Source organism: Perna viridis, chromosome 14, assembly GCF_037379345.1.
Source record: "Perna viridis isolate PV_CMFRI_1.1 ecotype Kerala chromosome 14, ASM3737934v1, whole genome shotgun sequence".
Classification (NCBI taxonomy): domain Eukaryota; kingdom Metazoa; phylum Mollusca; class Bivalvia; order Mytilida; family Mytilidae; genus Perna; species Perna viridis.
The window spans coordinates 15105395-15169380 of NC_142458.1; the positions used below are offsets into that span (position 1 = coordinate 15105395).

Here is a 63986-nt window from a genome sequence, read left to right on the forward strand (position 1 = left end):
AATAAGTCAAAATTCTAATATGTTTATAGAGCTTATTCTTCAGGAAATAATTTTATGAAAAATATGTTTACAAGTGTATGCCGTGTTTTTCAAGCTAGAAGTATGCGGAAATTTACAATTCTATCTACTGAACGAAAACCAAAGAAGTTTGTCTGTTGGCAAATTGTTTTTCGATTTCTTATGTAAATGAAAGTTCCTCAAAGTAATATATGTATTTGTTCACTTGTGACATTTAAGTATTACATTACATGGCTATATCATTTCGTGATGAAGTATCAAAAATCCACTTTAAAACGGTCAGTTTGAAATCAATATGAGATAGTTGAATTACGAAAATATCGATTTCTTTGATGATTTAATGATGGCGAGTTTAACTTATTCTCTCATAAATAAAAGTAAAAGCGACATACTTAATTGTTTCTATTACATATCACACTAACAAAAATATACATTTTTATCTTAAACAAGCAATGCTTAAGAAAACAAATATAAAAAAAGAATAACAAATTAAGCAATTGCAATATAAATCCCCACGAAAAGTTATGCATGACAGCATACCCTCTGGTAAATTAAGCATATCCTGCTTCTCCAATGTCTCAAGTCACATAGGAAAAAATTGAAATTCGATACGCTTTAATATTAGAATAGAAAAGTGCAAGGTAAAAACAAACTAAAGTTGTTATACACGTCCATCATGTTCATACAAATTATTGAATAATATTGCTTTTATACGGTTAGCATTAAATTTTTAAATGGTAATAAAAATACATTAAAATCTTACATAAAACATATCATTATGATTATATATTAAACCCATGAAATTCCTTCACTGAATTATGTCGTGAGTTTTATTTCACTTGCGAACGTTGAGCAATAATTCTAGTATGTACCATATGTCACTTTAACAGAAAAGGTTTTATTGGTATTGTTATGTTTATAAATTTCTTTAAGACATGCTTTTCAGCTTTACAGAAATTTCGTCACTAAAAATAATATACAAATATAATGTTTATCAGTATTTGACATCCCTCCTCATTTAAGATCGGGAGGTGGGGCGGGGCAACCTTGCAATATTCTAGTCCGTTTGTCAGTCCGTCCCTTACAATTTCCTCTAACGTAACAGATTTCATAGCTTAAATTGGAAATGCTGCTTTGATATTTAGAATATTTTTTTTATGATGATTGGAATCTTGGTTCTATTGCCACATATCTACTTCCTGTGACTATATATACATACAAAGTATTTTTTGGTGATGCATAATGGAAATTATAGGACGCTTACTCTACCGGTGCACCTGGTCTATGCTCCCAGTTTTTAGTGGAGTCCGAGTTGCTCATTTACTTTTGTTACTTTGTATGTATGATTTTAATTACTTTATGTTGTGTATGTCTGTTTTCATAGCTGGATCTGCAAAATATACCACCAAACCTCTTTCAAAACTTTTAACTTCTATACTCACAACTGTCAAAAAGGGTCTACAGTCCTACCACAACACTTGTTACTCCCGAAGTGGTATAAATTCAATGTGGATTCTGAAAAATTCAAAAGATCTTTTGGAGACAATAAGTTCAAGACTATTATCTGAATATAATAGCATTAAAACCTATGATTTTTCAACACTGTATACTTCTATTCCCCATACTCAGTTAAAATCCCGACGTAAAAACATTATACGTCGTTGTTTTTCCAAAAAAGATGGTACACCTAGATACAAATATATAGTTCTTGGTAGAGATTCCTCATACTTTGTAAGAAATAATTCCAAATCATCTTCCAAATATAGAGGAAAATGTTTACAAAATGCTGGAATTTTTAATCGACAACATATTTGTCCAGTGTGGTGGACGTGTTTTATAACAAACGGTCGGCATTCCAATGGGAACAAATTGTGCTCCTTTACCAGCTGACCTATTCCTTCACTCTTATGAGGCTGACTTTATAGCTGATCTGATCAGAAAGAAAGAATATTGTTTGACTAGATCCTTCAAACTCAGTTTCCGCTATATAGATGACGTGTTATCTTTAAACAATCCTAATCTCGGGGATTTGATACATCGCATATACCCCAAAGAACTTGAGATAAAAGATACTACAGACACTGTGAAGTCAGCCTCATATCTTGACCTAGACTTAGAAATCGATGGTAAATGAAAACTATTGACCAAACTTTACGACAAACGTGATGACTTCATTCAGAATTGTCAACTTTCCTTTCATCTGTGGTTACATCCCTTCGGCTCCTGCGTATGGAGTGTTCATATCACAACTCATGCCAGAGCTTGCCGAAACTACGCAGACTTTTTGTATCGCGCTAGAACTATAACAAATAGGCATCTGGAACAGGGTTATGTTGCTACAAGATTGAAGTCATCACTACAGAAGTTTTATGGTTGTCATTATGAACTCGTGGATCGTTATGGTGTATCCATCTGCACCATGAAAACTGATTTATTCAACAGGTCATAGTTTTCCGTTCCTCGTTTGTCTACCCTGGACTTGACTTTTTATGAGCAACTCGGCGGGTGTTTCTAGAAAAGCAGAGGACGCTTATCCAACCGGTGCACCTGGTCCATGCTCCCAGTTTTTAGTGGAGTCCGAGTTGCTCATTTACTTTTTTTACTTTGTATGTATGATTTTAGTTACTTTGTGTTCTTTGTTGTGTATGTCTGTTTTCCATGTCTGGTCTTTGTCCCTGGGTTACATTCTTTTGATTACCGCTATAACCTTGGTTCCATTGATTACTCATCCACAAAACAACTTAATAACAAAAATGAAAATGTGTAGCCTTGTTGGAGGTGCATCGCATACTAAAGAATTTGCATGATTGTTACAATTACTGCTTCTTAATATGAATACGTTGGCTTTGATAACTAAGTCAGACTTGTTATTTTTCTTATTTTAACACGAGGATTCTCGAGGTTTCTAATACAGCTACAAATGATAAGATATTATAATCTTTTTCTTTGCACATAGGATACACTTGTATAGAATGTTTGCAGCCAAACAAAATTCCTATTGCCAATAAATGCAGTAAATTTACGTAACTATTTTTGGGTCAATATAGCAATATATGAAATATTTGTAAAATCAACCGATATATTTGCAGCATCAATCCTGTGAAACAAGATAAATGTTAACAAACAGATCGATGATATATGTCACGTACTCCAGCATCATACTGAACGGTCATAGATCATTCTAGGTCATCTATTATGTCAGCTCATAAAACTATCGAAAACAACTAAGAAAACCCTGATGTAATTGCTTTATTGAACACTGCCAAGGATGACATAATGTTTAGCAAACTATAATTTGCGTCCAAGGTAATACACGTATACTCGGCGTCACATAAATAACATACTGTTAAAATTTGAATAAAAATATTTTCTACGACTTTATTGAGACCTACCGTCGTTTAAATTGTCTTAAATGACTTGCTCATTCGTTTAGCCAAACGGCTTCTCCCTAAACATTGAATCGTTAAATTCCGGTCAGATTTTAATTCTAGGTGCCAATATTTACATTGTAAAAAGTCGGCCATGTTTACAGTGATCGGGTTGCTAGGAAATGTTGTTTACGTTTAAATGGTTTGTCCAAAAACCGAAGAACCCAGAATGCATTTCGGCGTTATTTCGGATATCTCGGATTTATTTTACGCGAACAACGTACAATACCGAGAAGTTAATCAAGCAGACGATTGTCACCGGAGTTCGACGGGAACTTACGAACTTCGTTTGTAAACAAATCGTCCCGTAGAAACCAACATGGCGGATATTAATATGGGATTTTCCCGTAAGGATTTGTTACGCATGATTTAAGCTAAAAGCGACTTGTTCAGGGAGAAGCCGTTTGGCTAAACGAATGAGCAAGTCATTTAAGACAATTTAAACGACGGTAGGTGTCAATAAAGTCGTAGAAAATATTTTTATTCAAATTTTAACAGTATGTTATTTATGTGACGCCGAGTATAGTTACAATTTTTACAACTCTGCATTGTTTCCATTTCATGTATAAAGAAATATATCATGCAACATAATCAATTTCTAGTATTAACGATGCATGTAAATCATGCAAATGTCACATAAGAGCTCAAACGTGTATTCTAGTAAGAAAGTTAGTTGTAAACTAATTAAAAAGACGTTGACAGACCTCAAACCTATAACAGGGCCAATATGAAATTACATATTTATTAACATATATTATGACAACAATAAAAATGTATAAGCGGAATTCACTAGCCTTATAGTATTATAACACCATTTTGTAAGATTTATTGGATATTCACGACAAAAAAGGCGACAATGACCATATGAGTAAAACCATACGTTACCTGTACCGAAAGAACCATCACAATTACGATCAAAATACAACTGCTGCATTTTTTGTTGACGGTTACATAATGTTTAAATGGTAAAAACTCGCGTTTCACAATAAAATGTCCCCATAATACTGCCTATCAGTTTTACCTTTAAGTTTTGTTTGTTAAATAAATAAATTTGGTTCTTGTACGTTTGTACCACAAAGGGCGCATGTCTTCCGAAATTTAAGGTAAGCACTTGACTTAATATTGCTTTTAGCGTTTTTGTAAATCATTCGGAACGTTTTGTTTTTCAGGTTTAACAGTTTCCATATCAATCTTGTCATGATGGTCAAATATATCGTCGTGATTTTGATGGCTTTTGAAGTAATGGAGACAAGATATCTAAAAGGTTTCGTTTTCTTTGTGTGATTGATAATGCTAAATTTAACGTTAAGTTACTCACTGAAGTGAAACTAGTTAAAGTTTGTAAGATAAATGTTTACTTCTCTTCCATTCCATTGGCGACTAGGTTGTCGTGTGTTTTTGTTTGTATTCCGTAAGTTTGAAGCATATACTAAAAAATGTAGCCAGAGTGATTTTGAAATGATCCTTGATTTAATTTGTGTGCTAAAGAATAGTTCACACACTGCGCTTTGTTCTTATTTTGGCCAAATGTACATACAATACCTTGTTTATTTGACATTGGCATTGCGTCTTAAACGTTGCTTTTATCTTTTATCTATGAAGTTAAGACTATTCAAACACCGTGGTAATTTATGTAAGTCACACTTTGTTACAGCCAGGAATGCAAAGAAGGAGGTAAAATACACTGAAACATTTACTTATGTATAGTGTCACTTCTTGTATAAAAGAAGCCAAAAGAGGGATATAGTTTGTATTTGGCAATGATAGTTGTGGTATAATTTAGGTACAGATACAGAACATTGAAAAGCAGAGTACACCTCAAAGTAAGAGTCATGCCATTATGTTTTGATAAGCATATATTAACAAATTTCTAATTGAAAGTGAAAATTACAAAAGAAAAAACTGGAACTGACTTAAAGGTAATAGACGTAGATTAGTTTTCACTAAAAAACATCTGTCTCCTTTTACAAGACGCCGAAATAACATGGAATTTTTGGCGGATTAAAGCATGTTGAAGTAATGGTATTTTCATGGGCATCCTCTTGGAAGAAATTTTTTTATCTCCTATAATTGTATGTTCATTTAAAACAGTTGTACAATTGTACATAAAATGTGGAATTCGTGTAGATGATTTGAGAATCACTGGAAATTTAAATAGATATATATTTTTGGACACATGACAAAATTGTAAGATGGAATAAAACACATGAACAAATAAATACTAAAATATATACATGAATAATAAATACACAAAATGTAAGTGAACAAAAGCTAGATCTAAAAGGTTAAAAGAAAGAAAATAAATAAATACAAAAAATACGAATAAAATGTCATGAAACGCAGAAAGCAACGCCCAAATACCTTTGTCATAGTGGCGGATCCAGAAAAAAAACCGGGTATTCCCAAACGAACATCAGTTGGCTTGATAGTGCATTTTCCCAACCAAATCGTTTGAAATGCGTGTTTTTGTTTTTTTTGTTTTTTTGTTCTTTTCCATTTTTCCAGAAATGTTTTGTCAGCTTGTCGTGTGCATTGACCACGTTTACATGTCGTTATCAGTAGTTTTGATGGCAATTATGAAAGCGAACATGTTTGCAAAAGCAATTTTAAGAAGATAGATACATGAGGCCAACACGTCTTCCTGACAAAGAACACTATAATTTTCTCTCGGGGTCCCATACTTAGGAACTTAAGAACGGGGGATCCAAATAAAGTTTTTATAATCTACAATTAAAAATTATCAGTAGAAGTTGGTATTTCTGACTATCTCTGAGTTGCACTTTGCAAGGAAAAGTACCAACACCTAATTAACAAGAAATGACAGTGGTTATGAATATTAGTCTTTATATTTTTCAAATAGTGACGCTTTGAACAGATGTCATCATGAGCATTCTCGACTATCACAACCTCCTAATTCGAAAATTGGGATGAAAATACTATCACAGCATCCTCCAATAAAGCCCATGGATCCTTGGTGACCTAGAGGTTGTGAGCTGGTACCCTGCTTAGAAAAATAACTTGTTCAACTGTGTGTATTAAACATGAAAAACACTGACTTCGTGATCCTCGCCAGTGATCCTGTCAAGGAATTTTTTTGCCCCCCCTTTTTATCTTAAACTGGATCCGCCACTGCTATTACAGAGTTTAATAATTTTGTTTTCTAAATGAAAGCAGCTTATCCATAATTTAACACCAATTATAACTGAATAACTTTAAAGTATTGGAAAGGAGTAATATTTTGTTAACAATGATTTATGTATGTGCGACGGTTAATAACACAATTACCGAACTGATAAAATCTAGGGGGAAGTCCGTATAACAAATAGCTAGTTGGAAACCACCACATATTTAAATATATATTCATTATTGACATATTGAAGTATTTTGACGTGGTTAAGTAAGGAAGTAACGTTTCACCATATGAATTTTTTAAGAGAAGTTTAAAAAAAATAGATGACAAACGAAACTATTTTGCTTTTATTATATTATTTTCTTTAATGTGCGGTAATATACCAGCATCTACTGCATATGATAATTCTGAGTAACTGAGCTTACCGTTAATGTCTAGAGGTTGGGGATCTGGTCAATTACTTTAATATGATACGCCTTGACAATTAAATTCTTGGTAAATATGCTAACACCTTTATCCCTTTTCGGTCAATTTGACACTTAAGGGTATATCAATTCAATCAATTATTACCTTAAATGTTTATAGACCCTTTGTGTTAGCTTTGGTATTGTCGATGAGCATGTGTAGGACGTATTCAAGATACACTTCCGCGAGGAACATTCCTTTGTTCAACCCAATCAGCAAGCTGTACCTCGCGGAAATGTGTATTTAGCATGCTCATCAACACAAAAAGATATATCAGCTGTACACTAAGAAAAGCCACCTTGGACAATTAAAGTTGACCAAGAGGGTGTTTCGTTGCGCCGTGGGACAATCCTATGGATCCGCCACATTTGAACTGCTATTTTCAGTAGGTTTTTCTTTACAGATTGACTGTGTAGAGCATTGTTATAATTTGTTATTGTTTTGAACATACAAGTCAACTCTAAATTATCTATTTTACGACATATGTTCTTTATTATATAGAACAGTATCAAATGGTAAAACCAAATATATATACAAAACGATGTGGAAAACATTTTTACATAACGTGTTATAAATATTTTCTGACAATGTAAAGAAAATGTTTCCATCATGGTTTTGAGAACATAATTTATTTTACAAACATTAAATCAACTTTGATAACATCAGAATGTTATATGTTTCAAGAAAACATTTATCGAAAACATCTTTATAATTTATAATTTTTAATGTCATGAAAACTTTTTTAATTCTTTGTAACCATATATTCAAACAGCATATAAACATTTTTACAAGGTTATCATGACAAATATGAAAACGTTAATACAACATTTTATAAATAGTTTGTGCTTCTTTGGTTTTGGCAAGGGGTGTACCGTGGGACCATTCCATCGATCCGCCTAAGTGTCGGGCAAAAAGTCAATACACATGTAAAATATGTACATGTGCGAAATATAAAATATAAAATATATTGTAAATGAAATGATTTGGTCAAATATATGGGGTAAGAATATTTAATTTATTAATTTACTTATGATTGTTTAAATGTTAAAGTTGGTATATTTTATGAAGCACATGAAAAATTGTTTGAAGTTAAATATTTTATCATCTGTGTTTGTTTTTGCTGCCTTCTCACTGGTATGGTTTAAACAGGTTTCACTATGCACACTTATACCACATAATGTAGAATGGGTGATTTCTTCACCTTCTGGGGCTATGAGTGGCAAGAAATAATTTTTTTTATCAATTTTTAATAAATTGCTATTGCCTTTGTCTCACTGCAATGAGTTTGATGTTATACGGAGGGGTGGGTAGTGTGTCCGTCGAGCGCAGGCCTCAGCGACACAAAATTGTAAAAAATACTACAGCATTGACGCAGACATTAACGGAAGCAAAGAACATTAATAGGATCGTATTTGAACACACTAAAACAAGATATTTTATTCATCATACCTTGTAAAACAATTGATTTTAACAGACCGTGTTAACTGACTCATAAATATTTAGACACATTTGAACGAACTAATGGTTTTACGACAACAATGGAAACATGCGCATCACCTGACACAGTTTGCCGGAATTTTAAAACCAACGAGCCACGTTAAGTCTGAGAATATTCTTTACTTCCATGGTAACTCCAATCAAAGTCTTTGACATTGGTGACATAACATTTACGAATTTTCTCTAAAAATATTAAGGAGGTGTAATCAGTAAGAGGACGAAGTTGAATATATTGATATTTTGTAATGATAATGCCTTTTACAGTTTTGCATCAACTAGGATTTATTTATCTTCATAATTAACAAACCTTAAGACACAAGCTATGTTGAAGATACGAAACTAAAAAAGATCCTTGCTTTATAAACACTTGGTATTACATGTTAACTGCCTGTCAGCCTATAATCTGGCTTCTACGGTCAAGGTTAAACTTGAATTGACTACCATTTTGGTGACATCGTTCTCCCATTATTGTTAAAAAAACAGAAGAAAATAGTCACCTCATTCGTTAATCGTCCGATTCGATTCACCATTAACTTATAAACATTAAATAATTTCTATTACACTAGACTTGCTACAAGTCCCTCGCTTCATATTTGAGAATATATATGTATCTCTGATATCAAGCTACTAGTTATTGAAGGATAAACTCTTTCACGACAGATATAAGTGGAGTTATCAGAGAGAATAATATAGATTCTGTGTCATAAATATAAAGAGTAATCAAGGGAACCAAGGTTGAAGCGGTAATCAAAAGAATGACAAAGACCAGACATGGATAACAGAAATACACAACAAAGAACTTAGTGTAACTAAAATCATACATACAAAGTAACAAAAGCAAATCAGTAACTCGGAGTATGGATCAGGTGCACCTGTAGGGTTAGCGTCTTCTGCTTTTCTAGAGACACCCGCCGAGTTGCTCATAAAAAGTAAATCCTGGGTATACGAAAGAGGGAAGGAAAACTATGACACATTGAACAAATCAGTTTTCATAGTGTAGATGGATACACCCTAACGATCCATGAGTTCATAATGACGGCCATAAAACTTTTATAGTGATGACTTCAATCTTGTAGCAACATAACCATAAGATATGAGGCTGACTTAACAGTGTCTATAGTATCCTTTATTTCAAGTTCGTTGTGGTAGATGCGATGTATCAAATCCCCAAAATTAGGATTGTTTAAAGATAATACGTCATCTATATAGCGGAAACTGAGATTAAAGGACATAGCTAAACGATATGCTTTGCTTCGGATCAGATCAGCTATAAAGTCAGCCTCATAAGAGTGAAGAGGGACCTCAATCAAGTCTATTTGTAAACGTTCGTTTCTTGTTCTCTTCGTCAATCAAGGTAGACAAAGTCAAGTGCCGTTGCTTAAAGAAAGCAGCTGCTTTAGTATTCGTTTTTGTAAGCAAGCATTACCTTGAATGGTCACAGATCACGTTAAAAGCGTAGTTCTGATTTCCTCATGCGGGGTCCGTGAATGTTGACTGGTCTTTGAATCCTTATTACTTTCTTGGCCTGAAGGCCATGGGAGCGATTGCCAATACATTGCGTCCTTCGTCATCTGTCCTCATTAGCTTTTTTTCAAACATCTTCTCCCCTGAAACTGCTTGACCAATTGGAATGAAATTTGACATAATTGTTTTAAGAGGATCTTGCGCAAACTGATCGTTTATTAAAAAAAAAACTTTTAAAACATGGCCGCTATCACTAATATAGAACAAGGGGTCAAAGTACATTTTTGTTTAAAATGACGCAAAAAAAAAATTCTGGCGATGGTAATATTATTGTTCATCATCAGAAGACGGACCTATGCTGTAATTTCAATATATTTCATCGCCTGATGTAGGAGTTATGGCTGTTGAAACATATATTTTTTGGTTTTTTACATTTAAACTTTGAAAATCTTCTCTGAAACCTTGTGACCAAATTTAATGAAAGTTGGCATAATTATTTCGTAGGGTATCCTGCACAAACTGATTGTTTAATTTTTTTTATCTATTTGAAAACATGGCTGTATAAAAATAGAACAAATAACTGAAAAGCCGTTGAATTTAGCAAAACTCTGACAGGGTTAGTTTTTTTTTCACTATCAGAAGACCGACCTATGCCAAAATTTTCAAAATGATTCGACCATCCATGTAGGAATTTTGGCCCTAGAAACGTTTGCTTGTTTTTCTCGTTTTCAACGTTTGTTAACTTTGAAAGTCTTCTTTTCAGAAAAAAAGAGCAACACAGTTAAGTACCAGTTGGCCCAATTATTCCTTGCGGTATCCAGTCCAAAATTTTTCATGACCGTCATTACTATAAATAGAACATAGGGGTCGAAATGCTTTTTTTCACTAATTGTTCCTGAATTATTAAAGAATAATGAAATCTTAACATAAGATAAACATATTTTGAGTCGACTTGCAGTATTGAAAATTTTTAAGGCTGCCGTTTTCAAAATAGCTCCTAATTTGCGGCCATTTTTACCAGTTGATTGCATTCAAAAGATTTTTATAGGAAACATGATATTCTTAGTTGAATCGTGATGATAAAACTTTGTTCTGGACGGCCATTTTTCCTCTATGTTTTTATACTTGCTTTGATCGAAACAATATTTAGTTTATGTAGTATTGTCGCCCTGATACGAATGGCGATAATGAAAATGTTGAATAGCCATAATTGAACTTCATTTTATGTTCTTTCTCAGTAAATATATAACGGGGAAATGCCTTCGTCTTCCGGTGGGACAACATGGCATGGAGTTCTAAAACACATTGAAGGCAATTCCAACATTTTACAGTGCCTTAGGTACTCAGTCATCGATATAAGATCTTTTTCAGAATGATACCTTTACATACTGAGTTAATAGGATATGGTTTGCAATTCAGGCTCTTCGAGAGTCTTTTATTTTTAATTCCATAGCCCTGGAAGGGAGCAGAGTAGATAGCTTGGTGCCGAATCCATTATTTGGTTTGACCTTGAACTTTGTGAATTTAATGATTTATTTTGATAATTATATCAATATCTCACACGTTCGAGGTCCTATATTGCTTAGAATACCAATATGCTTTTTTATGTAAATATTTTTATTTTTTGCGTAAAATATCTATTTTTGTTACGTCCGCGTATATTGGACGAACAAAATAAGGATGTTAACATTTAATTTGATAGAAACATCAATATTAACCAAACAAAAAAAAAAAAAAATTCTGAATCATCAGCATGATTAAAATTGGCGGAAATTTCTCTTTTGACGTATGTCACAATATATTATGATTTAAAGGGAACAAGCAACGTGGGTAATCAAAATTGTTAAGCTCGGACATATTGGTCAGAAAATACGCTACTTATATATGTAAGTACAAATCTATTTCTATTCAAAGTCTTGATATCCATTTAACGATATCTTGACGACCATGAAACAGAACTCGTGGATCGTTATGGTGTATCCATCTGCACCATGAAAACTGATTTATTCAACGGGTCATAGTTTTACTTTCCTCGTTTTTCTACCCCAGACTTGACTTTTTATGAGCAACTCGGCGGGTGTTTCTAGAAAAGCAGAGGACGCTTACCCTACCGGTGCACTTGGTCTATGCTCCCAGTTTTTAGTAGAGTCCGAGTTGCTCATTTGCTTTTGTTACTTTGTATGTAAGATGTTAGCTACTTCATGTCTTTTGTTGTGTATGTCTGTTTTCCATGTCTGGTCTTTGTCCCTGGATTACATTCTTTTGATTACCGCTGTAAACTTGGTTCCCTTGATTACTCTTTTACGTAATCTGATCCGTATTTTGGGAAAACCATACATTAATCACCCACTTAAATCAACCTAATCAAAAACAAAGGCTCTTTCAAAATGTCAATTTTATACGCAAATTAAAGTGTTTGATTTGCATAAAAAAGGTCCACAATTCAAATGACAAAGGAGAACTGGTTATGTGATTGGGGTTGACCTACACGAATCATCTCATGACTTGTAAATAAATAAAAAACATTACACTCTCTTATCTTATTTATCTAGCTTTGAGATGAGCAACCATATGAAATGATTTCGCCATTTGTAATTATAAGCGATTTGCATAAAGCATTTTATTGAGAAAAAATGCATTGAAACTTTACTAAAACACACTGAAAATCATAAAAATCCATAACTGAAACTTGTATAGAAATTTCAAATTACTTTATATACAAATCTTGCCATTTCACAATTTGCAATTCCAGTATGTGTCAGCTGTAACAGAAGAAGTTATTTATTGAATATTGAACGTATATTTTCTTACCGTTATCATCCTTAAAATATCTTCTTCCTCTGTCACTACAGGTATTATACAAATATACGTTTATTCCTAAGTTGTGCCCCTAGGCCTACTAATCGAAGTAGACGTAAAGTTTAATTATCTTATCCGTCCATTAAACTGTCTCTACGTTAAGCTTTTCTGTAATATATGACTCATTTTTTAGGGAATGCTAATATAGATATGATATATGTCTTGTTCATGATGATTTTTATCGTTTTTCTTTTCCACCTATCTGTTTATACGACTACGAATGTTTGTAGTGATGCATGATGAGCATTTTCTTTTATGTTTGTTTTTTTTTTCTAATTCGACACCGTGCATCTGGTCCATGCTCCTAGTTTTATTTTGGTTATTTTATGTTCTTTCTTGTGTGTGTCTGTTTTCCATATCTGGTCTTTGTCCCTGGATTACATTCTTTTGATTTCCGCTAGATTCTTGGTTCTCTTGATGACTCTTTCTTTTTCTTTTCCAACACTTTTTTTTGTTTCACCAGGTAAAATCTTAGTTTCGTTTGCATTAAGAAAAGGGAATCATTGTAAAGAATTCATGTATGAAACCATACATCCGCCCTTGCGCAATCATCTACTTCCGTGGCGACCGACTTCCTTCAGAATCTGTTTTAGTCATTCATAGTTCTGGTCTTACATTCTACATATATAAGACGTCGCTGATGCTCCTTTCAGAGAAGAAGAAGCGTTATAATTACATTTAAATTGCTGAAAAGTTTGTTTTAAATGTAGGTTAAGTTTCACAGGGAAACAACTCGAAATATTGGTTTCCCAGTAATATTGTCGCTTTATTCTTCTTTTTTGTGTTGTCCTTCTATGATTTTTGTTTTTATTTCTATTTGTTTTTAATGTAGATTTTGTTGTTTAGTATGGTTTTAAGTGGTGATTTTTTTTATTATTGTACATGTAGCTGTATTGTATTTTTTTTAAATATTCTCGCAACCCTCAGAGCGCTATATTTCCAAAACTCGTCAAATCAATAGTTTGGTTTTTGCTCTACAAATAATAAAATCCTTTTGTTGAAACAGAAGCATTGAAGTATTGTTGTTTTGATTTCTATTATTGTTTGCATTATTAAAAGACAAGGAATGTATTTCTATAAGGGATAAAAGTCATATGTTGTGTGAACTACTCGTTTTGGATTTGTTTTTCAGGTATAATAGTTTCTCTAATCATCTTGTCATGATGTTCAAATATATCATCTTGATTCTGACCGTGTTTGAAGTATTGGAGACAAGATATCTGAAAGGTTTTTTTTTTGTTATTTTTCTTATTAGAATCTGCGGAGTAACAATAGTGCTGAATTTCATATTATGGTATATGATATATGATTTTGAAAAGAAAAATGATTTTCATTATTTGGTCAACAATATCGTGAAATTTTAAAATTAGCTAACCCTTCACTTGTTTATTAAGTATTCATCAGAAGAGTGCATGACATTACACATCGTTAGTTTGAATTAACGGAAATTGTAAATTGTGTAGTAACTAGAATAATTTGAAAATGAAATTCCTAGATCTAAAATGTGTGTTTAAGAATAGTTCTGTCTAACAATTTACAGTTTTTTTAAGCACATTTTAAACAAAATATCGAAATCCATATTCTTGACAATTGTACATACAATATCAAAGATTATTCCACAATGGTGATGCGTTTCAAATGTTGTTTATTTATCTTTTATCTATAAAGTTTAGATATTCAAACACCTTGGTAATTTATAATGAAAATCACATTTTATTACAGAGAGGAAGTGCAAAGAAAGAGGTAACATATACCGTAAATTTACTTAAAACCATAAAACGCGAAGAGAGGTATAGTGGGTTAACCCCCACTCCGGTTGTCACAATTTTAAGAATATGAATACTAAAAATTTAAAATGACACTTGATTGACAAGTTTTGTTTATATGCGCATAACTGGATATTCTTGAATTAAATGTCGAAAAATTATTATGATTGTAAATTCTGACTTACTAAGAAAATGGATGAATGACAAGGGTCGTTAGCTGCTATTTTTGTTTTTGTTTTCTGGTGCAATGGTTAATTTCTTGGCCATACGTACATTTAATTATCATCTTATTTCACTGAGAAGTTGCATCTTATCTAGCCGAACATTAATCAGTTTTGTTTATTTTATTGTAGGGGAAAATACACGGATTTTTAGTGTGTTGGTAAATCACAATGGCGAATAATTCAAATAAAGAATTTTTTTAAAAAATCATATATTGAATGTTGAGCTGATTTGAATATGTTAGTAAACACTTTTTGACATGACCTTGATGAGGTATGATCCACATACACAGGCCCCTGTTCTGCGTTACAAAAAAATGTTATTTCACAATAATAAGTTAATCGGAGTTAGGATAAATCACTAAAGATAATAAAAAATAGACAATGAACAAGGAGTCGAATAAAATAATAATAATAATAATAATAATAATAAAAACAAATAGTGCACTGCCGTAAAAAGCTTTATCTGCTTTCCATCATCAAATGTGTTTAATATTTGTTTACAATAAATTGACACACTTACACACTAAATTACTAGAGATAATGTTAGCATTTTGAAAAACTCAGTAGCAATTATTCCCTTGTTTACTATTGACGACACTAAATCCTGAGTAGCATCAATGCCATCTACTTCTTTAAAAAACATCTCGCCGACAATTTATAGAAATGCATATTAAGATGCATACCGAATATCATCGTCTCTTTAAATGTTGTCAAATTGTTATAATAATCATATGTTTGTTGACAGTTACAGCTCCTTGATTTCCACTTATCCTCTTCCATTTTCCTTCATTCAAATATTACATTATCCCATTCCCCGTTTCAAATGCCAGATTTGCCACAACCCATCACCGAAGCCAATGCCCATTGCACAATACACCATTCCTTATTTCCTATTTTTCCAATACCCCAATCCCAAATGGACCGCTTGCCTCATACCACATCCCTAATTGTCCTATATACCCCATTCTCCATAGCCCTGTAACTCATTCGCCCTTGTTTGATACTAAAGTTCTATTTGCCCATACCACATTCCCCAGTTCCCTATACACAATTACGTATTGCCGCATGCCCCATTTCATTTGAAGTATACCAAACCACAACTGCTTGATCAAAATATGTACGGATGAGTTTTTAATAAAATTTGTTATAGTCTAGGACGCAAGAATAAAAACAAATTACTTTAAATATTTTAGGAATTACGTCGAGTACAACAACGACGCCTAGCGGGCAAGGAACAGGTAATAATATTTAGTATACTGCAAGTAATAGACTACATTGTATAATCACATGAATTAATCGGGGAACAATAGTCCTTTAAGTTCATATTTGCTTTTCAGAAATAAAATGACATGACGAATGCTAAAAAACAATAATACTATCATATGGTAATTTGTAAATCAAATACTCTTAATACATGCTTAACGCCACCACTGAAATTGAACCGACACTGATTTTTTCCCAATCTAAAATTAACATGCACTAAAATTGTGAAATCTAAACTTCGCAACAATGCTACAAATGCCCAGCTGGCTACGTCGTCTAGGACACTGTATTTACTTTGGGCGATATCCCCTTAAATGTCACATCGGTTCGAGTTCGTTTCGACCGTAATAACATAAAACATTTTCATAACATAGTAAATTATAAATAAACATAGGGAACACTAGTATTTTATGGCGTTAGTTCATTGTAATGACGTAATAATGTGCCATAATTTTACGTCTTGTAGCATAAACTTCGAAAAGCATGAAGATGAAGTTGTCTTTTGGGTTTTGACATAATTTCCTTACTAAAATATGACCAGAATTGACCAAAAAGTACAAAATTTGACACAATATTTGAATATAAGTAAACATCAAATAACTGATCTGTCCTTTAAGCAGGAATTATCAGAAGTCTTTATGTTTTCTCATTTATGACGGATTCAAGTCTTCAAATCAACAATTAAATATTATTCAACATTTTATGATTTATATTTAGTTGCATGTCAGTTCAATACGACCCTTTATGAGCAAATTAAATAATTTGTCCAACCCTGTATCAAACACGAAGAGAATGAGCAGTGTAGCGAATATTCTGAAACGTATAAGAGCCGGAAACGTCCCAGTGCTGTACAAACGGTCACGTTTGCAAAGTAAGTTTGGTCGTTCCTAAGCAGGACAAGAATCCATGATGATATAAAGATTTTCCGTTCCCCGTTTTTAATTGCTGCATTTGCAAACACCCATCACCAAAGCCTATTCAGTTTCTAATAAGAATGTTATAGTCTAGGACTCAGGAATAAAGAAAATTTACTTTAAATATTTTAGGAATTGCGTCAAGTACAACAACAACGCCTAGCGTGGAAGGAACAGGTAACATTATTTTTTTTATTTTATCCTAAGTATACAGTAAGTGATAAACTACATTTTTTAATTACATAAATAAATCGGGAAACAATAATCCTTTTAGTACATATTTGCTTTTCGGAGACATTATGAATTATGAATGCTATAAAAGCAACGATGCTATCATATGATAATTTATAAGTCAATTACTCTTAAAAACAAAAACGATAAACACTATCACTTAATTTGAACCGACATTGATTTTTCCCGTCAAAAATTGACATGAACAAGGTTGTGAAATCTAAACTTCGCAGCGATGCCATAACTGTCTAGCTGACTGAGTGGTCTAGTACTCTGAACTTAGCTTGGGCGATATCACCATAAATGTCAATGTTGTTCGAGTTCATTTCGAGTTAAAGTATCAACCAAAAAAAAAAAAAACTAAGGTGTTGGGGCATTAACCCATAACTATTGCCTTAAATATCAACTTTCTTGTTATAGCATACAAATTGTTCTTATGTTATAGCACAACAGTTGTTTTATCTTCACCAAATTCCCGACAGTTTATCAACAAATTAATCCAAAAGATCATTCAATCATCTCTATGGACGTTCATATTTGAGAAAGAAAATATCATCCTACGAACAGTCCCGTTCTAAGTAAAAACTATCATAGGGAAAGAGAGGAGTACTGGATACGCAGACTAGGTACTGCAATATCTTACGGACGCAATGAGAACATCAAAATATACAAACCTTTCAAGCCAATATATAACAATAGCATAATTGTGATGATTTTTTTGGACAAAAATCCAAGACGAAAAGGGAGTCATGGCCATCGTCACTATACGTCATCTAAGTTACATGATGTCTCCATAGATGGTCTCCTTCCTTTCATATATAAACCTTTTAGACTTCATCACATTAGAACCAAACTTCATTCTATACCTCCCACTCTACTAAACTCCCTTTACAAGACAAGTCTTGACACTCCTATTTCTGACCCTTCCTCATCCTTCCTCGAGATTAAAGAATTCCAGGCTAAACCACCTGATTGTTCTTGTAAAACTCTCCATTTAAATATGGTCCTTCCGGTGATGTCGTTACCGGGGATTCAACCATCATCAAAAACGAATCTCTGCGTAATATCTTTTATAAAGGCCCCAAGTACCGTGAAATACACTTTATAAATGGAATTATAACTTTAAAGTTCTTATGGATGCCATGGGGGACTACGCAAGAAAACGGGAACAAGAAGACATTGATTCTCTGTCAGAGTGGCTAAAGGCCGTGAGGTCTTTAACTTTGAAACGAATGGAAATTTTAAGTAGATCAATTAGTGCCAATGCTACATCATTTTTCCAAAACCCCGATGCAGGAAAAACATTGTCTTCTTAACATGACAAATATGTCGCCGTACTAGCAGATAAAACCCAAAACAACATTGTTTCTGTCTGCACAACGTTTTACATACAATTTATATTATTAGAGGTAGACGCGATAAGACATATGCTGCTACCACACTCTGCAAAGAAGACATTGTCGTAATCCATTAATCTGTGCTATCCTCTTTTGGTCTCTCTACCAAGGACGATGATTGTGATTTACCGTCTATGTACTGGATTCCTAAATTATACAAGAGTCCATACAAACAACGTGACATAGCTGGATCTGCAAAATATACCACCAAACCTCTTTCAAAACTTTTATCTTCTATCCTCACAACTGTCTAAGGGGGTCTGTAATCCTATCACAACATTTGTTACTATGTAGTGGTAGTAAATCAATGTGGATCCTATACAAATCGAAAGATCTTTTGGAGACAATCAGTTCAAGACTATTAACAGAGCATTTACGCCTATGATTCCACAAAACTATATACTTCTATTCCCCATTCTCAATTATAATCCCTATTTTAAAACATCATACATCGTTGTTTCTTAAGATGGTAAATCGAGATACAAATATATAGATAAAGATTCCTCATCCTTTATAAGAAATAATTCCAAATCATCTTACGAATATACAGAGGAAGGTGTTTTCAAAATGCTGGAATTGTTTTTGTGGTCCTCTACTTGCTGACATATTCCTTCACTCTCATGAGGCTGACTTTATAGCTGATCTGATCCGAAAGAAAGAATATCGTTTTGCTAGATTCTTTAATCTTAGTTTCCGCCATATAGATGACGTATTTTCTTTAAACAATCCTAATTGCGGGGATTTGATACATCACATATATCCCAAAAAACTTGAGAAAAAGGATACTACAGACACTGTGAAGTCATGCTCTTATCTTGGCCAAGTGCATAGAAATCGATGGTAAAGGACAACTTTTATCAAACTTTACGACAAACTCGATGACTTTTCATTCAGAAGTGTCAACTTTCTTTTCATCTGTGGCAACATCATCATGACTCGTGAAAAGGTACTGTGTATCCATCTGCGCCATGAAATCTGATTTGTTCAACCTGTCATAGTTTCCTTTCCTCTTTCGTCTATCCCGGACATGACTTTTTAAAAACAACTCGGCGGGTGTTCCTAGAAAAGCACAGGACGCTTATCCTACCGATGCACCTGGTCCATGCTCCCAGTTTCCAGTGGATTGCTCATTCATGCTTTTGTTACTTTGTATATATGATTTTAGTAACTTTATGTTCTTTGTTGTTTATGTCTGTTTTCCGTGTCTGGTCTTTATGACTGGACTAAATTCTTTTGATTACCGCTATAACCTTGATTCCATTTATTTTTCCTTAGCATAATAATATATGTAAGGAAAAATAGTATATTGTGACGTAGGTTTATAGTAATGACGCCATATTTATGCCATATTTCATTTAGCAAAAAACTACAGAGAGTTTTTAATTTTGTTGTTTTTTTTCGTAAATATTTACATCCAGAAAACTATATTCGCACTAGAGAAACAATTTTATATTTTCACATATGATAAACTATACGATAATAAAAATATGCACTTAATATGAAGTTGTTTGTTGGGAGTGGACACCATTTCTTTACCAAAAATATGACCAGATATGACCAAAAAGTACAAAATATGACACAATATCTGAATATAAATGAACTTCAAATTATCGATCTGTATTTGATTGCAGGAATTATCAGAAGTCTTCATGTTCTCTCATTAATGACGGATTCAAGTCTTCATATCTTCAATTAAATCATTCAACACTTTATTTTAATTTTTGGGTGAATTTCAGGCCAATAAGACCCTTCATCTCCCTTTACCCTTTGCTATGGAAATATAGTGTGAAAGTACTATTGTTTACGGGGTACCACTTCTTGTGAGCCCCGTGCAGGTCCGGTTGTTAAAAGAATAGGCCTGCAGCAGCGCTAAGCTTGTCGTATAAGACGACTAAATAGTGCTCAGAAACCTAGCCGGGGTCTAGGCGCTCTGCCCACAGAGCAACTGGGATGTGTGCCCCAGGTGGTTGAATGGGGTACCCCTGGCGTGTTACATGCTGGGGTTGTCAGGCTATAATACGGAAAACCTGACCGCAAACCATAGTGGTGCACCGTGTTTGGAAAGAAGCCACGTTCCTTGTACGTTAAAGAACCCTGCTGTGGTATTCGATAGGAGTAGGAACCTTTGCGCTCAGGAGGCTAAATTGCCCTACCTTACCCATCCCCCCTTTTTCCAGTGGCAATCAAAATTTGTCGACCCTATTATCCTTGTGACCCATCCTTTTGTTTTCTTCATTTCATGTTCATTTTATCATCCATTTCATGTTCATTGTCTGAATATAGCTGAAATATTGCTGGTCAGACGTTAAACCCCAACAAACAAACAAACAAACAAACAAACCACTTCTTGTAGTTTTCGTGGGTAGACCAAACCATAAATTTGGTTCCCTACGAAAAGGAATATCAAATTATTTGTATATTGAAACCTCAAAACCGTATAAGAGTCGGAAAAGTCCCCAAAGCATTAGGAACAGTCATCCTTACAAAGACTCTTTTGGGTATTCCTAAGCTGGACTAGAATAAGTGCATTCAAGGTAACACCGCTTGCACTGATTCCAGCCTCTTATACCACCCAGCCAGCTAGACTATATCAAAATATAGCTTTTGTTGGCCAAGTTAATGATTCCTTCTGGTAAGTGTAAGTATGGTTAGTACATTGCAGCATAGGCCATTTAGAAGGCGGTGCTATGTAGTAAAAAGGATCGAACAGACGATGTTTTTAAAACCGATTGTGTGCCACTCTATGCACTGTACTGTTTTATCCGATCTGTTTCTTTTTTATTTTATCTGTTCCGATGATCGATTATATTTAATTATATTTTTATGTAGAGGTGTTGAGTACGTATAAGTAATAATAAAGTATAAATGCAATTTAAAGAGATTTGGTTTTGACCAAATTGACCAAATTTGTTTGAAATTGTCAAGTTAAAAAAATTCAAAAATGAAAGGGTTTTACATTTAGAAGTATTTTTCGCTCTTTCATTCAAATTTCAATAGTGTTTTCAGTAAATCAACAGCTAGGGATTCAATAGGTGTTCGTTTTTTTATGAAAAGGGTTGTATTTCAGTTAGGTAAATCGTGGTTACGCCAATACCATTTTTCCTGTTATAATCTGATGTATCCATTCTTTATTTCTATTTAATAACCATAAAGCCAAAATTCTGTATTGTACTTTGTAGAAGATCTATCATCACACTCAACTTTGACCACAACTCCAAACGAGACTTTAAGCTCTACCGTATTCCATTGTAATAATACTCCTCCAAAAGTTGGTACGTTAATATGATATTGACATTTAGTTTGGATGTAGCTCAGACTTAATTATATATGTGTTTCCATCCTTGCATCAGCTAGCATACAATAAACTTTGTTATGAAAATCACTTTGCTTAGAAATATGTGTATTACAATTGTAAGGTCCCTACTTTGTAAATATAAAACTTAATAAACACAGGTTATCTTTAGAAATCGTATGGCAGGATTGTGTTAGACTGTATTGGAGTTTTAATTCTAAATCTAACTTGGTGTTATTTTTGATCGATGTAGATTACTTAAGATCACAGTCTTAGTTTTTTTTTTTTCAGATGGCCTTAATGGCATCACGCTCAGTTATTCGGGATTCTTGTATTATTTAACAGGAGTTAAATTGACATACGGATGCGCAATTGTGAGTTTTAGTTCAAATATCTCAACAACAAATATTCATAATTCAATAATCTGTATATCTTACAAGATAATAATAGTCTATGAATGTCTATTTAAGTAGCAGTCTAGAACTGGAAACAGACATACATTGTACACAAGAAAGAACATGAAGTAACCAAAATAATACATACAAGTAACAAAAGTGAATGAGTAAACTCGGATTCCATCAAAAAATGGGAGCATGGACCAGGTGCACAGGTTGAGATATAATAAAGAAAACTGAAAATCAAAGAAAAAATGACGATATATTACAGGTAGTTTGCATAAAATGCCATTATAATGATATATCAATGAATCATTAAGATCCTTAATATGAAATGGAAAGCTGGTACAGATGTGGTAAGAAAAGAGATATCATTTCCTGAAAAAATCACTTCGCGGTTTTCGATATTTCCTACACGTTTTAGTAACAAATATTGTTAAATGATTTCTAATTAATGGATACTATTTCAGTTTTTTAGTAATAACATTCTAAAGTTTTGATTAGCAAAGTGAATTACTATCTACAGTATATTGTAATAAAGCAGTAAATTTGAGTAATGAGAAGGTGAAAAGAGAAAATTCTTGTTGATATTTTAACTTAAAAAAACAGAATTACATGAAAAAAGATTTCAATATCATACAAAGTATCTGTGTATATCAGGTATGGTTTATCAAATACATTGATGTTTACACTTGGTAGTTTAAAATAATAATAAAAAGACTGTTAGAAAACAAAATGAACTGCATATGAAGTGAAATGGAAAGTTTGTACACATGTGGTAAGAAAACAGATATCATTAATATATCCCTGCGCATTTTAGTAACAATAATTGTAAACTAATGAATAATTTGTCAATTCTTTTGTAAATACACTGTAAAGTTTTGATTTGCAAACTAAATTGTCATCTGCTGTATATGTTTCTAAATACATGCAAAAACGAGTAATTTTGAATAATGATAAGCTTAAAGAAGAAAAATCTTGTTGACATTTTAACTTCAAAAAGCATAAAAGACATAAAATAAAGTTTTCAGTATTATAGCGAACACCGGTTATTACGTGTACTTTCTAAATTTCCCTTAAGGTTCCCCATTATACTAACGAAAAATGTCATGTCCCAGAAGTAACAAAATGTGACTGTCCTTTCGGAGAAAATTCATCATTTCCTTCAATCAAACACATAAAAAAAATATAGGTTCAGATTACGTTTCAGTAAAAACAAATTCATCTTAGCAAATATTCAAGTCTTTTTCTAATTTGTTTTAAATCGTATCAGACTCTGTTTAAAATACTTTGTTTTTCATTCTGAATAAGATGGTATTCATTCTTTGCTGGTACGGGAATTGACGCTATGTAAGGATGGGAATTCAGACTCAATCACTTTTTTTTAAAAACAATATCAAATCTTTCAAAACTTTATCCAAAGTCTTCAGGTGAAATTTTAATTATTTTATAAAAACGTAAAATTCGGACAAAACAGTGAGAAATAGTCAATAAATAGGTGGGTACGGTAACTTTCGGTTACATATTTTAGACCGTTTGATTTCAGAAATTAAGAAATATACAAAAATATATTTTCTTGGTGAAAAATGAATTGAAACGGACTTTTTCACATTTCATGCAATATTCTGTTCTTAACATACCGTAAGAATGAATGTTTTAGAAAAACATTATTTGGGAACGGGGAAAAGTTGGTACGAGTACAGATAACAGGCTACATATTTCAGACCCCTACGGAAAAAATGTTCAAGTAATTCATTTATTTAAAAAACATTGACAAGGCATTTTTTCAAATAGAAATATTGATTTTTCCTGCTGCTTAAATATAAATAAAAATATTGCACTTTCGAAGCTAAAAATTTCATTCGGGTCGACACCTCCTCTTTGTAATGCCCTTTACTAATTTTTACGAGTCTCGTACAGACGGTACATGTATGGTAAAACTCACGGTGCTCGCTTATTTAGGCAATGCCTACCCCATTTGATAAAGTACCTTTGGTAAAACGGTAATGGTTTATCAAGCATTTTGAATCTTACAATTAATCATTAAAATACATTTTAAACAAATATATTAATGGTTTCAGGTAGCATGTTCACAGATGGGACATCTTGCTGCTTTAACAACACAGACAGAAATTACCAAGGCTGAATTTCTCATAAGTCAAAACGTCCTTCGTGGTCAACAAATCGACAGTTAGTATTTTACTAATACAATAAGTACGTGGGCTGAAATATCCTCTGGTTTCCCCCATTCATCAACCAAAATATTATTTTCAGATACCCTTATACCTCCCATTTGTTCAGCAAAAAATTAAAGTACTTTTTGTATTTTTATGGAAAATGTTTATACCTCATTGACCACATTTACCCCTACCCCACAAGAAAAAATTGCTAAAATTGACATAATGTTTCTTGTCAAAACCCCTAAAGTATTTACGCTTCTTTAAAAATGGCTTATTTTGTATTTTCCGTATTCAGAATTTATCGAAAATGCGTATAATGTGATATTTTATTTTTCCGTAAAAAGTCACATAAATTCGACTCTACAAGTCATTTCTCGACTAAAACGTTTTCAATTTGGTATCAATCGATAGATAATGCAATTTTCTATATAACGAAACCACGAAAAACTGATTTTCAAGAAAAAAATTTCAAAAAATGTTAAAAATATTACCCCAACCCCTAAAAACTGGTCTCGGTATCAAACAGAATTCTCATTCACAGCATCTTTTCACTGTTAAACTCGTATTTTGGCGTTCATAATTTACATAATGATGTACCCAACACATCTGATCATTTCAGACGCTAAGAATTTCTTTTTGAAGTTTCAGTTACTATTAAAATCGAAAAGAAATTGGAATGTCAGAATTTCTTCTATATCATTCGTTATTGCCACATTTCATAATACCGTAGTTAAGAGACCAGGTAATAAATATTTCACGTTTACCAAGTCAAGTTGTTTGAAAAATTGCCATCTTTACTCAACAAATCCGCTTATTTATGGCGATTTTTTTAGTTTCAATATGACAATCGTGAGTTTTTCATAATAGGAGTTCTTTTTGGGAATTTCATATTTTCTTCCATTTCATCTCTAATTGACATTTTTTTTCAAATACCACACTTCTAAATAAGTTTTTTTGTATATTCGAATACAATTATATACTGTCTTAGTTTTCTATTGAACCCGAGTATATGAACTTTTCAGAGTCCAATTAGGTGAAAAATTGCCACCCTTGTCCATGAAAAAAGTACCTCAACATGAACCCAAATGTGTGCTTTTAAGCATGTTATCGACGTACAAAAATCATGTTGGATTCTAGTATTTTAATCATTGATGTATTCAATATATCTGCTCATTTCAAGTGCTATTTTGTAATTTCAATATGACAATAATGTGTTTTTCATTAAAAGGATTTTTTCTGAATTTTCTCCCATTCACTGGTAATTGGTAATTTTTGTCAAATACGTTACCTCAAAAAATTAGAATGCTTGTCTAATTAAAAAAAACTAAGTCATTTTATTCGTTTTATTAGTCAGTTTTTCTGATATTAGTATTACTTCCTATGAAATGCTTATTGAAGGAGTCTGGATCGGACTTACAAAAACTAGTGGCACATTGAAGTGGATCACTGGGGAAAATGGTGCTGCGTCGTTAATCTTTGCTGATGTAAATAGTCAAAACTCGTGCGGCACATTTGTAGAAACTGCTACCTTAAATTGGTATGCATCGGAATGTGGTATTTCCGAAGAGCACTTTGCATTCTGTGAAGTCGAGCAATGATTGGCTATTTGAAATAAAAGAAATATTCTCTATAAATTCATAGATTTTACATTCCTTTCAATTTTAATAGGAAATAAAGCAAACACCACCAAGTTGTGAGCGTCAGCCTCTCTAAGAATCAGGTAGTGGATGAAACAATGTTATGAAAAAACTCATCATTTTGATAGTGTTATTTGACTATTTGCACCATCAGAATGAAGGACAAAAAAAACAATATTTTCCGTATCATTTTGGCAAATTAAGTTATAATTTCATTGACATGCACAGAAATTGAACGTTTGAAGGGCAGATAATTCCGTCAAAAACATCAAACTTTCAAACATTTTATTGAAAAATTTCTGAGTGATGCAAAGATTAAATAATGGTCGTTTCAAATAAAGAAAGTATTCTTGAGTGATATTACATCGTCAGATCTGTTGGGTTTTGACAAGCATATCTCTGATTTTTCCCATTTTGCCTGATTTTTACAATCACTTACACTTTTAACCATTTAAATGAAAGACAGACGACCCAGTTGAATGTTTATGATGCACACTTTTAACTTGCGTTGTGAAAAATAAAACAACAAACATGCCATTAAACACATCTCGCCTTTTATTGATTTCAAATATATAATATATATATAATTATATAATAATATTATATAATAATAATAATATATTATATATATATAATGTAAAATAATCAAGGACCCTTACGAACTTGAACATTTTGTGTATACTTGTTTATAGAGCACTTCGCAATAAAATGGATAGTACAGAAAAGAAGCCAATGATTAGCGGTCTGAATGGGTAAAAGCTATGAAAAAACATTGCATACTATACATGATAAACATGATAAATATGTTGTCATACCAGCAGATAAAGCCCAAAACAACATTATTTTTGTCTGCAAAATTATTAGAGGTAGACGTAGAAAATAATACCACTAACTGGACTTTCTCTGCTACCACACTCTCCAAAGATGAGTTAGTAGCAAATCATAAATCTGTGCTAGCTTCTACTAAAGACGATGATTGTGATTTACCATCTATTTACTGGATTTCATATCTCCAAAAGAATCCATATAAACAACGCGATAAAACTGGATCTTCAAAGTGTACTACTAAACCCCTTTAAAAAAAATTAACTTCTGAACTCAAACTGTCAAAGAGAGTCTCCAGTTCTACAACGACATTTGAGTGGTGTTAATTCAATGAGATTTACTACGCTTAATAGAAATTTGATACAACAAAAAATATTTATTTTGGCCGAAAAAGAATAACGTACATGTACAAGATATCACAAAAGGACAAAACAGAAATACACGTATACATGCAAGTATATACGTCAAATTACAAGCATCTGGTGGGCCACATAATAAAATATCCGCTAAACAAGCCCGCCAAACAAACAATAAATAAATATATTAAATATAAACAAGAATGATATCAAAGTGAGGAAGGAAAAATCCAAGAGATGAGACAATCCCGTAAAAATTCGCCACCAAGCAGGAAGAATAAAATACTTCTTCAGCTGCTAGAACTACCCAGAAAAGGAGGCGCAAAACTTTCCTGAAGTACTGACCCTAAAAAAGCCACATAAATAGAAGGGATGAAACACTCCCTTGAAAGTTCTACAAACCTTAGTAATTGAACTCTTCCTTAAAGGTTAATGATCAAATAAATAAATAGATAAGACAAAATGACAAAATAAAAAGAAAAAGATAAGTATCGGAGTGAGCAGTATTCAACTATTCAATGAATTGTAGCGATATATGAGATATCAGGCCTAAGGGGAATAACTAGAAAAAAAACAAAAAAACAAAACAAAACCATATTTGTCAAGTGTGGTGGACGCATTTTTCAACAAACGTGCTCCTCCACCCTTAGCAAGGATGACATTATAGCTGGTCTAATGCAAAAGAAGACACATCGTTCAGCTAGATCCTTTGATCTCAGTTTCCGGGATATAGATGACGTATTATCTTTAAAAATCGTAGTGTCGATGATTTTATACATCACATCTACCCCCAAAAAAAACTTTAAATAAAAGATACTACAAACACTGTGAAGTCAACCTTATATCTTGACCTACAATTAGAGATCTATTTTTAGGGATCCAATTGCCCCTTGCCACAACTCTCATTGCCGAATAACAAATTCACGATTTTCTCATATTCCGTTCCCAATTGCATATAACCCTTTCGCAATTGCCTAATTCAAAATTTCTGAATGTCCCATACCTCATTCGCCAATGACGTATATCCCATTCGCCATTGCGTAATACCACATTCTCCCTTTCCCTATACACAATGCCTTATTGCCTTCTATTCCATTTCCATGTAGGCACTGTATTTGTATTTTTGACTTTTTATCGTTATCGTGATTTTGAAATATTCCATAGAGATATATGAAAAGATAGGCGTGTTTACAAAGCAAATGTCCAACTAAAAAGAATTTTCTTAATAAGATGAAAGTTTGCATTCCGAGTATTTGCTTCGCTTTTTCATTCAAATCTTCAAATCTAAATTTTGTTTGAGGTAAAATGACAGCCTGCTATTAAGTAGTTTGTTACTTTGTTATGAAAGGTGTATTTCGATTAAGTCAGTTTTGGTAACCCCAAAACCATATTTTCTGTTATAATCAGATGCATCCACTCTATATTTTAATTTCACAAAACCAAAGCTCTATATTGTACTTCGTCGTAGATCTATCACCACACTCCACTTTCACTACAACTCAGAAGAAGACTTCTAGCATACCGTATTCCACTGTTTTGATGCTCCAGAGTGTGGTACCTTAAAATGATATTGACATATAGAGTTTTGATTTAGCCGATTTCTTATTATATATTTGTTTATATATCCTTGCATCAGCATAAAAAAACTCAATTTTGTTATGAAAAAGCACATTGCTTACAAGTAACAAAGGGAAACTAATAAGTCAATAGTGCAGATTTGAGGCAGTCATGTGCCAGGACATCTAAATATATATAGCACGCCGTCTTTATCATGAGGACAACATCGTGAAAAAGCGACAAAATAAACTTCGCCAGCCGTTCCAGTTTTCTCTTTTAGTCCGTTAAAAGGTAAAACATTTGCCAGGTCTCCACCTTGTACATACATCACGTAGTAAACACTGTTTCTGTTTTATTGCAGGATTGTATCAAACAGTACTGGATATCTATTTCAGTTGAAATCTAACGTTGTGTTATCTTTTTAAGATGATGTGCTTGCAGATTACCTAAGCTCATAGTTATAGTTTATTTTTTAGATGACCCGAATGGCCTCATGATTCCAACTTCGTTTTCGACCTATCAAATAACAGTAGTTTAATAGACATATAAGTGTGCAAGTGGGAACGTTATTTCAAAAGTATCACAGCTTTTGAATGGTATTAACCTCCATTTTTCACCATAAACATACCACATTCCAAACTGAACAGGTCCCCACCCCAATACACTATTCCCATTCTTCCACTACCATTCCCTATCCTCCACACACCACAGAATGGGAAGCGTTAGTGGTACATTTGTATTAATTCAATGTGAATCCTGAAAAATACGTAAGATCTTTTTGAGACAATCAGTTCAAGACTATTATCAGAATATAAACGCATTAAAACCTATGATTTGTCAACACTGTGTTCTTCTATTCCACATACTCAGTTAAAATCCCGACTTAAAAACAATATACATTGTTGCTTCTGTGCTTCTCTACTTGCTGACCTATTCTTTTAAACTAATAAGGCTGAGTTTATAGCTGATTTGTTACGAAAGAAAGAATATCGTTTAGCTAGACCCTTTAATTTCAGTTTCCGCTATATAGATGACGCAAATATCTTTAAACAATCCGTATTTTGTGGATTTGATACATCGCATCTACACCAAAGAACTAGGGATAAAGGATACTACAGACACTTTGAAGTCAGCCTCATATCTTAGGTTTATGTTGTTACAAGATTGACGTCATCACTACAAAAGTTTTATGGCCGTCATTATGAACTCGTGGATCGTTACGGTATACCCATCTACGCCATGAAATCTGATTTGTTCAACGTATCATAGTTTTCCATTCCTCTTTCGTCTACCCCGGACTTGACTTTTTATGAGCAACTCGGCGGGTGTTTCTGGAAAAGCAGAAGACACTTACCCTATCGGTGCACCTGGTACATGCTCCCAGTTTTTAGTGGATTCCGAGTTGCTCATTTGCTTTTGTTACTTTGTATGTATGATTTTAGTTACTCTAAGTTCTTTTTGTGTATGTCTGTTTTCCATGATTACATTCCTTTGATTATCGCTAGAACCTTGGTTCCTTTGATTACTCTTTCAACTACATTCAAACTATATATGGAAAATTTACACAGTGGAAAATTAAAAAAAAGAGTTTGGTTTAGACAGGTTTTTAGTTAATCCAGGTTTCGGTTTGACAGGTTTAACAGTTGATATAAAACTAAGTAGCAGTCTTTATAACTATCAGACATAATGTGATTCATTTATGTCAAAATTTAACCGAACTTACTTTAATTTCTTGTTCGTAATCAGTTTCCGATCACATATCAGTCTATATTTTTTTATTGTAGTCATTACGTTTTTGATATATAAATCATATAGATTGTACATGAAATTGGTACTTTGCAAGAGTTATCGTTCTTGATTTGGTTTGATCTGGTTGATTTTAGTGGGAGATAAATGTATGTATTTCTCAAAGGTCAAGGTCTAAATACGGTAATGACTATTGTAATGTAAACATATAGCAAATGTAAACTAAAAAAATCGTCGTGTTTCTACAAAATGAATCACTTTACCATTGGCAATATTTAAATTTTATATTAGCCGATACTTGAATACAAACAAATATTTTTTTTTATTTATCCCCAATTTACCTCATAGATATGTTACATTGAACATAAAAATTGACAAACATAACAATAAAGAAATGGCAAAACAACAAGATCGAACTACACAATTTCATTATATCTCACCAGACTTCTTACAATTAAGGTTCTGGTTCAGGGTAACTCTGTTACAAGATTGAAGTTATCTCTACAGAAGATTCACGGTCATGATCATGTACCCGTGTATCGTTACAGCGTATCCATCAGCACCATAAAAACACTGATTTGTTCAACGTGTCATATTTTTCTTTTAGTCTTTCTCTACCTTGGACTTGACTTTTTATGAGTAACTCGGCTGGTGTTTCTAAAAAAGCAGAGGACGCTAACTCTATCGGTGCACTTGAGCCTTACATGCTCCCAGTTTTAGTGGAGTCCGAATTGCTCAATTACTATGGTTACTATGGTTACTATTGGTATTGATTATCTTGGTTATTTTGTGTTGTTTGTTGTGTTTGTCTGTTTTCCATGTCAGGTTTTTTTGTTACTGTATTACATTCTTACGATTTCCGCTAGAATATTGGTTCCCTTGATTACTCTTTTGAACAAAAATCTAGTTTACCTATCAATATGCATACTTAGTGTTTATCTTGCAAGGAAAATGTTACCATACAGAGCCTAATCGTCTCTTAAAAATTTGAAACATACAAAATAAGTCAAAATTCTAATATGTTTATAGAGCTTATTCTTCAGGAAATAATTTTATGAAAAATATGTTTACAAGTGTATGCCGTGTTTTTCAAGCTAGAAGTATGCGGAAATTTACAATTCTATCTATTGAACGAAAACCAAAGAAGTTTGTCTGTTGGAAAATTGTATTTCGATTTCTTATGTAAATGAAAGTTCCTCAAAGTAATATATGTATTTGTTCACTTGTGACATTTAAGTATTACATTACATGGCTATATCATTTTGTGATGAAGTATCAACAATCCACTTTAAAACGGTCAGTTTGAAATCAATATGAGATAGTTGAATTACGAAAATATCGATTTCTTTGATGATTTAATGATGGCGAGTTTAACTTATTTCTCTCATAAATAAAAGTAAAAGCGACATACTTAATTGTTTCTATTACATATCACACTAACAAAAATATACATTTTTATCTTAAACAAGCAATGCTTAAGAAAACAAATATAAAAAAGAATAACAAATTAAGAAATTGCAATATAAATCCCCACGAAAAGTTATGCATGACAGCATACCCTCTGGTAAATTCTGCTTCTCCAATGTCTCAAGGCACATAGGAAAATATTGAAATTCGATACGCTTTAATATTAGAATAGAAAAGTGCAAGGTAAACACAAACTAAAGTTGTTATTCACGTCCATCATGTTCATACTAAATATTGAATAATATTGCTTTTATACGGTTAGCATTAAATTTTTAAATGGTAATAAAAATACATTAAAATCTTATATAAAACATATCATTATGATTATATATTAAACCCATGAAATTCCTTCACTGAATTATGTCGTGAGTTTTATTTCATTTGCGAACGTTGAGCAATAATTGTAGTATGTACCATATGTCACTTTAACAGAAAAGGCTTTATTGGTATTGTTATGTTTATAAATTTCTTTAAGACATGCTTTTCAGCTTTACAGAAATTTCGTCACTAAAAATAATATACGAATATAATGTTTATCAGTATTCGACATCCCTCCTCATTTAAGATCGGGAGGTGGGGCGGGGCTACCTTGCAATATTCTAGTCCGTTTGTCAGTCCGTCCCTTACAATTTCCTCTAACGTAACAGATTTCATAGCTTAAATTGGAAATGCTGCTTTGATATTTAGAATATTGTTTTTTTTTATGATGATTGGAATCTTAGTTCTATTGCCACATATCTACTTCCTGTGACTATATATAAATACAAAGTATTTTTTGGTGATGCATAATGGAAATTATAGGACGCTTACTCTACCGGTGCACCTGGTCTATGCTCCCAGTTTTTAGTGGCGTCCGAGTTGCTCATTTACATTTGTTACTTTGTATGTATGATTTTAGTTACTTTATGTTCTTTGTTGTGTATGTCTGTTTTCCATGTCTGGTCTTTGTCCCTGGATTACATTATTTTGATTACCGCTATAACCTTGGTTCCCTTGACTACTCTTTGAGCAATTTTCCCTGGTTATATTTCAGGAAAGAATGAAGTAGCACTCAAGCTAAGAATCATGCAAAATGTGATTCATGGCTTGAAAGCCTACTTATTTTTATATTTTATATTTTGTTCAGAATGTTCTAGTTAACAGAAATCAGCATATGGATGTTCATATACACCTTGTTCTGAGGAGATAACAAATGATATAGAATGTAATGCTAAAGTCAGTGTTAAGGGAGACTACTCTGTACATGATATAAAAAATACAATAGAAATTATTGGATTTTCAATGTGGATTATCTCCTATGAGCAGACAGGTCATCATATAGGTCCACAAAACAACTGAATAACAAAAAAATTATCATATCAGTAACAATTCAGTTACCCCATCCTCCAGTTCGAAATCCCCACCCCAGTACACTATTCCCCTTCCCCCACTACCATTCCCTATCCTCCATACGCCATAGAATGGAAAGAGTTCAAAGTTAAGGGATATAACTCTGTAAATGACACTAAAATACAATAGGGTATGTAAGTCTCGTTCTAGTTTCATTTTATATATCGGAATTTACGACATAGAACGTATTGAAAACCGAAGACCGATCTACATTTTATTGTTTGCTTCCGGGTACTCGAAACGTTGTATAGCAATGTAAAATCTTCTATTTTATGTGTTTTCTTAATACCTTTATCATGCAGAAATAGATATTTGTCATTTATTACCGGTATTTTGTACACAAAAAGATGTTTTGACCTCAAGGCTGAACTTAACGCTCTCTAAATGACAAATCTTCATGATTTAAAATGGTAGACAAGGATCCATTCTCGTGAAATCACGGAGTAACATGACAAGAATACATACCCTATAGAAATTATTCGATTTTCAATGATGATTATCTCCTATGAGCAGACAGATTTATAGAATGATAATACATTGCATCATATAGGTCCATAATACAACTTCATCTCAAAACACTATCATATCAGTAACAAACCAGTCACCCCAACCTCCAATTCGAAACCCCTACCAAAATACACTATTCCCATTCCTCACTACCATTCCCTATCCTCCATACACCACAGAATGGGAAGAATTCTCCGTAGAAGTTCAATAATAACAAGTAATCATAATTTACATTGTTTGTTTATCTTACAAAATAATATTAGATTATGAATATTTGCTCAAAGTGTTGCAATTGTTTTATAACAGTAGTTTATTAGACATAAGAGCGAGATGCCTCATGCTTTATAAGAAATTATTCCAAATCATCTTCCAAATATACAGAGGAAGATGTTTACAAAATGACGGAATTTTTTAACGACAACATATTTGTCCAGTGTGGTGGACGCATTTTTCAACAAATGATCGGCATTTTAATGGGAACAAAGGGTGCTCCTCTACTTGCTGACCTATTCCTTTACTCACATGAGGCTGACTTTATAGCTGATCCGATCCGAAAGAAAGAATATCGTTTAGCGAGTTCCTTTAATCATAGTTTAGGCTATATAGCTGACGTATTTTCTTTAAACAATCCTAATTTCGGAGATTAGATACATCACATCAACCCCAAAGAACTTGAGATAAAGGATACTACAGACACTGTGAAGCCAGCCTCATATCTTGACCTACACTTAGAAATCGATGTGAAAGGAGAACTATTGACCACATTTACGACAAACGTGATGACTTTTCATTCAGAATTGTCAACTTTCCTTTCATCTGTGCCAACATCCCTTCAGCACCTGCGTATGGAGTGTTCATATCACAACTCATACGTTATGCAAGAGCTTGCCGAAACTACGCAGACATTTTGTATCGAGCTAGAATTCTAATAAATAGGCTTCTTGAACAGGGTTATGTTGCTACAAGATTGAAGTCATTACTACAGAAGTTTTATGGTCAACATGAACTCGTGGATCATTACGGTGTATCCATCTGCGCCATGAAAACTGATTTATTCAACGTGTCAAAGTTTTCCTTTCCTCTTTTGTCACCCCGGACTTGACTTTTTATGAGCAGCTTGTCGGGTGTTTCAAGAGAAGCAGAGGACGCTTTCCCTTCCGGAGCACATAATTCATGCTCTTAGAGTCTGAGTTGCTCATTCACGCTTTTGGTGCTTTGTATGTATGACTTTGGTAACTTTATGTTCTTTGTTGTATGTGTCTGTCTTCCCTGTCTGGTCTTTGTCCCTGGATTGCATTCGTTTGATTACTGCTGTAACCTTGGTTCCCTCTTGATTATTTTTTTAGTAACTTTGTAAGTTATTATGATATTATTACGTTTCTGTCATACGAAGCACATTAAATCAGAAAAATAATATATCAGTCTCAATGGTTGAACTGCATTCTATTTCCCATGTCTGGTCTTTGTCCCTTGATAACATTCTTCTGATTTCTGCTAGAATCTTTGTTCCCTTGATTACACATTTGAACCAAAATCTAGTTTACCGATCAATATGCATAATTTGTGTTTATTTTGGAAGGAAAGTATCACCATACAGGGCTTAATTTTAACAATTATTATAATAAATAAAAGAGACACAGTTACTTGTTTCTATTACAACTAACACTAACAAAAAATATACATTTTTATCTTAAAAAAGCAATGCCAAAGAAAACAAATATAAATAAAAAATCAATAAATGAAAAAAAAAGAAAAAAAAAATAAATGTAAACAAATCAAGGATTTGCAATATCAATCGCCACGAAAATCCATGCGTGAGAGCATATGCTCTGGATTTCACAAATGCCCTAAAAATCCCCGTGCAGGTCCGGGTGTTAAGCGGTAAGCTTGTCGTAAAAGGCGACTAAATAGTGCTCAGAACCGTAGCCAGGGGCTAGTGCGCTCTGCCCACAAAGCAACAGGGATATGTGCCTCAGGTGGTGAAATGGGGTACCCCTGGCGTGTTACATGCTGGGGTTGTCAGGCTATAATACGGAAAACCTGACCGCCAACCATAGTGGTGCACCGTGTTGGAAAAGATGCCACGTTCCTCGCACGTTAAAGAACCCTACTGTGGTATTTTCCCGGAGTAGGAACCATAGGGATCCGCCACGGGAAGCTAAATTGCCTGACCCTACCCATCTGTCCCTATTTCCAGTGGCAATCAAAATTGGTCGACCCCATTGTCCTTGTGCCCCATCCTTTTTTCATTTCATCATCATTTCATGTTCATTTTATCATCAATTTCATGTTCATCGTCTGAATATAGCTGAAATATTGCTGCTCGGACGTTAAACCCCAACAAACAAACAAATCAAATGCCTTAAGTCACATAGCAAAATGCTGAAATGCGATAAGCTTTAATATTAAAATAGGAAAATGCCAGGTTTAAAAAAGAAACTAAAAGTGTTATACATGTTCATACCAAATATTGAATAATATTGCTTTTATACGGTTAACATTAAGTTTTTAAATGGAAATAAAAATACATTGAAATTTTACATAGAACATATTATGATTAAATATTAAACCCATGAAATCTCTTCACTGTATTTTGCCGTGAACTTTTGTTTACTTTCAATGTTGAGCAATAATTCTTGTATGTACCATATGTCACTTTAACAGAATTTTTTTTTAAAAACCTGCTATTCGGTATTTTTTGGTGATGCAGAATGGAAATTATTTGAACAGATTTCTCTGTTTTTATTTGAGGAAACAATTATATTTAGGTAGCACTCCAGCTAAGAATCATGCAAAATGTGATTCATGGCTTGAAAGCCTACATATCTTTATTTTTATATCTTGCTCAGAATGTTTTAGTTAACAGAAATCAATATATTCATATTTCATATAACCCTTTTTCTTGGGAGATATCAAATTATCTAGAATGTACTGTAGAATTCAATGTAAAGGGTGGTAACTCTTTAAATGACACTAAAATACAATAGAAACTATTGGACTGTCAATGTGGATTAGCTTCTATGAGCAGACAGATTGAAATGAATGATAATGCATTTCATTATATAGATCTCTCTACCAAGGACGATGATTGTGATTTACCGTCTATGTACTGGATTCCTAAACTTCACAAGAATCCATACAAACAACGTTTCATAGCTGGATCTGCAAAATGTATCACTAAATCTCTTTCAAAACCTTTAACTATACTCAACTGTCAAAGAGGGTCTACAGTCCTACCACAACACTTGTTACTCCCGTAGTGGTATTAATTCAATGTGGATCCTGAAAAATTCAAAGGATCTTTTGGAGACAATCAGTTCAAGACTATTATCTGAATATAATAGCATTAAAACCTATGATTTTTCAACACTGTATACTTCTATTCCCCATACTCAGTCAAATTCCCGACTTAAAAACATTATACATCGTTGTTTTTCAAAAAAAGATGGTACACCTAGATACAAATATATAGTTCTTGGTAGAGATTCCTCATACTTTGTAAGAAATAATTCCAAATCATCTTCCAAATATAGAGAGGAAAATGTTTACAAAATGCTGGAATTTTTAATCGACAACATGTTTGTCCAGTGTGGTGGACGTGTTTTTCAACAAACGGTCAGCATTCCAATGGAAACACATTGTGCTCCTTTACCAGCTGACCTATTCCTTCACTCTTATGAGGCTGACTTTATAGCTGATCTGATCAGAAAGAAAGACTATTGTTTACCTAGATCCTTCAATCTCAGTTTCCGCTATATAGATGACGTGTTATCTTTAAACAATCCTAATTTCGGGGATGTGATACATCACATCAACCCCAAATAACTTGAGATAAACGATGCTACAGACACTGTGAAGTCAGCCTCATATCTTGATCTGCACATAGAAATCGATGGTAAAGGAAAACTATTGACCAAACTTTACGACAAACGTGATGACTTTTCATTCAGAATTGTCAACTTTCCTTTCATCTGTGGTAACATTCCTTCGGCTCCTGCGTATGGAGTGTTCATATCACAATTCATACGTTATGCCAGAGCTTGCTGAAACTACGCAGACTTTTTGTATCGCGCTAGATATCTAACAAATAGGCTTCTGGGACAGGGTTGTGTTGCTACAAGATTGAAGTCATCACTACAGAAGTTTTATGGTCGTCATCATGAACTCGTGGATCGTTATGGCGTATCCATCAGCACCATGAAAACTGTTTTATTCAACGGTCATAGTTTTCCGTTCCTCGTTTGTCTACCCTGGACTTGACTTTTTATGACCAACTCGGCGGGTGTTTCTAGAAAAGCAGAGGACGCTTACTCTACCAGTGCACCTGGTCCATGCTCCCAGTTTTTTAGTGGAGTCCGAGTTGCTCATTTACTTTTGTTACTTTGTATGTATGATTTTAGTTACTTTGTGTTCTTTGTTGTTTATGTCTGTTTTCCATGTCTGGTCTTTGTCCCTGGATTACATTCTTTTGATTACCCTATAACCTTAGTTCCCTTGATTACTCATCCACAAAACAACTTAATAACAAAAATGAAAATGTGTAGCCTTTTTGGAGGTGCATCGCATACGAAAGAATTTGCATGATTGTTACAATGACTGATTCTTAATATGAATATGTTGGCTTTGATAACTAAGTCAGACTTGTTATTTTTCTTATTTTAACACGAGGATTCTCGAGGTTTCTAATACAAGTACAAATGGTAAGATATTATGATCTTTTTCTTTGCACATAGGAGACACTTGTATAGAATGTTTGCAGGCAAACACGATTCTTATTACCGATAAATGCAGTATGTTTACGGAACTATTTTTTGGGTCAATATAGCAATATATGAAATATTTGTAAAATCAACCGATATATTTGCAGCATCAATCCTGTGAAACAAGATAAATGTTAACAAACATATCGATGATATATGTCACGTACTCCAGCATCATACTGAACGGTCATAGATCATTCTAGGTCATCTATTATGTCAGCTCATAAAACTATCGAAAACAACTAAGAAAACCCTGATGTAATTGCCTTATTGAACACTGACACTGATGATATAATGTTTAGCAAACTATAATTTGCGTCCAAGGTAATACACGTAGGTTATAATATTTACAACTCTGCATTGTTTCCATTTCATGTATAAGGAAATATATCATGCAACATAATCAATTTCTAGTATTAACGATGCATGTAAATCATGCAAATGTCACATAAGGAGCTCAAACGTGTGTTCTAGTAAGAAAGTTAGTTGTAAACTAATCAAAAAGACGTTGACAGACCTCAAACCTATAACAGGGCCAATATGAAATTACATATTTATTAACATATATTATGAATTCTTGAACAATAAAAATGTATAAGCGGAATTCACTAGCCTTATATCAATCTTGTCATGATGGTCAAATATATCGTCTTGATTTTGATGGCTTTTGAAGTAATGGAAACAAGATATCTGAAAGGTTTCGTTTTCTTTGTGTGATTGATAATGCTAAATTTAACGTTAAGTTACTTACTGAAGTGAAACTAGTTAAAGTTTGTAAGAGAAATGTTTATTTCTCTTCCATTCCATTGGCGACCAGGTTGTCGTGTGTTTTTGCTTGTATTCCGTAAGTATGAACAAGAACAAATTTTCTAGTTACAATTTGCATATAGTACAAAAATGTAGCCAGAGTGATTTTGAAATGATCCTAGATTTAATATGTGTGCTAAAGAATAGTTCACACACTGCACTTTGTTCTTATTTTGGCCAAATGTACATACAATACCTTGTTTATTTGACATTGGCATTGCGTCTTAAACATTGCTTTTATCTTTTATCTATGAAGTTAAGACTATTCAAACACCGTGGTAATTTATGTAAGTCAAACTTTGTTACAGACAGGAAGTGCAAAGAAGGAGGTAAAATACACTGAAACATTTACTTATGTATAGTGTCACTTCTTGTATAAAAGAAGCCAAAAGAGGGATATAGTTTGTATTTGGCAATGATAGTTGTGGTGTAATTTAGGTACAGATACAGAACATTCAAAAGCAGAGTACACCTCAAAGTAAGAGTCATGCCAATCTGTTTTGATAAGCATATATTAACAAATTTCTAATTGAAAGTGAAAATTACAAAAGAAAAAAACTGGAACTGACTTAAAGGTAATAGACGTAGATTAGTTTTCACTAAAAGACATCTGTCTCCTTTTACAAGAAGCCGGAATTACATGGAATTTTTGGCGGATTAAAGCATGTTGAAGTAATGGTATTTTCATGGGCATCCATTTTGAAGAAATTCTTTATCTCCTATAATTGTAAATTCATTTAAAACAGTTGTACAATTGTACATAAAATGTGGAATTCGTGTAGATGATTTGAGAATCACTGGAAATTTAAATAGATATATATTTTTGGAAACATGACAAAATTGTAAGATGGAATAAAACACATGAACAAATAAGAGAGATTTAGGGTATAACTCCATCCTTTATAGTTTTATATGATTGGACCGAGAATTTGGACAGATGATTTGAAAAATAAAATGAGTTTGAAAATAACCCAAGGTATAAAGTTGAAAACGCTACTAAAATATATACATGAATAATAAATACACAAAATGTAAGTGAACAAAAGCTAGATCTAAAAGGTTAAAAGAAAGAAAATAAATAAATAAAAAAAATACGAATAAAATGTCATGAAACGCAGAAAGCAACGCCCAAATACCTTTGTCATAGTGGCGGATCCAGAAAAAAAAACCGGGTATTCCCAAACGAACATCAGTTGGCTTGATAGTGCATTTTCCCAACCAAATCGTTTGAAATGCGTGTTTTTGTTTTTTGTTTTTTGTTTTTTGTTCTTTTCCATTTTTCCAGAAATGTTTTGTCAGCTTGTCGTGTACATTGACCACGTTTACATGTCGTTATCAGTAGTTTTGATGGCAATTATGAAAGCGAACATGTTTGCAAAAGCAATTTTAAGAAGATAGATACATGAGGCCAACACGTCTTCCTGACAAAGAACACTAAAATTTTCTCTCGGGGTCCCATACTTAGGAACTTAAGAACGGGGGATCCAAATAAAGTTTTTATAATCTACAATTAAAAATTCTCAGTAGAAGTTGGTGTTTCTGACTATCTCTGAGTTGCACTTTGCAAGGAAAAGTACCAACACCTAATTAACAAGAAATGACAGTGGTTATGAATATTAGTCTTTATATTTTTCAAATAGTGACGCTTTGAACAGATGTCATCATGAGCATTCTCGACTATCACAACCTCCTAATTCGAAAATTGGAACGTTTTCTAGGCTAACAATACTATCACAGCATCCTCCAATAAAGCCCATGGATCCTTGGTGACCTAGAGGTTGTGAGCTGGTACCCTGCTTAGAAAAATAAATTGTTCAACTGTGTGTATTAAACATGAAAAACACTGACTTCGTGATCCTCGCCAGTGATCCTGTCAAGGAATTTTTTTGCCCCCCCCCTTTTATCTCAAACTGGATCCGCCACCGCTATTACAGAGTTTAATAATTTTGTTTTCTAAATGAAAGCAGCTTATCCATAATTTAACACCAATTATAACTGAATAAGTTTAAAGTATTGGAAAGGAGTAATATTTTGTTAACAATGATTTATGTATGTGGGACGGTTAATAACACAATTACCGAACTGATAAAATCTAGGGGGAAGTCCGTATAACAAATGGCTAGTTGAAAACCACCGCATATTTAAATATATATTCATTATTGACATATTGAAGTATTTTGACGTGGTTAAGTAAGGAAGTAACGTTTCACCATATGAATTTTTTAAGAGAAGGTTAAAAAAAAATAGATGACAAACGAAACTATTTTGCTTTTATTATATTATTTTCTTTAATGTGCGGTAATATACCAGCATCTACTGCATATGATAATTCTGAGTAACTGAGCTTACCGTTAATGTCTAGAGGTTGGGGATCTGGTCAATTACTTTAATATGATACGCCTTGACAATTAAATTCTTGGTAAATATGCTAACACACTTATCCCTTTTCGGTCAATTTGACACTTAAGGGTATATCAATTCAATCAATTATTACCTTAAAGGCTTATAGACCCTTTGTGCTAGCTTTGGTATTGTCGATGAGCATGTGTAGGACGTATTCAAGATACACTTCCGCGAGGAAAATTCCTTTGTTCAACCCAATCAGCAAGCTCTACCTCGCGGAAATGTGTATTTAGCATGTTCATCAACACAAAAAGATATATCAGCTGTACACTAAGAAAAGCCACCTTGGACAATTAAAGTTGACCAAGAGGGTGTTTCGTTGCGCCGTGGGACAATCCTATGGATCCGCCACATTTAAACTGCTATTTTCAGTAGGTTTTTCTGTACAGATTGACTGTGTAGAGCATTGTTATGATTTGTTATTGTTTTGAACATACAAGTCAACTCTAAATAATTTGTTTACGACATATGTTCTTTATTATGTAGAACAGTACTTGTTTCAAATGTTAAAACCAAATATATATATATACAAAACGATGTGGAAAACATTTTTACATAACGTGTTATAAATATTTTCTGACAATGTAAAGAAAATGTTTCCATCATGGTTTTGATAACATAATTTATTTTACAAACATTAAAATTAATTTTGATAACATCAGAATGATATATGTTTCATTTATCGATAACATCTTTATTATTTTAAATGTCATGAAAACTTAATTCTTTGTAACCATATATTCAAACAGCATATAAACATTTTTACAAGGTTATCATGACAAATATGAAAACGTTAATACAACATTTTATAAATAGTTTGTGCTTCCTTGGTTTTGGCAAGGTGTGTTCCGTGGGACCATTCCATCGATCCGCCTAAGTGTCGGGCAAAAAGTCAATACACATGTAAAATATGTACATGTGCGAAATGTAAAATATAAAATACATTGTAAATGAAATGACTTGGTCAAATATATGGGGTAAGAATATTTAATTTATTAATTTAATTATGATTGTTTAAATGTTAAAGTTGGTATATTTTATGAAGCACATGAAAAATTGTTTGAAGCTAAATATTTAATCATCTGTGTTTGTTTTTGCTGCCTTCTCACTGGTATGGTTTAAACAGGTTTCACTATGCACACTTATACCACATAATGTAGAATGGGTGATTTCTTCACCTTCTGGGGCTATGAGTGGCAAGAAATAAATGTTTTTTATCAATTTTTAATAAATTGCTATTGTCTTTGTCTCACTGCAAATTGAAACATTTTCAACCACATCACCTAGCAGATTTTAAATGCTTCTGTACTGCTTATGATGACAATGAATTTGATGTTATACGGAGGGGTGGGTAGTGTGTCCGTCGAGCGCAGGCCTCAGCGACACAAATTTGTAAAAAATACTACAGCACTGGCGCAGACATTAACGGAAGCAAAGAACTTTAATCGGATCTTATTTGAACACACTAAAACAAGATATTTTATTCATCATACCTTGTAAAACCATTGATTTTAACAGACCGTGTTAATTGACTCATTATTAATATTTAGACACATCTGAACGAACTAATGGTTTTACGACAACAATGGAAACATGCGCATCACCTGACGCAGTTTGCCGGAATTTTAAAACCAACGAGCCACGTTAAGTCTGAGAATATTCTTTACCTCCATGGTAACTCCAATCAAAGTCTTTGAAATTGGTGACATAACAGACAGTTATGAATTGTCTCTAAAAATATTAAAGAGGTGTAATCAGTAAGAGGACGAAGTTGAATATATTGATATTTTGTAAAGATAATGCCTTTTACAGTTTTGCATCAACTAGGATTTATTTATCTTCATAATTAACAAACCTTAAGACACGAGCTATGTTGAAGATACGAAACTAAAAAAGATCCTCGCTTTATAAACACTTGGTATTACATGTTAACTGCCTGTCAGCCTATAATCTGGCTTCAAATGTCAAGGTTAAACTTGAATTGACTACCATTTTGGTGACATCGTTCTCCTATTATTGTTAAAAAACAGAAGAAAATAGTCACCCCATTCGTTAATCGTCCGATTCGATTCACCATTAACTTATAAACATTAAATAATTTCTTTTACACTAGACTTGCTTCCTATTTAAGACTATATATGTATCTCTGATATCAAGCTACTAGTTATTGAAGGATAGACTCTTTCACGACAGATATAAGTGGAGTTATCAGAGAGAATAATATAGATTCTGTGTCATAAATATAAAGAGGGCACCAAGGTTGAAGCGGTAATCAAAAGAATGTAATCCAGGGACAAAGACCAGACATGGAAAACAGGCATACACAACAAAGAACTTAGTGTAACTAAAATCATACACACAAAATAACAAAAGCGAATGAGCGCCTCGGACTCTACTAAAAAACTTGGAGCATGGATCAGGTGCACCTGTAGGGTTAGCGTCTTCTGCTTTTCTAGAGACACCCGCCGAGTTGCTCATTAAAAGTCAATCCGGGGTAGACGAAAGAGGGAAGGAAAACTATGCCACATTGAACAAATCAGTTTTCATGGTGTAGATGGATACACCCTAACGATCCATGAGTTCATAAAACTTTTATAGTGATGACTTCAATCTTGTAGCAACATAACCATACGATATGAGGCTGACTTAACAGTGTCTGTAGTATCCTTTATTTCAAGTTCGTTGTGGTAGATGCGATGTATCAAATCCCCAAAATTGGGATTGTCTAAAGATAATACATCATTTTTATAGCGGAAACTGAGATTAAAGGACATAGCTAAATGATATGTTTGCTTCGGATCAGATCAGCTATAAAGTCAGCCTCATAAGAGTGAAGAGGGACCTCAATCAAGTCTATTTGTAAACGTTCATTTCTTGTTCTCTTCGTCAATCAAGGTAGACAAAGTCAAGTGCCGTTGCTTAATGAATGCAGCTGCTCTAGTATTCGTTTTGTAAGCAAGCATTACCTTGAATGGTCACAGATCACGTTGAAAGCGTAGTTCTGATTTCCTCATGCGGGGTCCGTGAATGTTGACTGGTCCTTGAATCCTTATTACTTACTTACGATTGCCAATACATTGCGTCCTTCGTCGTCTGTCCTCATTAGCTTTTTTTCAAACATCTTCTCCTCTGAAACTGCTTGACCAACTGGAATGAAATTTGACATTAAGAGTATCTTGCGCAAACTGATCGTTTATTTAAAAAAAAAAACAAACATGGCCGCTATCACTAATATAGAACAAGGGGGTCAAAGTACATTTTTTTCTAAATAACGCAAAAAAAAATTCTGGCGATGGTAATATTATTGTTCATCATCAGAAGACCGACCTATGCTGTAATTTCAATATATTTCATCGCCTGATGTAGGAGTTATGGCTGTTGAAACATATATATATATTTTTTTTTTACATTTAAACTTTGAAAATCTTACCTGAAACCTTGTGACCAAATTTAATGAAATTTGGCATAATTATTTCGTAGGGTATCCTGCACAAACTGATTGTTTAATTTTTTTTATCTATTGAAAAACATGGCTGTCTAACATAGAACAGACGGGCCAAAAACACAATTTTGCAAATAACTCAGAAGCCGTTGAATTTAGCAAAACTCTGACAGGGTTAGTTATTTTTCACTATCAGAAGACCGACCTATGCCAAAATTTTCAAAATGATTCGTCCATCCATGTAGGAATTTTGGCCCTTGAAACATTTGCTTGTTATTCTCGTTTTCACCTTTTTTAACTTTGAAAGTCTTCTTTTTAGAAAAAAAGAGCAACACAGTTAAGTACCAGTTGGCCCAATTATTCCTTGTGGTATCCAGTCCAAAATTTTTCATGACCGTCATTTCTATAAATAGAACATAGGGGTCGAAATGCTTTTTTTCACTAATTGTTCCTGAATTATTAAAGAATAATGAAAGCTTAACATAAGATAAACATATTTTGAGTCGACTTGCAGTATTGTAAATTTTTTAGACTGCCGTTTTCAAAATAGCTCCTAATTTGCGGCCATTTTTACCAGTTGATTGAATTCAAAAGATTTTTTATAGGAAACATGATATTCTTAGTTGAATCGTGATGATAAAACTTTGTTCTGGACGGCCATTTTTCCTCTATTTTTTATACTTGCTTTGATCTAAACAATATTTTGTTTATATAGTATTGTCGCCCTGATACGAATGGCGATAATGAAAATGTTGAATAGCCATAATTGAACTTCATTTTATGTTCTTTCTCAGTAAATATATAACGGGGAAATGCCTTCGTCTTTCGGTGGGATAACATGGCATGGAGTTCTAAAACACATTGAAGACAATTCCAACATTTTACAGTGCCTTAGGTACTCAGTCATCGATATAAGATCTTTTTCAGAATGATACCTCTACATACTGAGTTAATAGGACATGGTTTGCAATTCAGGCTCTTCAAGAGTCTTTTGTTTTTAATTCCATAGCCCTCGAAGGGGGCAGAGTATATAGCTTGGTACCGAATCCATTATTTGGTTTGATCTTCAACTTTGTGAATTTAATGATTTATTTTAATAATTATATCAATATCTCACTCGTTCGAGGTCCTATATTGCTTAGAATACCAATATGCTTTTTTATGTAAATATTGTTATTTTTTGCGTAAAACATCTATTTCTGTTACGTCCGCGTATATTGGACGAAAAAAAGAAGGATGTTGAACATTTAATTTGATAGAAACATCAATATTAACCAAAAAAAAAAGAAGAAAATTCTGAATCATTAGCATGATTAAAATTGGCGGAAATTTCTGTTTTGACGTATGTCACAATATATTATGATTTAAAGGAAACAAGCAACGTGGGCAATCAGAATTGTTAAGCTCGGACATATTGGTTAGACAATACGCTACTTATATATGTAAGTACAAATCTATTTCTATTCAAAGTCTTGATATCCATTTAACGATATCTTGACGACCATGAAACAGAACTCGTGGATCGTTATGGTGTATCCATCTGCACCATGAAAACTGATTTATCCAACGGGTCATAGTTTTCCTTTCCTCGTTTTTCTACCCCAGACTTGACTTTTTATGAGCAACTCGGCGGGTGTTTCTAGAAAAGCAGAGGACGCTTACCCTACCGGTGCACTTGGTCTATGCTCCCAGTTTTTAGTAGAGTCCGAGTTGCTCATTTGCTTTTTTTACTTTGGATGTAAGATTTTAGCTACTTCATGTTTTTTGTTGTGTATGTCTGTTTTCCATGTCTGGTCTTTGTCCCTGGATTACATTCTTTTGATTACCGCTATAAACTTGGTTCCCCTGATTACTCTTTTACGTAATGTATACTGATCTGTATTTTGGGAAAACCATACATTAATCACCCACTTAAATCAACCTAATCAAAAACAAAGGCTCTTTCAAAATGTCAATTTAATACAGTGTTTGATTTATATAAAAAGTTCAAATGACAAAGGAGGACTGGTTATATGATTGGGGTTGACCTACACGAATCATCTCATGACTTGTAAATAAATAAAAACATTACACGCTCTTATCTTATTTATCTAGCTTTGAGATGAGCAACCATATGAAATGATTTTGCCATTTGTAATTATAAGCGATTTGCATAAAGCATTTTATTTAGAAAAAATGCATTGAAACTTTACTAAAACACACTGAAAATCATAAAAATCCATAACTGAAACTTGTATAGAAATTTCAAATTACTTTATATACAAATCTTGCCATTTCACAATTTGCAATTCCAGTATGTGTCAGCTGTCACAGAAGAAGTTATTTATTAAATATTGAACGTATATTTTCTTACCGTTATCATCCTTAAAATATCTTCTTCCTCTGTCACTACAGGTATCATACAAATATACGTTTATCCCTAACTTGTGCCCCTAGGCCAACTAATCGAAGTAGAGGTAAAGTTTAATTATCTTATTCGTCCATTAAACCGTCTCTACGTTAAGCTTTTCTGTAATATATGACTCATTTATTTAGGGAATGCTAAGATATATATGATATATTTCTTGTTCATGATGACATTTATCGTTTTTCTTTTCCACTTATCTGTTTATACGACTACGAATGTTTGTAGTGATGCATGATGAATATTTTCTTTTATGTGCTTTTAAAGTTTGTTTTTTTCTAATTCGACCCCGTGCTCCTAGTTTTATTTTGGTTATTTTATGTTCTTTCTTGTGTGTGTCTGTTTTCCATATCTGATCTTTGTCCCTGGATTACATTCTTTTGATTTCCGCTAGAATCTTGGTTTTTTTGTTGACTCTTTCTTTTTCTTTTCCAACACTTTTTTTGTTTCACCAGGTAAAATCTTAGTTTCGTTTGCATTATGAAAAGGGAATCATTGTAAAGAATTCATGTATGAAACCATACATCCGCACTTGCGCAATCATCTACTTCCGTGTCGACCGACTTCCATCAGAATATGTTTTAGCCATTCATAGTTCTGGTCTTACATTCTACATATATAAGACGTCGCTGATGCTCCTTTCAGAGATAAAGAAGCGTTATAATTACATTTAAATTGCTGAAAAGTTTGTTTTAAATGTAAGTTAAGTTTCACAGGGAAACAACTCGAAATATTGGTTTCCCAGTAATATTGTCGCTTTATTCTTCTTTTTTGTGTTGTCCTTCTATGATAGAATATTTGCAGGCAAACGCGATTCCTATTGCCGATAAATGCAGTAAATTTACGTAACTATTTTTGGGTCAATATAGCAATATATGAAATATTTGTAAAATCAACCGATATATTTGCAGCATCAATCCTTTCAAACAAGATAAATGTTAACAAACATATCGATGATATATGTCACGTACTCCAGCATCATACTGAACGGTCATAGTTCAGTCTGGGTCATCTATTATGTCAGCTCATAAAACTATCGAAAACAACTAAGAAAACCCTGATGTAATTGCTTTATTGAACACTGACACTGATGATATAATGTTTAGCAAACTATAATTTGCGTCCAAGGTAATACACGTAGGTTACAATATTTACAACTCTGCATTGTTTCCATTTCATGTATAAAGAAATATATCATGCAACATAATCAATTTCTAGTATTAACGATGCATGTAAATCATGCAAATGTCACATAAGGAGCTCAAACGTGTGTTCTAGTAAGAAAGTTAGTTGTAAATCAATCAAAAAGACGTTGACAGACCTCAAACCTATAATTGGGCCAATATGAAATTACATATTTATTAACATATATTATGAATTCTTGAACAATAAAAATGTATAAGCGGAATTCACTAGCCTTATAGTATTATAGCACCATTTTGTAAGATTTATTGGATATTTACGACAAAAAAGGCGACAATGACCATATGAGTAAAACCATACGTTACCTGTACCAATAGAACCATCACAATTACGATCAAAATACAACTGCTGCATTGTTTTGTTGACGGTTACATAATGTTTAAATGGTAAAAACTCGCGTCTCACAGTAAAATGTCCCCTTAATACTGTCTATCATTTTTACCTTTAAGTTTTGTTTGTTAAATAAATATATTTGGTTCTTGTACGTTTTGTACCACAAAGGGCGCATGTCTTCCGAAATTTAAGATAAGCACTTGACCTAATATTGCTTTTAGAGTTTTTGTAAATCATTCGGAACGTTTTGTTTTTCAGGTTTAACAGTTTCCATATCAATCTTGTCATGATGTTCAAATATATCGTCTTGATTTTGATGGCTTTTGAAGTAATGGAGACAAGATATCTGAAAGGTTTCGTTTTCTTTGTGTGATTGATAATGCTAAATTTAACGTTAAGTTACTCACTGAAGTGAAACTAGTTAAAGTTTGTAAGATAAATGTTTACTTCTCTTCCATTCCATTGGCGACCAGGTTGTCGTGTGTTTTTGCTTGTATTCCGTAAGTATGAACAAGAACAAATTTTCTAGTTACAATTTGCATATAGTACAAAAATGTAGCCAGAGTGATTTTGAAATGATCCTAGATTTAATATGTGTGCTAAAGAATAGTTCACACACTGCACTTTATTCTTATTTTGGCCAAATGTACATACAATATCTTGTTTATTTGACATTGGCATTGCGTCTTAAACGTTGCTTTTATCTTTTATCTATGAAGTTAAGACTATCCAAACACCGTGGTAATTTATGTAAATCACACTTTGTTGCAGCCAGGAAGTGCAAAGAAGGAGGTAAAATACACTGAAACATTTACTTATGTATAGTATCACTTCTTTTGTTTATTTCTCCCCTCCGCCGATTTATCATTAACGATGTTTGAACATAATTCTTTGTTCAGTTAATAAAAAATAACATAACAAAATAAAAAAATTAACATTTATACATGATGAAAGGTAATTAAAAACTTTTAGTCATCAGACGAACAACTGGGATAAAATATCTGAAGACATGAAAAGAAAAACACCGTCTCTGCTTTCCTTTTATGAAATGCATTTACATTGTAACATTTGTTATCAATTAATTGAGATGTAGTGTTCTGGCGTTAAGTTTTGTCACACAAATTTTCAAATGAATTTAAAAAAAAATCATAATTAACTTATTTAATATGCGCCTTCTTAAAAAACAAAGTTTTAGTGTTGTTCATGCATATGTTGTTTTAAAATTTTAGATAAAAATAAAATACCACAAAAGACAATTTAGTCACATTGTGTAAAAATAGCTTAATTCGTGAGAAATTTTTATGTGGATAATATAGTGCGCATTTGTAGAACTCTTTGTTTTTATACAAAAACAACAGCCTGTTGTTCCGTCACAACTCCTGCCAAATATTATGTTGTTCATAGATTGCGCTCTATATTTTTGGATGAAAAACTACCCCTAATCCTGTCATTTTTATTTGGGAAAATTCTTTATAAACTGTATATAACAGAGTTTTTTACCCACCTCTTGTGATTAAATTATGAAACAACAGCTTGAATTTTCTGTATATTAGTGTTTATATAGTATTTTAGCTTTACAATAGGCAAACAGAAACTTTCAAATAGTAAGTTGAAACTTTGGCAAAATAGTAGGCTTTAAATTAGTGTTAGTGTTTTTTTTTTTTAATTTACCACTTTGTTTATTAACAATTAATGTGGGCCTTATTAATATGTTTTGCAACGTGCCCCTTGTCCCAACTCACATTGACAAATTTTACATTACTTATTTTCCAATACCTAATTCCCTATTGACCTACAACCCATTCGCAATGCCTTATACCAGATTTCTAATTGTCTCCTGCCCAATTCCCCATGACACGTTCACCATTGCATAATACCATATTTATAATAGCCCAATAAACATTCCTAATTTCCCTATACACAATTCACTAAATATTATTGTTCGTGACTTAAAACTCAGAAACTTAAACATTTGTTACAAGCAAGATAATGCAGTTTAACAGAAAAAAGTTCAGTATCTAAATGCGGCTTGGAAATTGAGTGCTCCGATTATTTGCTATAGCATTGTTTTACTAATGCAATACAGTATTCATTCATTCATTCATATTTCTCATATAATTTTATTTAAAGTTTACTCCAATCAGGTCTTGTACGATATAAAAATATGAGTTTCCGATAAGATTTATTATACCCTGGGATGTAAAAATGAATCAAATATACCTTGAATATTGTAGTCATTGATTCAAGTACGAAAACTACGACAAGCGGGCAAGGAACAGGTAATAGCAGTTTTTAAATTGTATTCAAAGTATACAGCAAGTCATACATTTTTTATGACCACACAAATTCAACAGTAGTCTTTAAAGTACACATTTGCTTTTCAGAAACATAAAAAAGATGCATGTTACAAAACCAATAATAATATGATCATATGATAATTTGTAAATAAAAAAAAACGCTAAACGCCATTACCAAAATTAAACCGTCCTTGATTTTTCCCGTCTAAATTAATATGAACCAGGTTGTGACATTTAAACTGCTATAACTGCCTATAGCTAGCTGGATAATTGGTCTAGGACACCTTAGTGTATGCCATATCACCATAAATGTCACAAAGGTTCGAGTTCCTTTCGCGTCGAGGGATCAACTAAAAAACCAAATTTAATAATTCTTACAGCGTTTGGAAGTTATCAAACCATTTATCAAACATGACCTGAATGAGCAGTATTCTGAAACGTTAACATCCTGAAAAGTCCCAAATGCAATTAGAAAGATCGAACTCGCAAAACATGTTTTTTGTTCGTTCTTAAGCTGGACTAGAATAAGTACATCTATGGTAACACATTAGATAAAGCTTTTGTTGGCCACGTAATTCCTCTACGTCGGTGTAGGTGTGGATAGTACACGATGCATTGCAGTACAGGTTATTAAGGTGATACTGGTATACAAGAAAAAGACCAAATTCACCATACTTTTGAAAAAAAAAAGAAACATCTGCCACTCTATCTTCTATGATGTTCTATCATAACAATTTTCTCATTCTTATAATTAGTCCAGCCTTTCAAAACATGACCGATTATCTTTGATTACAATTTAAGGTACTTGTTATGTATAAAAACGTGTAATAATTTGGTTTTGAGTTGGTTTATTTAGAATTGCCATCCAAAAGAGCTAGGGTATTCAATAATTTATTTTTGTTTTGAAAGAGGTGGTATTTTATTTAGAAGAAAAGTAATGTTTAAGCCAGTAAGGATTTCTTGTTATAATCTGATGTATCCACTATGTGTTTTAATTTCACATAATCAATATTGTATACGTTGTAGATCTGTCACAAAACTCCACTATCACTACAACTCCTTACGAGACTTCCAGCTCTACTGCATTCCATTGTTTTAATACTACAGAGTTTAGTACGTTAATATGATATTAACATATAGAGTTTGGATTTAGCTTATACATTATTATATATATATGTTTATATATCCTTGCATCAGCATAAAAAAAAAACTCAATTTTATTATAAAAAAAATACATTGCTTACTAGTAAAAAAGAGCAACTAACAAGGCGATAATACAGATTTGAGACATTCATGTGTAAGGACATCTAAATATATATGGTACGCCGTCTTTATCATGAGGACAACATCGTGAAAAAGCGACAAAATAAACTTTTCCAGCCATTCCAGTTTTCTGTCTTAGTCCGTTAAGAGGTAAAACATTTAATACGACATCGACGTTGATTTTGGATGTTGCTTAGACGTAATTGTATATTTGTTCCAATCCTTGCTTCAGCATAAAAAAACTCAATTTGTTATGGAAATACACACTGCTTAGAAAACAATGCATTACCTTTGCTAGTTATAGGTCTCTACTTTGTATATATGAAACACAAGTTTTTCTCTAGGAGTCGTATTGTAGGATTGTGTTAGGCCGTATTTGATTTCGTTTTCAATCGAAATCTAACTTTGTGTTATTTTTGACTACTCAAGATCACCGTCTTATTTAATATTTTTTTCAGATGACCCCAATAACTTCACATTTCCAACTTCGATATCCACCTATTATTTTACAGGAGTTAAATTGACATATGAGTGCGCAATTGTGAGTGTTAATTCAAATATCTCAACAACAACTATTCATAATTCAATTATTTGTATATCTATAACCTTGTTTCCTTGATTACTCTTTGTATATTTTACAAGATAGTAATAGTCTATGTATGTCTATTTAAGTAGCAGTCTTTGTTAGAATCATGAAATGTACGACACAACTTAAAAATGCTTTACATTTTTATGTTTGATATTTAGGTGTTTTATGGTTCTATATCTTGAAATGGATTGCTATTTATTCCAATCCATCTGCTTGTAGGAGATAATTCATATTGAATATCAAATAGATTTTATTGTATTTTAAATGTCATTTTATTGAGTTATCTTCCTTAATTTTGAATTATACAGTGTATTCTATATGATATTCATCTCCTAAGAACAAGGGTTAAATGAAATGTCACATGTTAATACCTGTTTGCTACAACATTTTATACAAAATATAAAAAAGATATGTAGGCTTCTCAACCATGAATCACACATTGCATGATTCCTATCTGGAAGGCTTCTTAAATTGTCACAACATTTTAACAATTTTGGGGACTTACCTTATTAAGATATACTTTTTGTACCATTAAGTGTAAGTGTTTCTAAAAATCAGGCAAAATGGAAAAAATCAGAAACATGCATGTCAAAACCCTACCGTTCTCACTGAAGAATACCTTTCCTTTTTGAAAAGATCATTATTTGATCTCTGTATCACTGGCTTAGAATTTTTTCAATAGAATCTTAGAAAAATGAGTTATCTGCCCTTGAAATGTTCATTTTCAGTGCATTTCATTGAAATTGTAACTCAATGGTCCAGCACGAAATGGAAAATCTTGTCTGTTTTCCTGATTCTAATGTTGCAAATGGTCAAATAACACTATCAAAATTATAGGTTTTGTTTCATACCATGTTTCACCCACCGCCAGATTCTTACAGGAATTCATACTTAATTCCGAAAAGAATAATTTGTTATGTACATTAGTACAAACATATAATTAGCAAAGAAAAATTGTCGATTATTACGTGTGCATATAATGTTGTTATATTGATTAATGAATCAAAAACATCAATAAAATATAATGGAAAGCTTGTACACACGTGATAAGACATAATATATTGGTAATATATATCCTATGCACTTTAGTAAAAATATTGTAAAATGATTTCTGATTAATGAATAGGTCATATTTTTAGTAATTGCATGTAAACTGTAAAGTTTTGATTTGAAAAGTTCTTAACCATCTGATGTATATTTTACTTAATCAATGCGAGTAAATTTGAGTAATGAGAAAATTCTTATTTACATTTTAACTTCAAAAAGCATAAATGACCTGAAATAAAGTTTAAGATTTCCATAGTATATAAAATATCATTTTAAAACATTTCTATTAAAGTATACCTTCATCAGTAAGATACAGTAAAACAAATACAGAAAACGAATTATGTTCACACAAATAAATGGTTTTAGATAGCATGTTCTAAGGTTGGGGGACATCTTGCTGCTCTAACTACTGATTCAGAACAAAGACTAATATATCCTACGATCCTGCGTGACCAAAGAGTGATGCAAAGACACATAGACAGTGAGTGTTTTGTGTTTTCATCCCTCTAAATTTGAAAGATTTTCAAATACAATGATACATATCTAAATCAGACCATTTTTGTACTTTAAAAAATTGTCCGGTTTAGACAAGTTTTTGAAATATTCTTAGTTCGGTTTCGACAGATTTTACTGCACTTCGATCAAGTTTGATAATCTTGATTTATAGTGTGAATGCAAAAATGTACACAAATGAACCTGATACTAGATTATTATTAAGTACAAAAGTTCATTTAGACTAAAAAGTTCTGTTCCATATTAAATAGAAAAAAACTTCAGATACCAAACGCAATATCTATAACCGACTCGTTAATTGATAATAATAAAAGTATATATGAGTCAACAGAGAAATGGAAAGAAAAAGAATGAAAAAACAAAACAAAACAGAAATAAAAATGATAATGCTTGTGCCCTTGATCATAAAAATCTATAAATCTATAAAATGTCATAAAATTGTCTGTTTATCTGGTATCTGTAATGGTTCAAATCAAATGTTATATTTTAAGGAATATGGATCGGACTTAAAAAGACTAATGGGACATTGCAGTGGATCACTGGGGAAGATGCTGACGTGTTCGTCTTTACTTATATAGATAGTCAGAACTCATGCGGCACATTTATAAGTACTACCACCTACTATTGGTATGCATTAGAATGTGGAATTCCGCAGGAGAACGTTGCTCTCTGTGAATTATAAATCACAATGTAAAGACGATTGGCTATTTGAGAATGATAAATTATTCTTTATATACTCTTATATTTTATGTTTAAAATAGAAAAACATTTCAATTTTTATAATCTTTAATACTATGCATATGTTTGAACAAATTTTTTCTCGATGCGCATCTTGTTATGTCATGCTACCTTTTTTTAATCAGAAAAAAAAATGATATATATTTTGGTCCTTTCGTATTCATAGGTTAAGTACAAAAAAAGTACAAAGTCACTGGGTTTAGTTTGTTTTTCAACGTAAGTGGTGATTGTAAAAATGACACTTATTGATTTTCTGGCTGAAAGTTCTGAAATATTTGAAATAATGGGAAGTACACTCTGCTAATTTCCATTTTGTTTCTGGTTTCCCCGTAGACGATTAAAAAGTTGAGAATATACAAGTGTTAACTTGTAGACCAACCTTGAGAATTGAAATGTTTTAGTATAAATAAAATTTTTATGATTTCCGAAATGCAGTTTTATATGCAGTTTTATATGCAGTTTTACATAACATTTTCAAAATTGCTAGACATAGGGGTTGCAAGTCAATGTTGATTATGTTCAATGAATTGTCAAAGTACTTTTGTATCATGTTGAATCGAAAGGAAAGGGAATTTCTGTTTTAATTAAATGGGCTAGATTTTGACAAGTTATAGGTACAAGTAACATTGATCTTTTTTTAAAAAAACCCAAAGTGTTCACTTGTTCAAAGCTACAATATCCGCAGGACTACTACATCTTTGTTATTAAATGAGTATTGCATTGACAATTATAGACAACACAAAATATCACTTTGGCTCAAACTGAAAGTAAGGATAGTAAGTTAGAATAAAAGTTTTTTTTCGAGTGATCCTGTAAAGATCGAAAATTGCCTTTCTACGAAAATGGAGAAAATGGAAACAAAAACACCCAAAAAGATTTAATAAAAAAAGATTACGAACTTGGCCATTTAGACAAGAGTTTCGTTTTTGTGATATATTGCAATGTAATAGCGCCGTACACTTTAATGTGCCCGACATAACACAACAGTCTCTATAACCCTTCTAAAGGCTAGAACTGTCCAAATTAATCAATTTGAAAAAAAAGAACATTTGCGTCTATCTTAGTGCCAAATAAATAATGTTTATAAAAACCACATTTTATTACTAAAATAATTAATTTTCATCTGTTCTGTACCATTAAACAGAAGTATACCATAGGCAATGCTTATGTTTGCTTTTCATTTTGTCTTAATTATAAAAAAAGATAAAGAGTTTTAGCTAAACTGTAGGACATTGAATGAGAATTATATTGTTTTCACCTATCCATTCCAATGTAGCAACATTCTAGTTATTTCTTGGAATAAAAAGTCTCACAACTCGTCTGCTTTACTGAAGATTAATTAAGGGAACCAAGATTCTAGCGGCCAAGATTCTAGCAGTAATCAAAAGAATGTAATTCAGGGGAAGAGGCCACACACAAAGAACATAAAATAAACAAAATAATACATACAAAGTGACAAAATGTCATTGTCTGTTTATCTGATATAAAAGAGTAATCAAGGGAACCAAGGTTATAGCGGTAATAAAAAATGTAATCCAGGGACAAAGACCAGACATAGAAAACAGACATACACAACAAAGAACACATAGTAACTAAAACCACACACACAAAGCAACAAAAGCAAATAAGCAACTCGGACTCCACTAAAACTGGGAGCATGGACCAGGTGCACCGGTAGGGTAAGCGTCCTCTGCTTTTTTAGAAACACCCGCCGAGTTGCTCATAAAAAGTTAAGTCCAGGGTAGACAAACGAAAGGAAAACTATGACCCTTTTTCATGGTGCTGATGGATACACCGTAACGATCCACGAGTTCATGGTGACGACCATAAAACTTCTATAGTGATGACTTCAATTTTGTAGCAACATAACGCTGTTCCATAAGCCTATTTGTTAGAGTTCTAGCGCGATACAAAAAGTCTGCGTAGTTTCGGCAAGCTCTGACATAACGTATTTGTGATATGAACACTCCATACGAAGGTGCTGAAGGGATGTTGCCACAGATAAAAGGAAAGTTGACAATTCTGAATGAAAAGTATCACGTTTGTCGTAAAGTTTGGTCAATAGTTTTCACTTAACCATCGATTTGTAAGTGTAGGTCTGACCTTACAGTGTCTGTAGTATCCTTTATCTCAGGTTCTTTGGGGTAGATGCGAAATTAGGATTGTTTATAGATAATACGTCATCTATATAGCGGAAACTGAGATTAAAGGATCTAGCCAAACGATATAAGTAATTTTTAAAATAATATCTTTTAAGGAATCTGGATCGGACTTTAAAAAATTAATGGCACATTGCAGTGGATCACTGGGGAAGATGGTGACTTGTTCATCTTCAATTATGTAGATAGTCAGAACTCATGCGGCACATATATAGAAACTGCTTCCAATGATTGGATTGCATCAGAATGTGGTATTCCACAAGAGCATGTTGCTCTCTGTGAACTAAAAACCACTACGTATATGTAAAGACATGATTGGCTATTTGAAATTAATATATTATTCTCTATATACTCTTATATTTTCTGTTTAAAATAGAAACACATTTCAGTTTTATCATTTTTAATACTATGCATATGTTTGAACAAATTTTTTCTCGATGCTCATCTTGTTATGTCAGGCTACCTTTTTTTAATCAGAAAAAAAAAATATATATATATTTTGGTCCTTTCGTATTCATAGGTTAATTACATAAAATGTCACTGGGCTTTAGTTTGTTTTTTAACGAAAGTGCTGGTTATGACTCGGTTTCCACTAAAAACCAGGAGCATGGACCAGGTGAACCGGTAGGGTGAGCGTTTTCTGCATTTCTAGAAATACTAGCCGATTTGCTAATAAAAATTCCAGGATAGACGGAAGAGGAAGAAAAATTATGACACGTTGAACAAATAAGATTTCATGGAACAGAAGGATACAGAAGTATGCAAGTTGAAAAAAAATATTGGTTTTAATGCTATGTATTCTGATAATTATTTTGAATTGAGAGTTTCAAGATGTCTTCCGCATTTGTCAGGATCCTCATTGAATTAATACCACTACGTTAGTAACAAGTGTCGTGGTAGGACTGGATACCCTCTTTGATAGTTGTGGGTATAAATGTTAAAAGTTTTGAAAGAGGTTTGATGGCACATTTTACTTATCCAGATATGTATCGTTGTATGTATGGATTTTTGTAGAATATAGGAATCAAGTACATAGACGGTTTATCCCAATAATCGTCTTTGGTAGATAGACCGAAATAGGAGAGCACATATGTATGGTTTTTCAATATCTCTTCTTTAAAGAGTGTTGTAGCAACAAATGTCTCATTACTGCTATTATTTTCTACGACTAACTCTGCTAATAAACATTAGATGCAAAACGTTTTGCAGACAAAAACAAAGTTTTTAGGCTTTTTCTGATGGTATGATAACATATTTGTCATGTATAGTAGACACATTTCTTTTTGTTCTCGTTTATCCCTTATCCTGCGTAGCCTTCCACTTTGTCCATAAGTACTTTTAGGTTATAATTCCGATTTATGGAGCGTGGTGCACTGTACTTCGGACCTGTAGGAAGGACCTAACGGAGAGATTCGTTTTCGATAATGTTTAAATCTCCCGTCTGACCGGAGAGTTTGTGCAAAAACAGTCCTTCAATAGCCTTTTAATATTGAAAAGGACGGTTCAGAAACAGGAGTGTCGGGAGTTTTGTAGCGTGACAGGTATAGACTAGAGTTTATTTAGAATTGATGAAGTCAAAAAGGTTTTGTATGAATGGAAGAAGACCTATAGAGACATCATGCATTTTAGGTGATGCATAGTAGCAATGGCCATGACTCCTTATTCGTCTTGGTTTTTCGTCAAATAATGAATATGGTTTTAACGTATACCATTTTGGAAGAATATTTAATCAGACCCGCCAAATCTTGCTATGTATAAAACTAAATCTTGCCAAGTTTTGGATGTACGACATTTTGGAAGCCCAACGATGATATGCTAGTTATAAGAAAAAGGAAAAAGGGAAAGAAGAAATGGAATTACAGAAAGAAATAAAAATACTTGAGACAAATTTAGATGAGTTGCAGTTTAAAGATTTAGATGAAAAGATCAAAGGTTCAGTGGATAGAAGAAGGTAAAAAGCCCAAAAAATATTTTGTGGCTTGGAATCAAGACACTTTACTAGTAAAATTATACCTAAGATTGAAAAAGAGGATGGTACTATTGTTACAAATCAGTTTGATATACTAAAGGAGACTAAACATTTCTATGAAAAATTGTATACATTAAAATATGATTGACAAGATTTAGTTTGTAGAAAATTAACTTAAAAAAAGAAAGAAAACAATATGTTTAGAAGGGGAGATTAATGTAGCAGAAGCAGGTTTAACATTACAAAAAAAGGAAAATAATGAATCATCAGGTTCGGACGGCTTTTCTAGAGAGTTTTTAAAATTTTTTGGACGGATTGAAGACTTTTTATTGTGGATTCTTTAAACTATGGCTTACGTACCGGAGAATTATCAGTCACCCAAAAACAAGGAATAATCACTTGCTTTTCGAAAGATAATAAACAAAGACATTTTCTGAAAAAAAATGACGCTCTATTTCTTTATTAAATACAGTATATAAAGTAGGATTAAACTAGTTTTAGATAAACTGATCAATTTGGATCAGACAAGCTTTATTAGTGGGATATATATAGGAGATAACATTAGATTGATATATGATATATTGGAATATACAAAAGATAAAAAATATTCCTGGTTTATTGCTATTGATTGACTTTGAAAAGTCATTTGATTCAATATCTTGGTACTTTCGTATAAGTGTTTTGCAGTTGTTTAATTTTGGAGATTCTATTATTAGTTGGGTTAAGGTTTTTTTTTATAAAAATATTAGATCAACAGTACAAGGAGGTAATCTATCTGACTTCTTTAACATTTGCCGTGGTTGTAGACAAAGAGATCCTCTATCATCTTATCTTTTTATTTTATGCGCAGAAATTTTAGCTATTAAGATCAGAGGAAATAGTAGGATTCAAGGTAAAGAAGTAATACAAGTAGAGCATAAGTTATCACAATTTGCTAATGACACTTCCCTTATTTTAGATGGAAGAGAAGACTCTCTTAGTGAAGCTTTGGGAAAACTGGATTGGTATGCTAAACTATATGGGCTAAAAATTAAGTTTTCTAAAACACAAGTGGTATGGATTGGTAGCAAGAATTATAGTGACGAAATATTATGGCGCGACAGAAACTTGTCATGGGGGTCAAATACTTTTAGACTTTTGGGTATGAATTTTGACGTAAAGCTAAATAGAATATTAGCCATAAACTATGAAGATAAGACTGTTTCAAATAGAAAATCTTGCCACAACTTGGTCCGAAAGAAACTTGACAGTCATAGGGAAAATATCTGTAGTCAAAACACTAATGCTTTCTGTTCTGAATTATAATTTTTTTTTGACATTGTCTAATGCTACATTAGATATTGTTAGGAAAATAAATGAGATATGTTTTTTTTTTTTTTTTTTTTTTTGGTTTTTATTTATTTTTGTTTTTTTTGTTTTTTTGTTTTTTGTTTTTTTTTGTTTTTGTTGTATATGGAATTCTCCAGTTCATAGAATTAAGAAGGGAGTTTTATGTATGGATTATATGTATTGTGGCTTAAAGATGGTAGATGTCAGTTCTTCTATTACTGCACTAAAAGGCACATGGATAAGAAAAATATTCAATTCAGAATGTATATGGTTAAATATTATGTATACCAAGATAGATAAAGAAAGGTTATATAATTTAGGAAATAACTATACTACAAAAATGTTATCAAGTATAAGAAATAAATTTTGGAAGATGTATTTAGTGCATGGCAATTATTTTAGAAGCTAAGGACAATACAGATTTGAATTATTTATTATCTGCACCAATATGGATGAATAATAATATTCTTGTTGAAAATAAATCTATATTTTATAGAGAATGGTTTACAAAAGGAATTATTTTTGTTAATGATATAGTGAATGAGGATGGAAGTTTTCTCTCCACTCAAGAATTGCATAATAGATTTAATATTTCCCTAAACATTATGTAGTATAACAGTGTTATATCAGCACTATCTAGATTGGCAAGATCATATTCATCTTGGGAAAGTAAACTTCAATGCTTCTTTGTTCCATCATACATACAAACTATTATAAAAAAGACAAAGGGTTCAGGAGATATTTATCAGGTATTCATACAAAATATTATTCCAAATGGACAGAAAATATGGGGACCTGTTGGAATTTAGTGATAATGAATGGAGAGAGATATTTAAACTTCCATTTTTAGTTACGAAAATACAAAATTACAGTGGTTACATTTTGGAATTAACCACAGAATTATAGCACCAAATGAATTTTTATGCAAGATTAAAATTTTAGACAGCCCAGCTTGTACATTTTGTGGTGATGACACAAAAACAATAGTACATTTATTTTGGAATTGTGAAGTTGTACAATTTTTTTTTTTGAATGTGCAGACTACTGGTTTTTATCGAATGGTATAAGCCTATTGTTTAATGAGAAGATTTTTCTTTTTGGTTATTTAAAAAAGATTTATAAAGGAGAAACCACAAACTTAATTTTTCTAAGCCTGAAACAGTGTATTTATAATATGAGATATTTTCAAAAAGTACCTGGTATCTGTACTATGAAAAAGGTATTGAAAGATGTTTGTTTTCTAGAAAAATGTATTGCTGTCAAAGACGAACAAATTACAAAGTTCAAGGAAGAGTGGCACAAATTTGATTCATAACACATGTATGATTTGATTGTCAAATGACAGCCATTTGATTGCCATTTCGGATTTTGAAAGCAAGCAAAAATCAATGACAGAGAATTTTTGACGATTAGCGACTTTGAAGACTTCAGTCTTTGATTTTTTTTTTTTTTATCGTAGTCTATATATATCTAACCAAACACAAACCATTATTCATATTGTGTTGCTAACATGACACACCATCAGACAAATTAATACTGAATTTTATTAAGTTTCTTTTAGGGAAGGGGTTAGTACATCAATATCTTTTTCAAACTATACAAGTCAAAAAGCATTTTTGTATATCTGCACTTTTGTCTTAAGATTTTATTTTGCTATTGACGAAACATCTATTCGTCAAATATTACTTTTGTAATATTAGCATGCTATATATTGAATGAAAAACATATATTAAGATTTATATAGATTATTTTGTGAATGAAATGTACTAACACAAATTAACATTTATATTGATTGTGACAATTTGTGTAGGATACTAATGTTAACGAGGCCGGGACAAGGTACCGGTATTTCGTGTTTAGGAACTAACAAATGTATAGATTGCAAATAAAAGATTAAAAATTAAATATATATATATATTGTACAAAAGATACACATGAATCATTTTTGTCTGATTTTACATGATTGTGAAAAGGAAATCTATGTAAATTTGAAAAAAAAAAACGTATGCCTTACATGCTGGTATTGGTCTATGCCATTCGTTAGTAGCTGAACAAATAAGAACTTCTGTACCACAAAGACGGTAATCCTCATCGCAAGAGAAAGAAGCAGTGGATTTGTTCAATATGAGCCCTTCTTGATTCACATGTCCGTTTTGTATATTGGTTATATCAGGACATTTCCCTGAAATGTAAAGAAATAATTTAACTTTTACTCAGGAACATGCCCGAAATCAGTCGTTGACTATGATAAGGTTTTGATAAGCAGGTATATGATGTTTCAAAACAAATTAACTTCATCAAATGTTTACTAAATTAATGCTAATATTCAGAAAACTGTAAATGACTAAAATTGAACAAATTGTAACGGCTTAAAACTAAAGAAGACCAGAGTTTATTTATTTACTTTTTTTAAATTAATTTTCTTATCTCCTTACAGATTTCCGGTTACAAGAGAGATTCGAGTTCTCAGACGCTGATTGGTCGTAATACAAAGAGGCGAGGTTCTACGTGATACTCGAAAACGTTTTGTATCTGATCGGAATTCGTTTTTTCCATATTTTATGTTATAATTTGGTCATTGATTGTTGATAATATTGGAAATAATTGACATTTATTTTAAGCCAAATGTATCCAATTTTAGTTCGCGTAGAAATGATTCGAGACTATAAGACCTGATTGCGCGTAGCAATAATGACGCTAAGTAAATAGATGTTTTGAAAAAT

At 32.6% G+C, this 63986-nt stretch overlaps 2 protein-coding genes across 12 annotated transcripts; both read left to right on the top strand.

The window, feature by feature from the left end:
* The first annotated feature begins 4665 nt into the window (after positions 1-4665).
* On the top strand, positions 4666-58143 carry LOC148598341 (uncharacterized). Of its 7 annotated transcripts, XM_088561191.1 has the most exons (9): positions 46759-46861; positions 49618-49712; positions 50131-50151; positions 51594-51638; positions 52683-52769; positions 53378-53460; positions 54922-55036; positions 55560-55695; positions 58064-58143. In XM_088561191.1, coding segments are annotated over exons 1-9 (612 nt in total). In that variant the 5' UTR covers positions 46759-46859; the 3' UTR covers positions 58092-58143. The 7 variants fall into 7 exon arrangements, with proteins under 7 accessions (XP_088417319.1, XP_088417318.1, XP_088417317.1 ...); XM_088561192.1 differs by lacking the exons at positions 46759-46861; positions 58064-58143 and adding an exon at positions 38627-38707 and having other exon boundaries at positions 55560-57123; XM_088561195.1 differs by lacking the exon at positions 55560-55695 and having other exon boundaries at positions 58064-58098.
* Positions 11739-26911, top strand: LOC148598342 (uncharacterized). 5 transcript variants are annotated; one of them, XM_088561188.1, is made up of 9 exons: positions 11739-11888; positions 13994-14088; positions 14584-14604; positions 16045-16089; positions 17161-17205; positions 21836-21928; positions 22240-22322; positions 24425-24533; positions 26853-26911. In XM_088561188.1, coding segments are annotated over exons 1-9 (537 nt in total). In that variant the 5' UTR covers positions 11739-11886; the 3' UTR covers positions 26897-26911. The 5 variants fall into 5 exon arrangements, with proteins under 5 accessions (XP_088417314.1, XP_088417310.1, XP_088417313.1 ...); XM_088561184.1 differs by lacking the exon at positions 26853-26911 and adding an exon at positions 25922-26157; XM_088561185.1 differs by lacking the exons at positions 11739-11888; positions 26853-26911 and adding exons at positions 13485-13567; positions 25922-26157.
* Positions 58144-63986: the final 5843 nt, after the last annotated feature.

Excerpts from the sequence above, each read along its gene's own strand:
- LOC148598342 (XM_088561184.1), top strand. Across the intron at positions 14,089-14,583 it reads GGAGACAAGATATCTGAAAG|AGAGGAAGTGCAAAGAAAGA; the intron begins GTTTTTTTTTTG and ends ATTTTATTACAG. Across the intron at positions 24,534-25,921 it reads TCGTGGTCAACAAATCGACA|GAGTCTGGATCGGACTTACA; the intron begins GTTAGTATTTTA and ends TGCTTATTGAAG.
- LOC148598341 (XM_088561189.1), top strand. Across the intron at positions 51,639-52,682 it reads GACAAGCGGGCAAGGAACAG|ATCTGTCACAAAACTCCACT; the intron begins GTAATAGCAGTT and ends TATACGTTGTAG. Across the intron at positions 55,037-55,559 it reads GATGCAAAGACACATAGACA|GAATATGGATCGGACTTAAA; the intron begins GTGAGTGTTTTG and ends TTATATTTTAAG.